Below are 56,022 nucleotides of genomic sequence, written 5' to 3' on the forward strand. Positions count from 1 at the left end.
ACTTAGCAACCGAACTACCCTCTAAGTTATTGCTAGTGTTTTAGTTGTTTATGTTCAGTCTCCTTCGCAGCCGTACTTTTGTCTTGTCACTTAGCACTTTCTCATCTCCACCGGAAAGAGACAACATTGCGAGACGAGACTACGCAATGGCTGCGAAAGTTGAATAGTATGAATTAAGAGCTGTTTTTTTTATTTTTCGTGCAATTTAACAACATTTGATTAGTCTCGGCACTTGTTCTTCATTGTTACATCAAACATAGTTTAATGAACGCAATTTACAGTCCGTGTTTGAACGACCTGATATGCAAACAGTCATATCTTTCTGACATAATTCCTTTTCAGTCCTTAGTAAGAATAATTATTGAATAATAATTAGATAACAGCAATACATTATCACATCCAAACAACAACAAAGCAACTCTATCAGTGGCATACAGATAAAGTTTACGTAACCTAAGAATCTTCACCATTCTATGAATCGACATCTGTTCAAACTTTGTCAAGCAAAAATCACATGGCTCGTCAATCTTGAAAATGAACCCGGCTTCATGTTTTTCCGTGTTTTTAGTTTTCTTAGTGGTGACAATTAAGAGCAAATGAATGATTTTCCAATTCTAATTTTTTTGCGAAAGTTGACAAAACAAAGCTGATATTGCTTTTCGATCATGTGGTCCTATACAAACTCTCTCACTGCTTTTTTTTATCAATGAAGTCTGATACATGCACTTGAAGTCGAGACAAAATATTACTCAAAACACTTAAGTTAGGGCGTGGCCAATTTTGGCCAGCTGTTCAAAGCGGGAAAACCTTATGTTAAGTGCAAGCACTTAATATAACTTATGAGGCGTTTTAACCGCAGCAATGCCAATTCATATGCTTGTGAGGAAAAAAAAAAAAAAGAAAAGAGAGGCTTAATAATAAGGTTGTACAATATATTTGAATAATTATTTTGTTGAGACCCGTAATTATACAATCAAGCCCTCTTATGGTCGCACAGAACTCTGGGTAAGTTTTCTTGGCAGCTTTCATCATGGCGTCCAATGGCCTAGTATTTAGACCGGGCAGAGGTCCATCTTTCATCCTAGTCGGGCTAGTAGTCATCGTTATAATACTCTTCTACAGCTACTGGGGTGTTTCTTCAAAAAATAATAAGTTACTTAGAGATGTTAGCGTCTTACAAGACCGGTTACGTGTCTTAGCGGCTCGAAAGCTGACAGCAGACAAAAAAGGTTCTGCTCTACTAACCCAAATCACTCAATTGCAAGAAGACAAAGAGCAAAAAGATAAGGTTATCACCTCCAAAGACGACAGAAATGCTGAGTTATCAGAATCTTTGCAAAAGAAAGAGGTTGAATTATCAAAAGTTCGACAGCAAGAGGTTGGTAGAATGTTTCAAAACGTAAACTCCATTGGTGAAATGTGTGCATATATTATCCGCATACGATTGGCACATTGGAGACGTTTTTTTTCTTTAACGAAACTTATCTTCGTGTGTACTTTTATATGTATAGATACTTTTCACATCCGAATTCTTTCAACATATTCGCGTGCTGGCTTCTTCCAGTTCGCTACGAAAGACCTCAATAATTTTGACAGTAGCTAAGCAACCTACTTTTTGCAGCCGAGAACGTGTCGCTGGTTATGTTAATTTGTATGCTCGATAATACAAGTCATGTCACTCTCCACTGATCAACCGTGTTTCAGTTAAGTTTTTCTCTATGCACCTACATGTATTTCTACCTTTACCATCAATTGTTGAGATGTGTGCATGCTAATTATAAGTTATGATTGGCTTGGAGTATCTTGATGCAATGCATATAGTTCGACATTCCCACTTGTTAAACCGTTGAATTCTCTCCTTTTGCGATTTCTGACTCATAGCCACTAGCCCATTATGTTTTCAGTTCTTGCTGTGACACTCCAGAAAACAGCAGAAGATGATTAACATTTCACAATCATTTAAGGATTGCACATGATTGAAACCAAAAGTTTTACCTTGCAGGTGTAATTGGTGCATCCAGAAACTTAGAGGAATTTTTTTTTCTCTGAAGAGAGAACATTTTGCTGTTTAAATCAGTGAATTATGTAGATCTGAAGGGATAATCTCTACAGTTCTTTCAATGACTCTACAAAAGAGGATGAACATCTCAATATAATTCCAAAGTGGCATTCAGCGATGCATAATTTAAATCAAAACTTTTCCTTGCACAAGTATCTCAATAGATGTGACCTACACATCAAGGAAGCTTTGAGAAATTTCTTTTCATTGAAAAGAGAGCATTTTTCTGTATGAATCGGCAACTTTTGCCAAAAATAGCTGCTAAATTTATCCAGCGAGCAAGGATACATGTAACTTGAGTTATTCAATAGAATGATGGAATGGAGGAATGATGGATTGATGGATTATCCTAAAATGCCAAAGAATGCCTCTTTGTATCAAACCAGTCTCATAAAATGGAATTGCAATAAGTTAAGAAAATTATTTATAATTAATAGATGAAATTAAAAAAAGCATAGGTTTATCTTTGTTGAAACCGAGAGGACTGGAGAACCATGAGGCTTTCCAGCTAGCCCCTTTTTTATTATCATTATTGTTATTATGAATATTATTATTTGTTACTGTTAATTATTGATTGAATGTCAATTAGACATTACTGAGTTATGTTTCTCTTGTGGAACAGGGTACTCATAAATATGTGGAATGTGGCAGATTTTCCATTTAGCATGCGAGACTAATATTCTGCAACACTACCTTATGCAACCTCTAGTACTTTTCATAATAAAAATTATGCTTTACCAGTAGCCACATTAAGTCTTTGACTTCCTATTTTTTGTTTTTGTTTTCAAAGCAAAATTACCTAATGGAGTTAGAGAAACTGAAAAAAGGAGTAAACAGCTCATCTTCAGGTCTCAAAACATTAAAAGGTTAGTGATACTTAATGCTGTCATGCAATGTATATCCACAGTTGTGTTGCTGCTTCAAATAAAAACTTTTTTTTCATGACAGGAAAGGCTGATCAGCTGTTGAAAAGCTATCAAGATATTAAGGTTAATCACTCTGCACTTCTCCAACAGATTTCTAAGGTGACATCTCAGAGGTGAATTTCTTTTCATTACATGAATACCAGTGACATTTAGGATGTGTTTCATGTATTACTCGATTTTATTTTCAGCAACATTATCATCTAATAAATTATGTTTCCCTCAAAACAATCAATTGTATATGACTTAAATGTATGAGACTTGGTATAGGTTGCCAAAGTCAAAGTATTATATGCATGGAAGGTTTTATATCCTTCAGTTATTTGGTTTTTCTTAAAAAAAAAATTCCCCCTTGAGTTTCCTACCATCAGCAACCACTGTTGTTTAAACTCTCTCGAATCTTCAAGTTACAGCCGTAAGTGCACATGCCATCAGTTGACATCTGAATTGCACTTTTTATTAAAGGGATTTTTACCAGAAGGAATTAGCAAATGTCAAGACAGAACTTGAAGACTTAAAGAATAGAGCAGGTAAAAAAATAATTCAACACAATTACTTCTTTTTGCCAACATACAGTGTATCTTCATAGTATATCTATCCACTGCCATTCTCCTAAGATGACTTTGTTGCTGTCAAACATGTTGGTGCCTACAGTGCTCCTGATCATGTTTAACACGTCATGCCTTTAAAATTTTCAGAACTGTTTCGTGTGAAATTTCCTTTGTACTTCTTACTAAGTATGATTTATTTCATTCCATGCAAGTATTTCTTTATATAGCATCCATGTTGAAATCACTGATGATCTTTGCAATCTTATTGGCTCTCATTGGTGGGATTTATTCATGAATTACATTTTTTTTTCTCCAAACTCCATCTTTTCCCCAGCCAATGAAAAAGCTTTACTGAGACACGGCACAATGACAAATAAGATTTCAAGGCATGTATGAAATAACCATTCAAACTTTTGCATTGTTTTACAAACTAGCTTAGTACTGGATCAAATAAATGTGTACATGGACTAAAAAATCCTGTATTTGAGGGACTCAAATTTGTTATTTAAAAATGGATGTAGAACAGTGGTAATTGAACTTTGTGTAATTTTGGCCTGAAATCATACTTATGATTTCATATCAAACTTGTGCTGGGTGCTCATTTGATCTTGAAATCACAGTTATGATTTCAGACCAAATTGCACTCCACTCAGTTCAATTACCAAGTACTATAAATAGGTGTATTGTGTTTTTCTTTCACCATCAGTCAATAAGGTCCCCACAAAACCCAATAATGAAGGAAATAAGGAACCAACTGAAAATGGGGACAATGACAGAGATGAGAAAAAAACAGATGAACCAAAGAAACCTGTACCAAGCACATTAGAGACAAACATGGAAGGAGCTGGGATTGCGAATTCCTCCTCAGCAGCAAATGTTTCAGATGTAAAGAATATAAAGTCGATTGGAGATAAGTCTCAAAGTGAAGAAGTTGCTAGTTCTCCAACGAAAAGAAGCATTGGAATTTTGGATAAATTGAAACAGGATATCACTGGGGGATCAGATGTAGATGAGAAAGTGGTGACTAAAGATAATGGAGGTGCCCAACAGCCACCTGAAAAGAGTTCTGTTAGTGACAAGAACAGTCAACAAGGAAATGAGGATGAAGCTAACAATGAAAGGAACAACCAGGAGGAGAATGAAAAGAAAGTTATGGACAATGGACAGGGACAAATAACTCCTACCAGCAGTGAGGAGAAGGATATGAAAGGAAAAGATAAGAATGAACATGTGAGAGATCAAGAGGATGAAAATGGTGAAGAGGATGAAAATGGTGAAGAGAATGAGAATGTAGGTAATGAAGATGATGAGTCTGACAAGGATGTAGATGACCCACAAAAGGACGAAGGAGAGGAAACTGAAAACAAACAGCAACCACTCTCCAGAGATAATCTTCAGAAGAAAGTGATGAATCCTCCAGACAGTTTTAAAGACATGAGAGGCCTACCAAGAGATGCTATGTCAAATGTAAGTACTGCCAGTACTGTTTTCTCATAAAAATTTTACAACAGTCTTCTCTACTGCACTTGTTTTCTTTTGTTTTCTGAAACAATATCAAAAGCTGTGTATAACATATATTAGTTTATTGAGACAAGTTTCTCAAAGCTAAAACCCAAAAGAAATAATTAAAGACGTGTGGAGAAGTGAGATTAAGGATATTGGGAGGGGAAAGGTTAATGAAAGGCTTGACATTATTTCAAAGTATCAGAAATATTCCAGTAATAATTATACTGATAATTATAAGGACAGATGTTTAACAGATGTCTACAATCATTCTCTGTTTTTGTTAGATGGATAGAAAACAACTCCCAGTTGATAACTCAAGGCTAAGTGTCAGCCTACCAAGGTCACGGGATGCCCTTGGTAAATATGATGTTAGAAGACGTATGGTAAGACTTCTTTACCTTTTTCTGATTTAGGGCTCTTGGGACAGTTTAAAGAATTTAAGGTTAATATGTTATGATAATTGTATTGGAATAGAGAAATGTGAATGTAAAAGGTAAGGTCTGTACATGAGCCTATTAGCCCACTCAGCTGGGGCTTATCCCAGTTTCCAAGTAGTATAAAGTAACTAGGATTATTACTACTCCCTTGTGGAAGGGATGCCAGTCCATCACAAAGTAACTCGCCTGTGTTTTATCAGGCTTCCTTGACAATTTTCCAGCACCCATTTATACTCCTGAATGGAGAGAGGTACTGTGAGAGTGTAGTGTTTTGCCAAAGAACACAACACAGTTGACCTGGCTAGGTCTTGAACGCAGACCTCCCAACCTAGAGTCCAGTGCACTGACCACAAAATGCAACTGTAGCCCCTTAACTCCCAGATCAAATTTGTCATTCTCTTTATTGTTACCCATACAATTTTTATAATGTTAGATCGGAGAATTTAGTAGTGGATTAACTAATAATGCCCAATTTGATATTTTTTTCTTTATTCTCATCACTTCTCTGGTTTATATTGCTTTGATATTGTAAGGAGAAATTCTGTCTTGGTCACTCATAGGGGTTAATGGGATAGATTGTTATACATAAGGAATTTATTTCGTCTGGTCAAGAGCATAGGGTAAAGAAATACTTTAATTGTCCAGGAATCAAACCTCAGACCATCGGGTTCCATGCTCTGATGCTCTATCACTGAGCCATTGAGACTCTGGTGAGCTTGGCTTTTACTAGGTTCCTATGAGACACACCTCCTGTATAGTGATAAGTTCGGCAATGTTGAAAGTGTCATGTGCGTAAATGGATTAAGGAAGATGGTAAATTTTGAGCTCAATGATGAAATAGAGAAAGATGTTTATTTCCATCTTTTCATCAGCATAGGACAGAGAAAAGAACAGTACACTGTATATTGTTGTTACTACAGTCTTGCCTCAGTGCTGCATGTGTTTATTTTCTTTTTGGTAGGGACGAGGTGATACTGAGGATCAAATGATACGGAAGTAAGAATGGTGTGTGACTGAAAATTATCCACAAATCTTCTCTTCTTTTTTACTGCACAGATGCAAGACTTCCAGTAAAAAGAGCATCAACAATTTTAGTTCACAACAGACTAGTAGCAAAAAAACTTCATGTGAATTACCTTTTTAGAGTTTGATAAGGCCAAATAAGTTATTTAATTGCACTGAGAAGGGAGCACTTCCTCATGGAATAGTTGTAATGTTTCTTTTTTTCCTTTAGACACGTGCATAAGGTACTAAATTTATAATTGTGGTATAATAATTGTCATAACAAGAGAAATGTTGCATTTCTTTGTCTAAATGTTTTATTTTGCTTTCCTTATATACTAATACATTTGCTACTTTCGTTCTTTTAAAGATGAATATTTTAGTATTTTTGTTGGACTCTTATAACTCCATAACAATGTCAAAAGGGTATTGAAATCAGCTTTAAGAAAACCTAGTAACATTTGTATCATAAATTCTTAGTTTGTGGGGCAACTGACCATGGATTCTGAACAGGGTAGGGTTTGAATCCCCTAAGGAGATTAAACTCAGGCTTTAGTACGGAAGAAAGATCAGTGTTCTTCATTGATTTTGTGGTAGTCAGCTTCGACCCTTTAACTCCCAAAAGTGATTAAAATATAACTTCTCCCTATAATTTCCATACATTATCCTTCGAACAGGTAATGAGGAAACTCGCACTTATTAGGTAGAACTTTTTATCCTGATCTAAAACTAAATTCTTGTAACTTACTAACCTGGAAATGTTTAGCTGTCAGAGAGGAGAATTAACAATCTGATCTTGAGAGTTAAAGGGATTGAAAAGCATAAGATGGCAGCAAACAATTGAGGGGCAAAAATGGCACAAACATCTATCCTACTAGCATTAATTCCCTCTTGCTTTTCCTTACTACTCGACTCATTTAGGAAGAAATTAGGCTGCAAACGTAATGTTAAGGGCTGCAAATGCAATTTTAAACTATTGTAATTCGATTAGAATCCATTTTTCCTAGTTATGAATTCATTTAAATCACTCACTTTCAAATTAAGGGCATAATGTTGACCACTAGCAGTTCCTCCAGTGGAATACTGCAAATAAGGCTAGTTGTATTATAAAGGAAACAAAGACCTCTTTTGTAAGTCTTCTAGATTTTTAGGCTCAAACTTCATTTTGTAGGTGTAGACGGAGCTACCGATATTATTAGCAATGCCTATAAAATTAATTGAAAAAAATTATCAGGATCCATTAAATTTAGTAGGCTCCTAATTAGTGTGCTGTAAATAACACTGAAGCCATAGCTCTTTAATAAAGTTCCAATAGTGGTAAACAACGGTTCCTTATCTCCCCGCCCCACCCCCACTTATCTGTTGCCTTTTTTTTTTTTTTTTTTTTTTTTGTCTGGCAAGGAATGTCCACTTTCTCACCCAGATATGCCAGTTTACTGGAAACTTTGTATTGTACCCAGGCCAAAATACTGAGACCTGCTTTTTGTTTAGTTTCATTGCCTTTGCCTCAGAATAAGTGCGGTGTGGAAATTATTCAGTCACAGTGCTGTAATAACTTTTGACTCATAATCCGACATCGCCCCAGAGTCGGATGGCGCAACATGTTGAGTGGCGCTACCCGACGTCTGAATCAGAGTCGTGTTTCTGTCGTGCACAAGTCGAACCTATTGCAATCAAGTTTGGAACGGCAGAAGCACGAACTCTGCACTGAGCTTTCGGTTATCCATAGTTTATGCAGGAATGACACCTTGCCAATGAATTGGCTAACTAATCCCCCTCACAATGCATATGCAATTTCAAGCATGCCCATTGGCTGAGAGCACGTCGATTAATCCTAAAAGGCGAAAAAACGGTTGGCCGAGACGGTATGGAGGGAAACGAAACGGTCAGAAGACTGGTCATGGAAAGTGATAAAAAGCAGCTGTAAACCTCTGGAACCTGCGCTCGAGTACGTTTTTGAGGGTAAAAGTTATCATCAAGTTTTACAAAGAATATGTACTCAATAAGCAGAAAGCCTTATGAGAAATACTCCCAAGAACTTTGTGAATTCCCCCACAAATATTCCTGCATGATCCGCAAGAAATGGCCAAATCAAGTTATGATTTATTTTAGTTATTGCTTGTTTGTTTTCTAATAGAACATCTTCTGAAGATTCAAAGCTACATCACCATCTCGACCTGGCGTTCTACGATCTCAACCATACTGGTTTTTAACTGCGTTGTGACTGCTTTTTACAGTTGGTTTCCTGGTTTGTGAAGTCGATCTGGCAAAGATGGTGAGGAGAGGAAAGAAAAATCAAACATTTGTCTTAGATATAAAAACATACTCTCTCAACAGGCCATTAGTTCTACGGGCGTGTTTAGACGACTTTCGACAAACTTGTTCCGTGCTTTATTTTCATTTGCCTGCAGAAATCTTCCCTTTCAGGCAAGCTTACATAGAGTGGAAAGAAGCTGACGAAGCTTCCTGGAGACCACCACCATGACGTCAGTCTCAATCAAACAAACGAGTCTGGGAAAATCCCGAAAAGAAAACGCTTTACAGGAATAAACATTAATATGGAAAGACTTCACATTTGATTCAACTTTTTTGATGTAATACGAACTATTTTAAAAAGGCTTTTTGAGAAAAAAAGTAATTTTCAATGAAATGGATTTATTTAAACCTGAAGTTATCTGGTTATCTGTAATAGCTTCCACTTTTTCTTTTTCACGGTTAGTTTTTATTTTTTGTTGTCTCTTCACGTTTTTTAAAATGAAAGAAAACCTCGACAGTCTCACTTTTGGTTGTAACAGTTTTTAATTGATCCTCCTTTTCACGAGGAATCCACTCCATTCTCCTTAGCGCAATCTAAATAACTACGACTCTAAGCATTCTGAGTATAACCGTTTGACTTCTATTTAAATGATTCTTTTATCTAAGCGTAAATGAACTGCTGTGAAAATGTCTACTAAAACCCAGGGATTTAAGAAAAAAAAAGCGAACGGAACTTTCAGCTCCCGTAATTGTTCAGCGTTATGTCTTAGTGACCTTAGTACACACAGTAAGAAAAAGAAGCAAAGCTTTTGACTCTGCAGATTAACATCACACTGCCTGGCTTAGTGATAAACAAAGTATTTTCTGGCCATGTGGTACTCAGGATCCTGAAAGTTTCTAGCCATGAATGCCAGTTCACCTGAGCGGCATTCCTCAATTTCCTTCAAGACTTCCGGGTTTGCTTTTTGATTCTTTACTTGGGAAAAATGTTGCTGCAAAGACGGTCTTGCAAGGTACATTGCTTCTTCTTTAATCCACATGTCAAATTCTTCGACGCTGTCTCCTACACAACCATCCAGAAAACCAATTTGAGCGGCTTCAGAGGCCAGGATGGGTTCAGCACTGGACAATAACTCACTCGCCTTTTTTTGACCCACACGCTTTGGCAGAAAGTATGTGTGATATTCTGAACCATAAAGCTTCATTAGCTTATAGTGAGGATTCAGCACCACCCCATCACGTGCAAAGGCGAAGTCGCTAGCCAAAGCCATCATGGCTCCACCAGCACCAGCGTTTCCACGTAAGGCCGAGACGGTGATCTTTTTGCTGGTGAAGATGCCACGCACGACATCGTTGATTGCATTGATGTTCTTCCATGATTCCTCAACTGGGTCTTCGGCTGCTTCGATAACATTAAGGTGGATACCATTGCTGAACACGTCTCGGCCACCCATCAGAACCATTACCTTGCAAAAGTCATTCTCCTCCACCTTTTGCAGAACGGAAACCAGACGCTGACATTGGCTGGTGCTCATAGCTCCGTTGTAGAACTCGAAGTGTACAAAGCAGACGCCGTCAGGCGTCATACTTGTCCAGATATCCTGAGCTGTGTTAGGATAGGACCCGTATGGGATGGATGGAAAAGAGTCTGCTACGGTTGGGGCACCAGTTTTTAGCCACATGGTGGCGGGGAGTTTAAGTTTGTTTTTCTTGAGATGTGAAACCCATAAAGCCCCCCTGCCGCACTTGATTAAAACAGATCCATGGCGTTGGCCCAATATTTCACCAGGTTTTCCTGTCAGGAATCTAAGTCTTCCTTTCTCCAGATGTGCTCCAAAGAGGCGAAAGTCCTTGGTCCAGTTCCAATTGCCATCTCCTCCTTTCGCTCTAAAGCGACCGACTGCTCCTGGTGCTGAGTCAGACATGCGAATCTGACAGGCTACCTCGTCAGCTGGCAATTCCCAGTTCACAGTTCGGTCAGCCTTGGTCATGTTAGGGCGGCAGGTTCCCCTCACTTGTGGATTGTTGTAATTAAGTGGTCTGGGTGTCTGCCCCGATAAGAGGTTAGTTATGGCTTCCAAAGTAGCTTTCACGGCTGTTTGTGTGACTTCATTCACATACAAGCTCGACTTGGTGAGTGTGTTGACATTTGGGCGCCTGACAGGGAAGGTTTTGGTGCTCCAAATATCGCCTGCGTCCATCTCTGAGGCCGCCTGAAGGACGCTTACTCCCCACTCGTCCTCCATGTCATACAACGCCCAGTCAATAGAACTCATGCCACGGTCGCCCTCGATTCCAGGATGAACAATCCAACAAGGAATGTTGGGATTAGAAAACACTTCTTCTGGAATTCGTTTGGTGAGAAATGGACAAAGAATGAGATCGGGTTGGGCATCAAAAGCTAATTTTGTCATCTCTGCAGGCTCGTTGATCTCATGCACGGTGATGTTGTGTTGTCTCTGTCTTAGTTCCAGAGCCATCCTTTGACTGAGGCTGTTGTGCTTGTTTGAGAAAAAGAGAATGTTAAGTTTCTCTTTAGGCTTGAGTCGAGTGGAGATGGGATCTTGCCGTTGTAACTGAGACTCGAGTCGTCTTGGTACACGTGCAAGGTACCGTGGCTTGAGGAAATACCTCATCGAAGTCATCTGAGACATATTTCCTGACAAATCAAAACGGAAGTCAAATTTAAGTTTCAGTGAAGCTTATTTTACAGAACTTAATCGAGGTGCTGGTTTGGCATGGTTTTTCTCAGCTTCATAAGCAAGCTCCCTCCAGTTTTCCTTTGGTTTTTAATAAGATTTAAAAATAGGTGTAGAAGGAAACTGCATGTCAGCCATCAATTTATTCCACATACCTAAAAAAAATATTTGGTTAATGCGAAAAAGGGAAGTTTTCTGAATTGATATAAATTTTTCATTAAGTCTAAGGTGAACCATCCGGACGCTCCCGATCGCGTAGATTTTCAGAGTGCAAAGTCTACCTCCTCCATTCATGCGCGTGCAACAGACACGTGCCGCGTGTGACATTCGAAATACATTTGCATATAGTTGACAGCTCGGCTTTAGGTCTTACCCTTTGTGCTTAAATAATAACGTTAACCAAGAGAATAAATAGTGTTTACAATCTCGTGCGTCAATAGCGGCAATATTACGTAATCAAGTAGTCTAATCATTCATGGCTACGATCGCATGTGCGACACTCACGTGCGACAATCACGTTCGACAATCACGTGTGACTTTCGACAGACATTTTCTACATAATTTTGATAAATAGGTCTCGACCTCTTGCCGTATATAGTTTTATAATTAGCGACAACAACGTAAATATTACGTAATCAATATTATTTCAATCTCGCTACAATTTTGTAGCAAATACCTGCAAACAAAAAAAGTCCGAACGAGAATTGTAAAAGTTTTTACTGAGATGACGAACTGGACCAAATCAGGAGGTATAGAGGTTACATGGTTAAAAATATCATGGCGCAAAAGCTTCAAGTCTAAGTTTTCTTCCCCAGGTAGCACGGAGAACGTTTGCGTGCCCATACACCTTAAGTCCGAAACCTCCCAGCTCTGCCACCAAGTCTCTTTTGGTTTTAGACTTCTGTTCATGTAGCTCTTTTAACTTACGTTTACGTTTAACCTTTCTCAGCTCTGCCACTAACTCTCTTTCGATCTTAATACCCCTTTTGACCCATGTTGACCAATAGACCTTATGAAGTATGCAGCTGCTAAATATTGGCCACGCAATTGCAAAGAACTGAATTAATCTAGGGCTCGGCAAAACGAATTAATAGCATCCCTGATCCTACCTTTAAAGCAAGTGATTACGATCAGCACTAGGAGAAGTCGAGAGCCAACTGTCCACAAACGTGCTAGGTCAAGCAGATGATTAGATGTATCCAATGTGGCTCTTATGTAGTTACCCCCTTATGGAGTGTGATTGGCCGAGAATAATAGGGTCTTGTTTGTTTGCTCATTTGCCAACTTTCGATGTAGCCAGGCGTGTAACTCAAAACTCAGCCAAAAGTATCTATATCGGTGGCTGAGCCCAAGAGGTTATGTTAAAAGGTCAGTAATAGTGTTCAGACCAAGTGTCCATTTACAATATAGTAATACTTATATAAATTGACTTGCAGTCCATCCATTGTATTAAAACGAGATATTCAGTATTTATATGACAAATCTAAAATTTTTAGGCTCGTTCTCATAGGTTGATTGGTGAAGTGAAATGAGAGCATGTAAACACAATGACCACATTTCAGATTTGAGTTATTTTTAAAAGAATGTATTCAAAGATACTGGAGTATATCTTCAATTTTACGTTACTTAGGTCATCGAAGCACCCGTGTGATGCGGAGGATTTGAGTTATTTTTAAAAGAATGTATTCAAAGATACTGGAGTATATCTTCAATTTTACGTTACTTAGGTCATCGAAGCACCCGTGTGGTGCGGAGGATTCTCGAAAGTCTTCAAACAGAACCCGAGCAACACTTAAGGGTTTGCATAAATGTTGGGAATTTGCAAACCCCTCCTGGTGTTCAAATGAGATTTGTTATTTGTAACGAAATTTCGCGATAACGAGCGCAAAACTTGAGTGAGCTGTGTATCTGATTAGGGCTTCGGCACAGTAACATTCGGTGCTTAATAGCAAGATCCAAATTCATCACTCACAATGCACTCCCAAAGAGAGATCAGTTGAATGATTACTGAGATATTTTCCTTTGATTTGAAAAAAAAGCAGCTTAGTTTTCGCCATCTCGGGCTGTCTTGTTTCTTTAAATGGTCTCAACTCTTGTTTATTTGCGATCAATCTAATCATTTCGCATTTTGCATCCGCAGGCTTTCATTTTGTAATTATCATGGTAAAAAAAACCGCACGATTTTTAACAAAGAATTGGGAGGAATCCAGCGGACAAACCAAAGGTGACCTTGAAACGATCATTTTCACTCGAAAACAGAAATTAGCTGAAGTTGAACTTGAGATAGAAAGAGTTGTCTCGAAAGGCTATATACTCACCCCGAACAATTTAAAAAAAAAATTTTAATTGTATTATTTCAGCATGTTTAATTAGAATTCAGATCCACGATTACGTAATTTCCGCTCTTTGCTTGTTTGTCGGTAAAAATTTAGCCTGGAGGGTAAAGACTGAGAGCCCTTGCATTCTTTTATAATTGAATTAGGAAACCTGAAATAAGTTATTTAAAATCATACAGTTGCACCTCTCCTTACAGATTCCTCCATAACACAAGCAAATCTCTCTAAGTCCATACTATCCCACAATTACACAAGCATTCGCTCATCAATAGCACTACGGCATGATTATTTCTTTGTCCTCGAGAAAAATGAGCCAGCGGTAGGTCTGCAAATGGTATGACCCTCTTATCAGTCCCAGACCCTTTACAGACCTCACGCTTCCCTAAAGGCCTCCAACTTTCTCGCGGTCAATGAAACACTCGTGCCCAAGAGTTTAAAAAAAAAAAAACTCTTCTCGCACCGTATAGCCGTATAGTACCGCTCATAACGGGGACTTGATCGCAAGTCACTTCGATATAAACCGACAACGAACTGTTACTCCCGATCATAGAGAGAAAATACGGTATAAACTTAACCTTAACTTAACCTTAACGACAGACACTCTGGTGATCACTTGGTAAGCTTTGGTATATATTACAACATTTCCTGTTTGCAGTTAAACGAACATAATCGAAGGTGTCATATTGACCTTTATCAAACAGTCACCTCTGTAAGAGGGGGCATTAGAATTTTCAATTTACGGTTTTGGAAAATCTTTTAGATCGGTTTTTCGGTTTTGGGGTTTAAGTGTTAATTGCGGTTTGCAGATTTTCCACTTTTTAGCATTTGTTTTTCGGATTTGATATTCGATGTGGTTTTCGGTTTTTCCTTTTTTGTTTTTCGGTTTTTCTTCGATCTGAGCGGCAGTTTTTCGCCTCCACAGATCTCTCATAGCTGCGAAAATCTCTTTTTGCTCCACTTTTCACCTCTGTATTGGATCGATTAGGGTTTGGGTAACTGGAATGTGAAACTTTATTGGTTTTGATGGTTTTGCATGCGGTTATCGGTTTTGAGCAATTTTTTTTTTACGGTTTCGCGGTTTTGTATGATTTTTTTTCTACGGTTTTGCGGTTTTTAATAGACCCCAATGCCCTCCTCCTGTAGTACTGACGCTTTGTTCTGTTCCGTCTGTGTTCAAACCGAAGAGGTTCAATTGAAGTTGGTAAATAGAGAATAACACATGGGCCTACGAATTTGGATTTTCTCTTCTTGTTCACCTCAATATCTCAAGAGTGAGCGCAGCTCACTCTCTAGCTGCAGTTGTCGAGTTGAAAACGAGAGGAGACATTCTATATGTATCTTTTGTATATTATATTAACACCATAGGCCTTTTTCCTGACAAAAACATCGACTGCATTAATGAGTGAATGGAAATAATGACATTACCTGTGACAAGTCACTTTCGGTTTTCTTTTTTGTTTTGACCTTCCTCCGCTTCTGGAAGATTTTGAACGTCGCTGTCGGTGGACGATACGAATCATTCAGTGTTGTTAGCAGCCCTAATCCGAGAAAATTTCGACTAGGGACCTTGGATTAAGAATGGTGAACGCTTTGCCATTCATTCATCACTGAACATGACAGAGTGGTGCGAAATTAAAGGCGACTTAGGTGTTAGTGGCTGATTGACAATATTAAACGCATGTAAAAAAATTAACATAATCTTACATGCGTTTAGTTGCGACTTTTTCTCAGGGTTTGAAATCCTGTAAAACACCATAGTTACATGATAATATGGTTTATTGTATTCATCTATTCATGTAATAATATTAATTTAAATTGTGATACACTCCTCGCCCTTGTGATTAAGAAACTTTTTCCCACCTATACCAAAATAATGGTAGTGTAATTATCTTGATATACATAAGTGACAAGATCTACTGGAAGCATTATGTGCATTCCGATTGTTTAATCCAAAATTAATTACCAATTCTTTCTTTAGACATGTTTTTTCCTCCGTGACATCTTTATCACATTTGAATAGGTCAGAGTAAATAAATGTCGTTACCTTAACAATTTATCAGATGATATTCTTATGATTTAATAAACATAATCGTCAGCTGTGTTCCAAGTTGAAGCCAGCAATGACCATCGAAGAACAAATTATCTCCTGGCAGAGTCTCAACATGAATTGCCGAAGAGTTTGTAAAAAGAAGACTCTCTTTATCTGTTAATGTCTACCAGTAGAGAGAACGTTTTCTGATGAAGCTTCGGATTCTCTCACATCTCTGCATTTTGAAAACGTACGTCGTTTTTAAAGAACTGGAAACCATGAGTATTGGCAGGAATCTCGTACCTACCATTACTTGCGAACTCCATTGTGGCGGGATAACCGTAACTGCTGTTACTAATGAACCCCATTGCTGCAGGAAAATTGTTAATGGAGTCTGAATAGTGAAAGGCGTCATAACTAGATGGAATAGCATAGCTTTCTGTGTGACTCTTAGAAGCAGGATACGGTTTACTTCTGTAGTAACCGTACTGTACCTCAAGCTCTTTGAAGTTAAACTTGTAGGCGTACTTTCGACCGCGAATTTTGGTCAGTACTTTCTTGTGGTAGTAATAACGCATTGCACGGCTGAATTTTTGATAAGTCATGTTTGGTCTGCAATTTCTTTCTCCCCACAAAAGAGCCACTTGGTCCGGTCGACGGATCACGAATTCTCCATCGGCTCCTTCCCATGAAATGATCGACTGGTACCGCTGCAGCGAGAGATGGTCCAGAAGAAACTTGAAGAGCTTGCTTGTTTTCCAGAGTTTATCAAGTAAAACTGTCAAGAACAAAAGTAAAGAAGGGGTTATCAGAAAAAAAAAATGAATATACAGTCTTCTAGCCAATTACGTAGGAGAAGAAAACAGAGACCTTAGGCTGAAGAGGATGACAAGTGGTACTTTGAAGACAACTGGCATTTCCGTAAAATTATTTCCCTCTATCGGCTTATGCTTACGTGAATTTCGGTGAAACGTTGTCTAAAGCATTGAAGCAGTAATTTCAGTTAAAATCAGTGGGTGCTCTTGAATTCAATATTTTTTTAGTAAACATATGTAGATCCTGTCAAATATACTTCATAAGCCAAAAGGAAATTCGACAGTTCAGTTGATTTGTGCGAGTCAAAGTTATTAAATCATCATACATCAAATCATCATAAAAAAGAAAAGATTTTTAGTATTGCAAGTTTGCTCATAGGAAATCCTCATTGGGACAGTACGCAACCACACAGACCAAAAACTCACCACCATTGTTGAAACAAGGGCTTTCGCTTCCAGAAAAACGGCAGTCCATATTTCCTTCTGATTTCACAAATAAAGTCATCTCTACAGTTGAAGTAGACACCGACAAACAGCCACACCGACAAACAGCCACACCGACAAACAGCCACCACCGATAGCCACAGTGCGCCGAGGTGCAAAGCTTCAAGCTCATTTATAATATAGTTGTATTTACAAATCATATTTGTTTCCTGGCCAACTTAATGTTATTTCTCCAAGAGATTTCCTACCGTCGCTATAAACAATACGATGTTTTCAATTAAAGGGACGAAATAAAACCCGTTAACTGCATAGGACAGAAAACGGACCAATCAGTAAAAAGCGGTTTCCTTTCTACCGCAACTGCTCTGAGGGACTGTGTTGTTGCTATGGTGATCGTTGCTATGACAGCTGGAAATATTTGGTTACGTATTGTATATGCTTTTTGCTATGGGAACTTACTCTCAGTCAATTAATTATTCACAAATCGCAAAATGACAGAAAAAAATAATTAAAATGATGCCAATCACGACCTCGATCTATAATTACCTTTCCTAATTTTCGAGATATTTCTAACGCTGCTTTGATGTTTGGAAAGAATCATTTTTTACTACCTGCACAGTTTGATTCCTTCATGACAACATATACAATACCTCATCACAGAACTCACTGTTTCCAAGAAAACATGTCACTGATGAAACAATAGAAACAATAGAAACAATAGAAGACCCCAATTAAGCTCAATTAAGGTCAATAAAGGTCTCCTAAAGGGTGCCACGGTGTTGAAACACAGTTCAGAAGTTGTACAGGAGACAACTATCATATAAACTTCGTATCTCAGAGGCATTTAGTTACTTTACCAAACGACGAAAAAATATATCGATGCTTCTTTTTTTTTATTCAAGGTGCAGGTGAAGTTGAAATTGGCACATATTCAAGAGTACCTTCTGTTACTAAATGATTCTTGTTACTATGCGTCGTCGACGAGCGAGGTAGATTGCTGAAATCGGACAACAAACAGGAAACATGCTAAGGTATAAAAAGACAGTCTATAAGTTGCTATGGATCTCACTTTTAATGGTATCGTTTTATGCGCCATTTTCTTACGTTACAGCTGTCAGACTTATAAAAGGACCCTGTGCCACTGATGCAATACCATTTTCCCCCTTTGTAACTGTAAGAGTTATTATCGGACCCGAGGCAACTAAAGCAGTCACGGTAAGGTTGGTGCCCGTGAAAACGGGGGTTTTTCTCAATTTTTTCCTGAATCCTTGTGTCTATATTTGGGAGCACAGGGAAGAGAGACGAGCTGTGATTGATAAATTACGGGCCTTTCTTTCCTTTTTGCCGCTAGCAGTCACTAACGATAATAGAAATTGTTCTCCGTTCTAAAAAAACACACTTTTTACTGCAGTTTGTAGGCAGTTAGGACAGTGTCAGTTATATATAAGGAAATGTATGCTGGGATTATATAATTTGGGATACAGGCCCAGTCTTCCTCTACAGAAAAATGATTTATTTGAAAGTAATACCTGCCAAGGAACGCTAAAATTTACAACTTTAAATTTTTATGACATTTTGAATCTAATAGAATCCATTTTTTGCTTTCTACGGCTGCAATTTGAGAACGATATCCCTTGTGATTATAAAAACACGACCGGAAAAGTTTATCAACGTGAAAATCAGCCGTACATGAATTCACAGCCACCTTTAAACTTCCGAGAATTTTTTTTGCAATTGCACTTGCTAAAACTCAGTGTTCTAAATGATTCGGAACAATTCCAAATTAAAGAGAAGAGAACCAAACTTTTACGTAGTTTATATGATATAAGGGCAACTGCTGGATCTTCCCACCTGATATTTGAGAGGTTAAGTAAAAACAACTGGCGCTTTTGTAGTATTCAATCAGACTTTGATAAAACTATCAGTAAGAGGACCGAATTCTATGCATTCGTGAATCATAATCATCCTCATTAATTTGGTGGCATCAGAAATTTCATTGATAAAAATGTCTTTTACATCAAATCATAATTGTCGCTAATTATTCGCCGAGATGGGAAATTGATTAACTCTTTCCCTTCCTTCGATTTTTATCTTATTTTTGGCCGCAAGGGCCAAAGCAGTTCCCTCCGAGAGTTATTTTATTATATTTTTTGAGATTTTAATGAAGGCAATATTGAGAAAAGAAAAATCCATTATTTTTCGAAAATGGGTTTTACACTATATGATTCCTTATCTAGTGTAAATCTAGAGGCAACCCACGTGGCTGTTTTTGTCAAATTAAATTTGTGGCTCTTAGAACATTTTGAAATTGCCATGTCGTTCTCGATTGCTTAAAGTTATCAGAAAGTTTGCTCGTCATGTTGCCTGCAAACTCCTACCATAATCCCTCCATGGAGAATGCTAAAGTTGGTGAAATACTCTTAAGGTGTTCTTTGTTCTTCGATATCCTTAAAGACCTTGGGGAAACTTGGATTGACTACTTTTTTATTGTTGTGAATGTGATTCTTAGTGGAAGCGCAATCTTAGGAAATCTTCTGATCTTGGTAGCCCTTAAAAAGGATTCTCGTCTACATCTTCCATCTAAGCTTTTGATTCGTTCCTTGGCGTCGACGGACCTCTGCGTTGGCCTTATTGCGCAGCCAAGTTTCGTTGTTTATCTTGTTTTAATTCTTAAAAAAAAATTTAGCCTTTGTGAAACATCTGAAAATGTGGCCAACCTTTCCTGTGTTGTTTTTACTGTCATTTCGCTATGCACATTGACTTGGATAAGTGTGGACAGATTCCTCGCCTTGCAGTTGGGAATGAGATACCGACACTTTGTTACAGCGGCCCGTGTTCGTAGAATTGTTGTTTTCTCCTGGTTGCTAGTTTTAGCGAATGGTACGTTTCAGTTTTGGAAACATAATTTCTTCTTGGTTATTCTGACATTTATTGTGATAATATGTCTTATACTAACAATTTTCTGCTACACCATGATTTTCGTCACTATGCGGCGTCGACGCGCGCGGCAGATTGCTGAAATTGGACAACAAACAGGACACATGCTAAGGTATAAAAAGACAGTCTATAAGTTGCTATGGATCTCGCTTTTAATGGTATCGTTTTACGTGCCATTTTCTTACGTTACAGCCGTAAGAATTATAAAAGGACCCGATGCCACTAATGCAGTATGGCTGGTGTCCATGGCTACGGTGGTTTTTCTCAATTCCTCCCTGAACCCATTTGTTTATATCTGGAAGATCAGGGAAGTAAGACGAGCTGTAATTTTGACGTTGCGAAATCTTTTCTCTTCCTGCTTCCAGCAGTAATTAATGATAAAAGATTCATAAACGACTGTGAAGAAATGAATATCATATATATGAATTGCGGATTGATAGATAGCGATCTTTGTTGTAATGAACATTACTTGAGCAATAGTGAAGACAAAGCTCGGACAAAAGATTTAGGTTCGCACAGGAATTGAGCCCATGAACCCTCCGATACCGGTGCAGTGCTCTAAAACTAACCTTAAGGGTCAATTTTGTTCACGATCAAAGAAAATCCCCAATGCTACTGTCAATGTTTATTCCAGAGAAAAAACAAACGTTTTGCTGCATGTTGAAGAGAGGAGATTGTCAATTATACAACACGAAATCCACGCTCGGTCAGGTGGTATCCTTTGAGGAACAAACCCCAATCATCCAATACAGAGTGGAAACAACTAAAAATTGATTATTTTTCTTAGACATGTCGCTCTTTCGAGAGTATCTCTGTTGTTTCTTTGCCACGGTTTTTTCGTAAGCGGCTTTCTTAAACATATCCTCACAAAATATATTATAAGATCATGCAAGGCCAAGAAATAACCTATCAGCCAAAAAAAATATTTAAGATGGTATGCACGCTCTCATTGGTCGATAGGTATGCTTATAGATAAGGAAATGTAAACACTGAAAATGTCATTAAATAAACTAGAATATGATAAAAGCTTAAAAATCAATTATTGTGCAATGAACGCCCTTTCCAAAATGTAAACACTAAAAATGTCATTAAATAATCCAAAACCAGGAATATGATAAAAGCTTAAAAGTCATTTATTGTGCAATGAACGCCCTTTCCAGAATAGGTTGATTTTCCTTTCCTATACATGGAAAGTTCTCGACAAAAAATTGAACAAATTGCCTAAGGGGATTGTCGACAAATAACACGTATTTCATGTTTCCTCTAAAAGCATCATCTTCAACATAACCTCGTAAAGCTGGGTTCAATGCTAACTGAAACTCCAATAATCCTTTCCGGCTTCCAAGATCTTTCCATAAACTCTTCTACCTGCCTGCCATACATTACTTGTTAGTTTAGCTCTGAGAATTTGGTGTCACACTGATCCAACTGATTATCCTCCTCCTGACATCTTTCTTTCATCTTATCAACATTTTGCTTGACAAGTTATTGTTAATGTGACGGGAAATGCCCTTTTGGTCATTATCAAAAAGGTAAATAAGTATTTTCTTGAGGTCTAAAACTGTATTAGTGCTTTTTTCATATGCCTCCATTATGCAAATTATTGAGTAGCAAAGAAACCGTCTTATGGTGGAGGAAAAACTGGTGGAAAAGCAGAAAAGAGAGGATGAACAAGGGAAGAGAGCTGGATGAGGAGAGAGGGATGGCTATAATGTAGGAATATATAAGTGCGGGCGAGAGATTTGATATGCAGTATAATTTTTGTTCCCTCACTTTATACATCACCTCAATAATTTGTGGTCCTGTAGTGTTTTATCAGATTTAAACGAAAGTGATGGGAGATGAATAACCTATTCGCCTTCCCTTAAGATAAAAACGTTTCCCTCCGGCCACACATTAGTGTGTCATTAGTATTTAATCACAATAAAAATCTCTTTAGTAACGGGAAATAAGTTTGAAATTATGATTTAAAATCGTCAACCTCATTTTGGTAAATGTTTTAGGCAACAGATGTGCACATGCTAAGCGTTGTTTTCTCCTCAATTAAGTCACATTTGTTAGGCTCTTAAAATATTTCATGTTGCACTATACTAATATCTTGGTTAATCAAATGGACCTTAGGTGTCCTCAGTTTATCGATATCCTTGGAGACCTAAAACCTACTTGGGTTGGCTATGTTTTCACTGTTTTGAATGCAGTTTTTAGTGGAAGTGCAATCTTAGGAAATCTTCTGATCTTGGTTGCCCTTAAAAAGGATTCTCGTCTTCATCCTCCATCTAAGCTTTTGTTTCGTTCCTTGGCGTCGACGGATCTCTGTGTTGGAATTATTGCGCAGCCAAGTTTTGTAATTTATCTTATTTTTATCCTTAAAAACAAATTGAGCTTTTGTGAAATAATTGAAGGGGTAACCAACGTCTCCGGCTCTATGTTTACAGTTATTTCGCTTTGCACATTGACCGGAATAAGTGTAGACAGACTTCTCGCTTTGCAGTTGGGAATGAGATACAAACACTTTGTAACAGTGGTCCGAGTTCGTAGAATCCTTGTTTCGTCCTGGTTGCTAGTTATTTTCAGCGCTTTACTGCACTTTTGGAACTTTGGTGTCTTCATGGGCGTTATGACCGTTGTTGTGGTGCTATGTCTTGTGACGACATCTTTCTGCTACTCGAAGATTTTTGTCATCATGCGCCGTCGACGAGCGCGGCAGATAGCTGAAACTGGAAAACAAACAGGACACATGCTCAAGTACAGAAAGACAGTCTACAAATTGCTGTGGATCTCCCTCATAATAGCACTGTTTTATCTACCACTTTCAACCTTTATAACCGTAAGACTTATGCTCGGAGCCGAGGCAACCAATGCAATATTAATGGTACTCCTGACTACGGTGGTTTTCCTCAATTCCTCTTTGAACCCACTTGTTTATATCTGGAAGATCAGGGAAGTGAGAAGAGTTGTAGTTTTGACGTTGCGAAATTGTTTTTCATCTTGCTTCTAGCGATAGGAGAAGGGGTTAAGGCTAGGGTTAGGAAATGCATACTTGAATTGTATGCTTTGATGTCAGTGACCCAGGACGACTTCTTTCGCGATTACAAAAACTTGACTGGCCAAGTTTTATTGGGATTAATTCATCTGTACTTGTAATCACAGCCTTCTTGAAATATCGAAGATTTTAGTGAAATAGAACTCTTGCTAAATCTCTTGCTAGAACTCAGTCTCTTGAAGAATGTCGAAAACATTTGGAAATAAATCGAAAGAAGCCAGCTGCATACATAGTTAATGCAATTTAATGGCTACTGCTGGATCTCTCCAACTGATGTGAGAAGTCAACTATCACAATATTTGTGTTTTACAGCTGTTTGCTAAATGCATCTGACGTTTAGTTTAAGTGAAATTTTATGTTTCTAACTCTATGCTGATAAAAAAATGTCGATTTCGTCTTCGTCAACGTTTTCCAAAATATTGAAACGTAACTAAAATCCCCTCCCTTAGTACAATGGGAGGTTGTCCTTTAGCTCTTACGTTCCGCTATCAATATATATTCTCTAAGATAACTTATGTCCCTTATCTAATAACATGTTAATGGACCGAATATGTCCTAATAAGTCTATAAGATTTATACTACTCTCGACTACTACAACATTAGATTTGGACCCACACCGATAAGCCTTAATTATGCTTAGAACGTCGAGGTTATGTTTGATCTGTTGCTTGTCAACATCCGTTAATTCTTTACTTACTTTAAAATAATCTAGTACCGAAAAGAGAAAACGTCGTGGTTTACACTTCAAAAGGTTTTAATAAAAATGTTGGACCAATTATTTATATTTCTAGAGCGAGAATTGTGTACCTTCTTTGCTTTAAAGGAAATGAAACGATTTCAATTTAGGTCTCAAATACTGAATTATTTTCTTTCCGTGCGGTACAGTGATAGCCAGGACTGAGGTTCTGTCTTCAATGAGGTTATTACAACCGTCAATTTGCAAACAAATACGAGTGCACTTAGAATTCTCGGTTTAATGCGTTGTCAATTTCCCTAAGGTATGGGGAGGTACGAAATTAATTTTTTAACTGTTGTTCGTGTCTTAAACATTTTACCTTTACGTCAAAGTTCTTATGACCTAATATCTGGAGCAACATGAGGTAAGTAAAAAAATTATTATAGTTAATCACATGATTTCGAGTGCAATTTGGAATAAATAAGCACGAGTAAATTTTTTAAAGACTAACAAGTGCTTGTTTTTTCCAAATTGCACGAGAAAAATCATGTGATTACGTGTTCATAATATACATGGAAAAATACGAGATGGCTTATCATAATTAAGCATAAGCAAAGCGCGCGTATCAAGTGCAAAAATAATTTATTCAAACCGTGCATTCGGTCAAAACAACCGCGCACGATCAAAACAATAATATGCAATGATATCTTCACATCTTGAAGGCGCTAAACAGTTTAAGGGATTGTTCAGTCTGTCTCCAAATCACTTTCGATGAAATGGAATCGTTCTTTCCGAGGTTTAACAATTTTTTTTTAAATTTCGGCGTTGGATCGCTCGAGCAAAGTGTTAAGCTGGGTCGGCTCGTAATTTTCGATTTCCTTGGCAATTCCTTTCTCTAAACACCACTTTTTCCAAACCGACAACCAAAAACCAGTGCTTTCTACAGTGTTTTCTTTGTTCAAGCTGTTTTTCAGCTGCGGTGGCGAAAGAAAACCTACTTAAAACGCTGGCCTTTGTTTCGCTCGCGAATTTCAAATTTTTAAATTTTGTTGCGACATCCAAGGCTCGCATTTGATTGGCTATCTGTGAGTTTCTTTGATTATTGACCAATCAGAATATCTGATTTGTTCTTTGTTTTGCACTGAATTAACCCTCTTCTGCACTGAATTAACTCTCTTCTGCACTGAATTACCTGAAAACTGCATTTATCTTAACCAATCAGAACTGAGTAATTTTTCCACGTATATTATTAAGCTAGTAAATAATATCTCCAATAATTTCTCTTTTCAGAATAACATCGAGTTCTGAATCGATAGAAGACTACTATTACTGTTTGATTAAAGCAAGAGGTGTTTTCTACCTGTGTAGTGTTAACCTTTTCATCGTAATTAAAGAAGGTCATGTTTAGTGATCATGAACAGAGAAAAAGAAAAAGATAAACTTTAACTGAAAGCAACGGAGATGCGAGCAATGTTAGCTCGTCAGTCACAAGTAAGTTTTGTCATACTTGTCAGTTCTAACTTAATCAACAACGTAAGTCACTCATTTTCTTAGGTAATAATGTAATAATAATAATGAAGATATCATTTTACTTTCTCAAGTAATACGTGGAGTATAGATTAAAAAGAAGACCTTCTTGTGAATTTCTGTTTTATTGTTATGTTGAGAGAATACGACGATAATTCAAGCTGTAATTCAGTAGTGCATGAACAGGTGCAAAACTCTGTCGGTCAAGAAAGAAAAGAAAAGAAAAGCTCGTAGACCGTATTTCACACGAAACTACGATAACTGATAACAAAATCGTGGGAAAGTTCTACGAAGTTCGAGGCGTGGATTTTCCCGTTTCGAGAAAGGCGCAAAGGAGAAACAATTTGGATTCACTAAAGGAAAACATCTTTTATTTTATTTTTCCCCTGAAAACTGAATATCTGCTTTAGAGGAATCTGCCGCACTTAATGGTTGTTTTTTGTGGGTACAAAAACTCTTTTATCGGCGTCCATCCGGTAATGACCCCCAAGGACACCAGTAATACTGGTCAGGCTCTAATTTACAAACAGTATTATCAAAGGCATTACCTTCAATACAATTTTGCTGAAAAGGTTTTGTAGTTGCTTGAGTTGATCAAGCTCCTTCTGATAATCACGGTTATGTAAAATAAACTTACTGTGAATTTATGATTCCACTTTGACTTCGGTTTTTAGGCCGAAAAAGAATCCTAAGTGTATATCAAGTGTTAGTTTTATCCGTGTAATAAGATCATCAGACGAAGGGATTAATTTGCAATTTTACCTCGGGGCCTATCGGAAATGAAAACTGAATGTGATTCCTATAACTTGACATTATAAGGGTCTTTATCATATCCCAAATTATTTATCTTGGTCTCTAATATCTGGCTTTCTGAAAAAACTTTTGTAGTGATGTCACGAACTGTGAACTTGACAAGATTGTATGAAGTTGTGCAACGCATCGAGCGATTACCATCCGCAGAGTGAAACCATTGAATGTTCTAATTCACTTTCAAATGGAAAACACGAGCTTAAGTCTCAAGTCTCATGAGGTAACCGAATGCACTGTGTATATATACATGTTCGTCAACTGTGCAGGGGACAAAGAACGCGCCTTCACAACACAAGGGTTCTTGATCACAAGGTTTAATAATCGAGAGTTGCACACTCAGCATATTTTCTTAACAACACAACAGGATCGGAATTGGAGTCTCATCTTTGGCTAACAAGCTTCACCTCGCAAGTAAAAACCTACAAAACAAACACTTAATCACTGTTGGAACGGGATTTGGAAATACACGAGCTCCTAAGACTCACCATACGATGAGAAACTCCCGGCGACTAGCGCGTTACAAAGCACATGGTTTCTTTCTCGCTACACGACGACACTGAGACGCGCTCACTAAGCATGCTGGGAGTATAAATTACAAAAATGGAATGGAACGGACTTAGGAAAACAAAATTGTTCTCTTGTTGAGGATTGGCCTCAACACCAACCTCAGATCCGTCTGGATAATTTTTTACCATCGCTTTCAACGTTGCTATTTGTTTAATGGCAATCGTGGGAAACGTACTTATCTTGGTGGCTCTTCATTCGGACTCTCACCTTTTTCCAACATTTAGGATGTTATTTCGCTCTCTGGCATCAACTGATCTTTGCGTTGGTCTTATTTCTCAACCTTGCTTTGGAATCTTCTTATTTTCGGTGATTACAAATCGTATACGTATTTGCAAGATAATAGAAGGTATCCTACATGCCAGTAGCGCGGTACTTTGCGGTATATCTCTTTCCAATCTGACCGCAATAAGTGTGGACAGACTTCTCGCTCTGCAACTAGGGCTGAGGTACAGACAAGTTGTGACTTTTCCACGAGTTCGTGGATTTATTGCTCTCTCTTGGCTGGTGTATACGTCACTTGGCTTGCTATACTACTTGAACGAAGATATTTACTTGATTATTTTGCAAGCAAACACACTCTTATGTATTCTTCCCTTAACAGTTTGCTACATGAAAATCGTTGTCACTATTCGTCTTCGTCAAGCTCGGATTTACGAACGGGCACAACTGAATAATGTCAATCCAGGCCGTCTGCAAATGTACCAAAAAACAGTAACTTATTCAATGTGGGTTTCACTTGCAATAATATTCTTTTATCTTCCATTTATGGTTGTCATAGTTTTCAGATTGATTCGCGGAAACAGTCTTTCTCTTGTGCGTGTAGAAGGCCTCGCGGCATGTTTGGTTTTCCTTAACTCATCGTTGGACCCATTTATTCATTACTGGAAGATCAAGGAAGTGAGACAAGCTGTGAAGATGACGGTCAGACGCTTTTGGCCTCTCTCCACGTAGAAATAACGTCTGGCATAGTTATTGAGAAAGTGCTACTAGTTTGTCTTTAACTCTTAGCAATGGGTCATATATTTTTTTATCAACCGAGTCTTTTATGTGTACGTTGCTAAGTTAATGAGGGATGGAATTTTTTTTTTCTGGCGTCTGATAATTGAGTCCAATAATATAGCTGTAAATGAAAAAATCAGAATTGGTCGATTATTTGATTTTTGAAGGCCCTGTCAGTTTTTAGTCCCATTCAGTTTTTACTTCAAAGTATATCACAAAGAATCGTATACGCACCAAGAAATGTTGCTGCCATAGGAATGAGAAGTGTCAACTTTGGCCTACACTGTAAATCAAGAGATTACAATCTCTTGTGTAAACTAATTGCTAAATACAGTCGGGATGATTGTAAAAATATTCGTTTACAATAAGACGAAAAAACAATATTTTACTGCACATCTGTGAGTGGTTCCTTTACACTGTACCTTAATTTATTTTATAGTGACCGCAACACAGTAAAAATCTTTCCTGTTGCCCTCGACCTTCATATCAAACATATTATCTTTCCAGTTGATAAATTTAATGTTCAACAATATTTATTTGGGTTTTTAATTTGAGGACTTACCTCGCCCAGTCATCATTAGCAAGATCACAATGAGTATTACTCCTGGACCAAAGAGAATGCATTCAATCCGAATAAATCCGGGTTAATTGTACTTGAAAATACGTGAGTCTCTTATTTTCTTTTTCCGGTAGAAGTTGCGTGAAATAGATTTCATTTCTAAACCTTTCTCGCGTTTCTTGCCATCCGAAAGCCTGCACATCAGCGCGCTGATCCTTTCCAAAGCCATTTCAGGTCTCACACTCAAATTTTGTTGTATCTCGTACTTAGCAAGCTGCTCACATGAATATTTTCCAACTAAGATATGAATCACACATATCCACCATTCTTTGTTCATTGGTGCATCCCAGTCACCAATCTGCCTCCAAATAAATTCAAAACGAGAGAACACAAGCTTTAAAAGTCAAGGAGGGCGAAGGAACGTCTCCAATTTTCTCCATGTTGAATTTCCTCATTTGTTCTCTTTCACCGTTGAACGGCCAAAAGACAGAGGTTTCATTAAAAGCCGGTTAATGTCGGTCTGCCGCCGCCTACAGGACCCCTCCCCTACCGCCATCTGTTTCGCATGTGAGCAGGCTCTCTAGTTTGGGTTTCACCCGTCGACCTTCTCTGGGCGTGGCTACCAATTACACCATCAGCAGCAACTTATTGAAAAAGTTATTAAAACGCCTGTTTAAAGATCCCGTCTGAAAAAGTTATTAAAACCACTGTTTAAAAAAAACTGTCTGAAAATGTGAATGGAATGTCTTGACGCGGGGTCGTTTTCGCTGTCACTACTGGAGCATGGGTAGTCAGAGTAGTTAGGAGAGCCTGGACAGGAATGATTACAAACGCTACACGAACTTGCTTTACGATGACTAGAACTGTATCCATTCCGTCCCTCTACCGTTATTGTTAGATAAAAGTAGGTTACGAAGTATGAATAATCCGCCAGAACTGTACGGTTTAGGAAATTCGGCGTCTTCGTGTTGCATCATGGCTTAAAACTTGAAGTAGTGGCATTTTGATAACATGATTTGGTTGGGTGCGAGAAATGACTTTAGACATGCGAAATAAAGATAAATCTTGAATACAATAACCATTAAAACGTGACCAAGTTAAGAGTGTTGCATCATTTATTTTATAAATCACGGCAAGAAACCCGCTTTAACGAACGCGGTCTGAAACTTGCTCTTTGTTCCAAACAAATTGTAATAATTCTTTTGATCGGTTCTGTTGCAAACTTTGAGTAGTAATTGAACCTTTTACTGTATTTAGTGCATTTAATGTATTGGTAAATTTGTTTCACCTCACCGGAGTTAGGTGAATGTTTGACAGTCTCAACTGTCTCTTTCTGACCAAGGATTTTGCTGATAGAAAAGGAAAGTGGTTTGGTTGTAGGTGGTAGGGAAGGTCCATCAGGAGAGACACTGGACGCTTTTAAGCAAAGGGTGGAGAAGGATAATTCCACGGGTGTAACGGCGACAATTTTTAAGTGATTTCTCTTCATCTTGGTAATGACTCACAGATTGCTTTTGATCCGAGAGAGCTTCCATTTTATATCGTTGGTCACCCGACAGTTCGCCGGTCATTTTCTTGAAAGCGAATCGACAAACGCTGAACGGTTGTTTTAAAGGATTTGAAAGAATATCAGCTAAAACAATTGCACGCCCGGAATTGATGAAAAAAAAATCACTTGTGATTGGGCGCAATTCGGTATAAAAATCGCGCGCAATTTTAATTTACATTCAAACTTTCAAAACTCGCCGATGATTAAAGAGATTCCTATGTTCAGAGTAGAACCTCTCAGCGGCTAGAAATGGCCTCATTTACTTGAAAGTTGTCGGGACCTCTGAAACATAGTTGCCAGCCTCAGATAAAAAAACATAACTCCACTTCATAACTTGCGTGGAGAAACCTGGATAAAAGGATGTGGGCCATGGGAACGATAAGTCATGCGCGGACAAAGGTTGCGAAGGTGTTTGCAAATACCGCCACTTGCCGCATTTCATAACATAAGGACAAGAATACCTGGCAAAAGTTTCAGAAACCATAAAGGGCTAACTGTCATCATAGTACGTCGCTCTCCTTTTAAGTCATTGTATTTAGCTGTTGTACGCGTAGAGTGGGGAAAACTGGTGGAAAAGCTGAATGAAAGGGATGAAGAAGGTAAAGGCGAAATAAGTGGGGAGGGAAGAAAGGAAGAGGACAGAGGGATGGCTAAAATGTAGGAATATATAAGTCCAGACGAGAGATTTGGTATCCAGTGCAGCTTTTGCTCCCTCATTTTATTTATCACTCTGACAATTAGTGCTCCTGTAGTGTTTTATCAGATTGAAACGAAAGTGATGGGGGATAAATAACCCATTCGACTTCCCTCAGGATAAAAGTCTTTCCCTCCGGCTACACATTAGTGTGTCATTAGTATTTAATCACACTAAAAATCCATTTATTTACGGGAAATAAGTTTTAAAATTATGATTTAAAATCGTCAACCTCATATCGGTAAATTTTTTAGGCAACAGAAGTGTGCATGCTAAGCGTGTCTTTTTCCTCAATTAAGTCACATTTGTTAGGCTCTTAAAATATTTCATGTTGCACCATAATATCTTGGTTATTCAAACCCTTTCCAGAATAAGTTGATTTTCCTTTCCTATACATGGAAAGTTCTCTGAAAAAAATTTAACAAATTGCTTGGGGGATCGTCGACTGTAGAAATTGAATTTTACAAATAACATGTATTTTTTGTTTCCTCTAAAAGCACCATCTTCAACTTAACCTTGTAAAGCTGGGTTCAATGCTAATTGAAACTCCATTAATCCTTTCCGGCTTCCAAGATCTATATATAAACTTTTCTACCTGCCTGCCATACATTACTTTTTAGTTGATCTGAGCTCCGAGAATCTGGTGTCACACTGATCGAACTGATTATCCTCCGCCTGACATTTTTCTTTCATCTTATCAACATTTTGCTCGACAAGGTATTGTTAATTTGACGGGAAATGCCCTTTTGGTCATTTTCAAAAGGGTAAATAAGTATTTTCTTGGTCATTATCAAAAGGGTAAATAAGTATTTTCTTGGTCACTATCAAAAGGGTTAATAAGTATTTTCCTGGTCATTATCAAAAGGGTAAATAAGTATTTTCTTGGTCACTCTCAAAAGGGTAAATAAGTATTTTCCTGGTCACTATCAAAAGGGTAAATAAGTATTTTCCTGGTCACTATCAAAAGGGTAAATAAGTATTTTCTTGGTCATTATCAAAAGGGTAAATAAGTATTTTCTTGAGCTCCAAAACTGTATTAGTGCTTTTTTCACATGAACGATTATGCAAATTATTGAGTAGCAAAGAAACCGTTTTATGGTGGAGGGAAAATTGGTGGCAAATCTGAATAGAAGGGATGAACTAGGTAAAGTCCAAAAAAGTGGGGAAGGAAGAAAGGAGAAGAGAGATGGCTGAAGTATAGGAATATGTAAATCTGGGCGAGAGATTTGATATGCAGTATTATTTTTGGTCCCTCCTTTTATACATCACTCTGATAATTAGTGGTCCTGTAATATTTTATCAGATTTAAAGTGATAGGAGATGAATAACCTATTCGCCTTCCCTTAAGATAAAAACGTTTCCCTTCGGCCACACATCAGTGTGTCATTAGTATTTAATCACACTAAAAATCTATTTCGTAACGGGAAATAAGTTTTAAATTATGATTTAAAATAGTCAACCTCATATTGGTAAATGTTTTAGGCAACAGATGTGCGCATGCTAAGCGTGTCTTTTTCCTCAATTAAGTCACATTTGTTAGGCTCTGAAAATATTTTATGTTGCACCATAATATCTTGGTTAATCAAATGGACCTTAGGTGTTCTCAGTTTATCGATATCCATGGAGACCTAGAACCTGCTTGGGTTGGCTATGTTTTCACTGTTTTGAATGCAGTTTTCAGTGGAAGTGCAATCTTAGGAAATCTTCTGATCTTGGTTGCCCTTAAAAAGGATTCTCGTCTTCATCCTCCATCTAAGCTTTTGTTTCGTTCCTTGGTGTCGACGGATCTCTGTGTTGGCCTTATTGCGCAGCCAAGTTTTGTAATTTATCTTATTTTTATCCTTAAAAACAAATTGATCTTTTGTGAAATAATTGAAGGTGTAACCAACGTCTTCGGCGCTGTGTTTGCAGTTATTTCGCTTTGCACATTGACCGGAATAAGTGTAGACAGACTTCTCGCTTTGCAGTTGGGAATGAGATACAAACTCTTTGTAACAGTGATCCGAGTTCGTAGAATCCTTGTTTTGTCCTGGTTGCTGGTTATTTCCGGCGCTTTACTGCAATTTTGGAACTTTGATGTCTTCTTGGGCGTTATGACAGTTGTTGTGGTGCCATGTCTTGTGACGACATCTTTCTGCTACTCAACGATTTTTGTCACTATGCGCCGTCGACGAGCGCAGCAGATTGCTGAAACTGGAAAACAAACAGGACAGATGCTCAAGTACAAAAAGACAGTCTACAAACTGTTGTGGATTTCCCTCATAATAGCACTGTTTTATCTACCGCTTGCAACCTTTATAACCGTAAAACTCATAATCGGAGCCGAGGCAACTAATGCAATATTATTCGTACTCCTGTCAACGGTGGTTTTCCTCAAATCCTCCCTGAACCCTTTTGTTTATATCTGGAAGATCAGGGAAATAAGAAGAGCTGTAGTTTTAACGCTGCGGAATCGTTTTTTATCTTGCCTCTAGCAATAAGGGAAGGGGTTAAGGCTAGGGTTAGGAAATGCATACTTGCTTTGATGTCAGTGACCCAGGACGACTTTTTTCGCGATTACAAAAACTTGACTGGCCAAGTTTTATTGAGATTAATTCATCTGTACTTGAAATCACAGCCTTCTTAAAAGATCGAAGATTTTAGTGAAATAGAATCTTGCTAAATCTCTTGCTAGAACTCAGTCTCTTGAAGAATTTCGAAAACATTTGGAAATAAATCGAAAGAAGCCAGCTACATACATCGTTAATGCAATTTAGTGGCTACTGCTGGATCTCTCCAACTGATGTGAGAAGTCAACTATCACAATATTTGTGTTTTAAAGCTGTTTGCTAAATTTGTCTCACTTTTAGTTTAAGTGAAATTTTATGCTTCTAACTCTATACTGGTAAAAAAAAGCCGATTTCGTCTTCGTCAACGTTTTTCAAATATTGAATCGTCACTAAAATCCCCTTCCTTAGTACAATGGGAGGTTGTCCCTTAGCTCTTACGCTCCTCTATCAATATATTCTCTAAGATAACTTATGTCCCTTATCTATTAAAAGTTTTAATCAAAATGTTGGACCAATTATTTACATTTCTAGAGCAGGAATTGTGTACTTTCTTTTGCTTTAAAAGGAAATGAAACGAATTCGATTTATATCTTAAATACTGAATTATTTTGTTTCCGTGCGGTACAATGATAGTCAGGACTGTAGTTCTATCTTTAATGAGGATGTTACAACCGTCAAGTTGCAAACAAGTTCAAGTGCACTTGGAATTCCCGGTTTAATGTGTTGTCAATTTCCCTAAGGTATGAGGAGATACGAAATTAATTTTTTTTTACTGTTATTCGTGTCTCAAACATTTTACCTTTACGTAAAATATCAAAGTTCCTATGACCAAATATCTGGAGATACATGAGGTAAATAAAAAATTAAGCTAGTAAATAATATCTCCAGTATTTTCTCTTTTCAGAATAACTCGAGTTCTGAATCGCTAGAAGACTACTATAACTGTCTGATTGGCGCCCTTGGTGTTTCCTACTTGTGTACTGTTAACTTTTTCACCATAATTAAAGTAAGCAATATTTAGTGTTCATGAACAGATTAAAAGATATAGATAAACTTAAAATGAAAGCAACGGAGATGCGAGCAATGTTAGCTCGCAAGTAAGTTTTGTCATGCTTGTCTGTTCTAACTTAATCAACAATGTAAGTCGCTCATTTTCTTATTTTAGGTATCATTTTAATTTGCTCAAATAATACGTAGAGTGTAGATCAAAAAGAAGACTGCATCACCTCGAGACGTTCCGCCATTCTCGTGAGTTTCTGTTTTATTGTTATGTTAAGAATACAACGATAATACAAGCTGTAATCCAGTACTGAACAGGTGCAAAACTCTATCGGTCAAGAAATCAAATTAAAAGCTCGTAGACCGTATTTCACGCAGTAGAAACCACAATAACTGAGAACAAAATTGTGGGAATGTTCAATGAATTTCGAGGCGTGGATTTTTCCGTTTCGAGAAAAGCGCAAAGAAGAATCAATTTGGATTCACTAAAGGAAAATATCCTTTATTTTATGTTTTCCTTGAAAACTGAATATTTGCTTTTGAGGAATCTGCCGCACTTAATGGCTGTGGGTACAAAAACTCTTTTATCGGCGTCCATCCGGTTATAACCCCTAAGGATATCGGTAATACTGGTCAGGCTCTACTTAAGAAACAGTATTACCAACCGCATTACCCTCGATACTATTTTTCTGAAAAGGTTTTGCATTTGCTTGAGTACATCAAGCTCCTTCTGATAATTGTTGTGTAAAAAAACCTAACTGTATATTTGTGGTTCCACTTGAACTTCGGTTTTTAGGCCGAAAAAGAATCCTAAGTGTATATCAAGTGTTAGTTTTATCCGTGTAACAAGATCATTAAAAGACGGAATTAGTTTGCCATTTTACCTCGGGGCCTAACGGAAATGAAAACTGAATGTGATTCCTATACCTAAACATTATAAGAGTCTTTATCACATCCAAAAATATTTATCTTGGTCTTTAATATCCGGTTTTCTAAACAACTATTGTATTGGTGTCACGAATTGTCAACTTGACAAGATTGTATGAAGTTGTGCAACGCATCGAGCGATTACCATCCGCAGAGCGAAACCATTGAATGTTCTAATTCACTTCCTAATGGAAAACACGAGCTTAAGTCTCGAGCCTCATGAGGTAACTGAGTGCACTGCGTACATATACATGTTCGTGAACCTTAGATCCGACTGGATAATCTTTTTAACTATCGCTTTCAATGTTGCTATTTGTTTAATGGCAATCGTGGGAAATGCACTTATCTTGGTGGCTCTTCAGTCGGACTCTCACCTTTTTCCAACATCAAGGATGTTATTTCGCTCTCTGGCATCAACTGATCTTTGCGTTGGTCTTATTTCTCAACCTTGCTTTGGAATCTTCTTATTTTCGGTGATTACAAATCGTATGCGCATTTGTGAGATAACAGAAGGTATCCTGCATGCCAGTAGCGCGGTACTTTGTGGTATATCTCTTTCCAATCTGACCGCAATAAGTGTGGACAGACTTCTCGCTCTGCAACTAGGGCTGAGGTACAGACAAATTGTGACTGTTCCACGAGTTCGCGGAGTTATTGCTCTCTCTTGGCTGGTGTATACGTCACTTGGCTTGCTATACTACTTGAACGTAGATATTTATTTGATTGTTTTGCCAATAAACACACTCTTATGTATTATTCCCTTAATAGTTTGCTACATGAAAATCGTTGTCACAATGCGTCTTCGTCAAGCTCGGATTTACGAACGGGCACAACTGAATAATGTCAATCCAGGCCGTCTGCAAATGTACCAAAAAACAGTAACTTATTCAATGTGGGTTTCGCTTGCAATAATATTCTTTTATCTTCCATTTATGGTTGTCATAGTTTTCAGATTGATTCACGGAAACAGTCTTTCTCTTGTGCGTGTAGAAGGCCTCGCGGCATGTTTGGTTTTCCTTAACTCATCGCTGGACCCATTTATTTACTGCTGGAAGATCAAAGAAGTGAGACAAGCTGTGAAGATGACGGTCAGACGCTGTTGGCCTCTCTCTACGTAGAAATAGCGCCTGGCATAGTTATCGAGAAAATGATCTTATTTTGTCCTTTTAACTCTTAGCAATGGGTCATATTTTTTTATCTACCGAGTCTTTGATGTGTATGTCGCTAATTTAATGAGGAGTGAAATTTTTTTCCTGGCGTCGGGTAATTGAGTCGAATAAGATAGCAGTCAATAAAAAACTGGAATTGGTCGATTATTTGAGTTTTAGAGGACCCAACAGTTTTTTCGCTTTCCATCCAGTTTCTACTTCTAAGTATAACACAACGAAACGCATGCGCATTAAGAAATGTTGCTGCCATAAGAATGAGAACTGTAAAACTTTGGCTTATATTGTAAATCAAGAGACTCAAATCTCTTGAGAAAATCAACTGCTAAATGGTCGGAATGGTTGTAAAAATATTCGTTTATAACAAGGACAAAAACCAAAATTTTTACTGCACATTTGTGAGTTCCTTTCAACTGTACAATTAGTTATCTATCAGTGACCGCCACATAATAAAAATCTTGCGTGTCACCCTCAACATTATCAAACATAATATCTTCTAATTGATAAATTTACTTTTAACAGTATTGAATTGTATCTCGTACCTAGCAAGCTGGTTGCATATACATCTCCCAACAGAGATAATCACACATATCCACTAGTATTTGTTCATTGGTGCATCCCAGTCACCAATCTTCCTCCAATTTAATTTAATTTATTTACTTCTATAGCGCCCTTTAAAATTTATATGATCAAAGGCGCTTTACAATTAGTGTCTCTTCCACCCATCCCACCCCAGGGGAGGACATCCACCACACAGTAATCTCGTGCGTGGGAAATTAACGTCTCCTACCCCAACCCTGCAGGAGACGGGGCCTACGGTTTTACGTCCTATCCGAGAAGACGAAGCAATGTGAGTGAAGCGTCTTGCTTAAGGACATAACGTCATGCCCCAGCCAGGACTTGAACCCAGGCCGTCGGACCCAGAGTCCAGCACACTGACCACTGGACTACTCTCGCCTCACATAACACGCCCCAAATAAATTCAAAACGAGAGAAAACAGGCTTTAAAAGTCAAGGAAGACTAAGGAACACTTTCTTTCTGTGTTTGAAGTCAAAGTTACTCAATAATTAAATAAGGGAAAGGTTTCCTCCAATTTTCTCCAAAACTGCCACCGTGTTGAATTCCCTCATTTGTTCTCTTTCACTGTTGAACGGCCAAAAGACAGAGGTTTCAATAAAGCCGGTTACTGTCGGTTTACCGCCGCCTATAGGACCCCTCCTTTCCTGCCATCTGTTTCGCATGTGAGTAGGCTATTTAGTTTGGGTTTTACCCGACGACCTTTTCTAGACATGGCTGCCAATTACACTACCAGCTGCAGCTTATTGAAAAAGTTATTAAAACCCCTGCCTAAAAAAACCGTCTGAAAACGGACGCAGGTGATCCTAATCAAAGGGAAACAAAGGGAGACGTCAAAAATTATATGCAAGTGTTCGAAATTAAATCAGACGAACCTATCCAAAACGGATGCGAGTGTCCAAAATCAGATGAATCGTCCGATAGTGAACTGAAGTATCCGAAATCGAACAGAGTAATTGTCTACACGAACGAATTTGAAATAAAATTTTCCTTTTCCGTATAATCTATTCCGCGTGTAAATGCAGAATTCGTCATTATTGTGGTAGAAAGGTCTACTTTACATGTTTTTAATCTTACTTAACTATTGACTGTTACCCTTTTTTTTCTAAACAGGAGAAAGAAATGTTTCCACAATTTTCTCATTTTTTTTATCATGAACAAGACCAGATCAAAGGGTCTAAATTATTGAAATTTCTTTCCCGTTTCCAAATCGTAGGTATAATCTATTGATAATAACGAGGCATATCAAACTCATGGGGTACAAATAGTCTTAACATGAATGTAGTGACCACGCCCACTTCAACGCCCCACTCAAATCGAGTGTAATTTTCGAATGTTTTACCATTGTGCGGATTCTCTACGGAAAAAGCACTCAGTGTACCTCTGAAATATTAAACTGTAATATTGTGGCTTTCTATTTCAGTAATTTTCTAACTTGAAGGTAAAGTTTTTCCCTCGTCATTTTTTCCTTTTCTCCGAGCGGTTGCGTGAAATTAACAAGGCGTTTTTGATCAAAACACGACCGAGCGAAGGGTCTCGGGCGATATCTCTTTTACGCAGGCGCAAATTTAAAATGTACTGCCAGAATCAAGAAGAGGAAAAAATTTCCTTTTTTTTGATATGTAAAGTATCGAACAAAAAGCAGATTTACCCTCGTCAAATGGCGTTTCAAAACAGCTGTATCTTCCTCCTTTTGATTTTTTCCTGTTTGTAATCGTGAAAGCAGTAGGAGAGGGTTTGGGAAACTCAGAAAGCGCTTCGGAAATTAATCTGCCATCGTTTACTTACAAGATAAACAAGTAAGATTTGTGAAGTTCGTTGAAGTATGAAGTCTAAATAAATGCCTTTTTAAAGCTTGTTTGCTGGATTTTTCGTAAACTTCTCTGATTAATTTTTCGTTTCAGCTTACTAATCTATACTATTTCAAAGCAATGCAAAGACGAAGACGGAGAACCATGAGTCGGTCCTTTCAACAATCGTAAACAAAGTGTTTGAGCAATCAGGTATACGAGGAGCAATAATCAATAGTCGCATATCAGAAGTCTTCAGAATGAAAATATTCTGTCTTCAAAGAGCTGTCAAGAAAGCTAGTAATCGTGGTGGAAGGCAATTAAATGCACCTCTTAGCAAGTTGGAAACGGGCCCTCGGTATCTATTTAATATCATATCGATCTCAATATCATACAGTTTTGTATCTTTCTTCCGTGGATTTGCCTTTCTAACGGGGGTGTATGTTGAGTATTCATTGCAAAATCGCTTTGTTTTTTCTATTTCCCTCTTTGGCCTGTCCGCCATTTTGAAAATTCGTAAAGGAGAGCATGCGCATTACGTGGGGTTAGTGGTTGCGTACAACTGGAACAGAGAAAAACAAATGTTCGTCGCACTGGGGAAAGAGTTTGATATGACTATATACAGATTACGATCGTAAGAATAAAAAAACGTTGAAAGAAGCGATGACAAATGGGAATCGTAGACCACATAACTCGATAGCAACGTAACACGAAGCTGGGAGAGTCATTCAAGCGATCTTCAGTTAGGAATTGCCATTTCAAGGAACACAAAAAAGCTGGGTAACGCGAGAGAAATTCACCGAAAATTAACCAAACTGATGTTAAGGCAACTCAGTTATATTTTTTATTTCGACCATATGTGCTCATTAATTATGATAATTACTTATTTGATCACCTCATGCGCAAAAAATAAGTGTTTCTCGAATCTCTTATGTTTCCTACAGCTTAATTTGAAAACTATGATTTTTTTTTTTATTTTTCGGTTGCTACTTGGAATTAGGATAGTAAAATTAGTGTTTAAAATCTTGATGGTGGTCGCATTGTCTAATAAGGCTGGTGTCTTCGATAACTGCGTCCAAGGGGTTGTCTGGCGTACTTAGCAGCATACTTTGTCCTCGGGGGCCTCTCCTGGTTCAGTTCAGGTCTTTGAAAGTACAAACTCCTTCTCATCTGATTTGACTGGAATGGTGAGTTACAAACCCCAGAGAAATGCTTTTGTAGGAGGTGAGGTGGGTTTTCTAGCCGCCGAAATAACTCGGTGAAGTATGCACGTTCATCAAGTCCTCGAGCTTTAATGCGGTCATATGATCCTACATGGATTCTGCTGCAGTGACGGTCACAAGACATTTTTGGATTGGAATGGAGGACTGCTTGTGAATTTTTCTCGACTTGCTTTCTTTTCTCAGCTGATTGATTTTGAAACCAGGTCTGAAATAAAAGACAAAAACATATTAGCGGTTGGAATATCTAGAACTTGAAATATGCTTTCTTTAAGTTAAGGTTTAGAAGACTCATTGAAGTTTTGTGTAAGTCAAGGGCGCGCACGATCAAGACACTTTACAATAGTTGCTCTATGCTCAGAGAATGATCATCCAATTCAAACAAAACCAACGAATTTAACATTAATTACCATTTATTGACGATGAAACTGGACTTTTATTTTCGAAATTATTTCGACGCCTTGGAAGGAGTTGTTTCACGCTTTTATTAAAACTCGTTTCAGCTCTTACTTTTTTATTGTTTCACATTTTCTTGGTGCCCGAACTACTGTACTCAAAAAGATAAGTAATGAATACTTTTAACTTACTTGTTGACTTTTTGCCGAAATGCCAGTTGATCCCATCGGTTCATCCACCTTTGCAGAGAATGAATATGGTTGCCACTTGAACACTGTCTCTACCTTTGGTCCTTCATTTGACAAAAATGCTGCGCAGTGTCTTCTGGTCCACGGCAGTTTCCCGGATTGTCTTGACACAGGGTCGTTTTCGCTGTCATTACTGGAGAATGTGCAGTCAGAGGAGGGAGAAGAGCCTGGACAGGAATGATTACAAACGCTGCAGGAACTTGCTTTACAATGACTAGAACTGTATCCACTCTGTCCTTCCACCATTACTGAGATAAAAGAGGTTACCAAGTATAATCAGCCAGAACTGTACGAACTAGGAAATTCGGCGTCTTCGTGTAGCATCATGACTTAAAACTTGAAGTAGTGGTATTTTGAAAACATAATTTGGTTGGATGCAAGAGGGGGGTGCAATGTTTATTATTGTTATTATTATTATTATTATTATTATTATTGTTTTTAAAGTCAAAACTAGCAGCAAGTAGTTGAATTACTTGTGCAATATACATAATTTACAATAATTTAAAAAGCATATATTACAAAAAGTATAATCGTATAATAATGAATTCTAAGTATAAACAATTAAAAATATTAATAATAATAATAATACTTTGATTTATATTTGCTCTTTTGCTGCATAGTGCGCTATGAAGGAATTTTGAGACCTTTGGGTTTTGATACCAGGCATAGCAAACATTCGCTTATTCCTTAGGTTGTACTGAGAGGCATTCTTGCGCGCAGGTGGCCAGTCAGCTAGTCAAGAAATGACTTTAGATATGCGAAGTAAAGATAAATCTTGAATACAATAATCATTAAAACGTATCTAGGTTAAGAGTGTTCCATCATTTATTTTAAAAATCACGGCAAGAAATTAGCTTTAACGAACGCAATCTGAAACTTGCTCCTAGTAAACTGTAGTGATTCTTTTGATTGGCTTTGTTGCAAACTTTGATTAGTAAAAGTCCATTTTACAGTCGCGTGCTTGGTTGCCAAGCATTTTAACAGGAGTAAGGCTTTGGGTGACCTTGTTATGATACAAACCTTGCTGCTTTTCATATGTAAACTGTTTTGGTATTCTGCTAACTAGATGCTGGTCTCTATCTCAACAAGGTCATCTTCAGCCTCACTCCATATTAAAGGCTTGGCAATTAAGCGCACAACTGTAAAATGGCCTCTTTAACCTTCTACTATATAATAGGGCATTCAATGTATTGATAAATTTGTTTCAACTTACCAGAGTTAGAGAAATGTTTGACAGTCTCAACTGTATCTTCCAGACCAAGGATTTTGCAGATTGAAAAGGAAAGTGGTTTGGTTGTAGGCGGTAAGGAAGGTGCATCAGTGGACGCCATTAAGCGAAGGGCGGAGACAGATGATTCCATGGGTGTAACGGCAACAGTTTTCGGGTGATTGCTCTTCATCCTGGTACTGACTGACAGACAGACTGCTGTTGATCCGAGAGAGCTTCCATTTTATATCGTTGGTCACCCGACGGTTCGCCGATCATTTTCTTTATAGCGAACCGACAAACGCGGAGCGGTTATTTTGAAGGATTTGAAAGAATATCAGCTAAAACAATTGCACGGCCGGAATAGATGAAAAAAAATTGACTTGTGATCGGGCGCAATTCGGTATTGTTAAAATCACGCACAATTAATTTCAATTTACATTTAAACTTTCAAAACTCGCTAGTTGATTAAATAGATTTCTATGTTCACAGTAGAACCTCTCAGCGGCTAGAAATGGCCCCATTCACTTGAAATTTTTTGGGGGCCTCTGAAACATAGTTGCCAGCCTCAGATTAAAAAAGAATTTCATAACCTGCGGGCCGTGGGAACGATAAGTCATACACGGACAAAGGGTGCGAGGGTGTTGCCGTATGCCGGCACTTGCTGCATCTCATCACAAAAGGATAAGAATACTTGGAAAAAGTTTTTGAAACCATTATGGGCCAACTGTTATCATAACACGACGCTTTCCTTTTAAGTCATTGTATTTAGCTGTTGTACGTGAAGAGTAAGTCCGCGCTTTTAGGCTTTGCCGAAGTTGATCGATTTACTTTTGATTATCCGCAAATTATTACTCTTATCAATAACAACAAACGAGGCTTTACTCTTCTGCAATTCGTTTTGTAATCAAAGAATTCAGAACTTAAGAACCTCTGAAGATAAATATAGAGAATCAAGCGACAGTCAAGAAAAATCACAATTTTTTTTTCAACTTCCATTTTAGCAAATACCTACAAAACAACGCCTCGTGTCCTCGGGCTATTTGATCATTGGTGAAAAGTCCTTTTTAGATCCATGTGGAAAATAAAATTCAAATTTCATTCTCGCGCCGTAGAAAGAGACTTAACTTTCCATTTCAGAAGCAGTTAAAAAAATAAAAGGGTTGTGCGGAAAACGAAAACTTAATTTCAAATTCGTTCGTGTAAATAATTGATTTGTTCGATTCGGATACTGCCGTTCACCATAGGACGATTCATCTGACTTTGGACGCTTGCGTCTGTTTAGGATGAGTCCGTTTGATTTAATTTCGAACACTTGCATATAATTTTTGACGTCTCCCTTTGATTCCCTTTGATCAGGATCAACTGCGTACGTTTTCAGACAGTTTTTTAAATAAAGGGTTTCGACAACTTTTTTAATAAATAAGCTGCTGCTGACGATGTAATTGGCAGCCATGCCCAGTAAAGTCGTAAGGTGAAACCTAAACTGGAGAGCCTGCTCACAGGCGAAACAGATGGCGGTAAGAAGTCCTGTAGGCGGCGGCAGATCGATGGTTACCGGCTTTTATTGAGACCTCTGTCTTTTGGCCGTTCTAAGGTGAAAGAGAAAAAATTTCCCTTGTTGAATTAGTGATTAATTTTGACTTCAAAAACAGAAAGAAAACGTTCTTTCGGCCTTCTTGACTTTTAAAGCGTATGTTCTCTCGTTTTTAATTTATTTGGAAGAAGATTGGTGACTGGGATGCACTAAGGAACAAAGAATGGTAGGCATGTATGATTCATATCTTGGAAAATATACATGAAAGCGGTGTTTTAGGTTCGAGGTACGTGAAAAAACAATAAATACGACGGTTAAACAAATTGTATTGCACTAGATCACTGAAAAGTGTTGCCTAAGTGTTGCCGCGGCGTTTATAAATTTTTCGCGATTCGAGTGCGGCGTTCAGTTTAAAACCCAATTCGTTAACAATGTGTGTTCTTGAAAGCTGTAGATTGAAACGCGCATTGTTTGAAGGTGCTGGAGTCCCGGTTTTCAGCGTCATAGTTTCTTATTCTGATGCATAATACATTGTAAGTGAAACGAGCATATATACATCGAACAAATCGTATATATTTATTGCACTAGATTATTGAAAAGTGTTGTCTAACATAAAATTGACGTTACAGATAACGCATTGTGAATGAAAAGATAAAAGATTTTGTCCAAAGAGAGTAACTTTTTCACTCTATAACTGTATTTAGTGGTATGAGTCTCACTGCTTAATGCACAAAAGAGCAAAAAGAACAACTGGCGTAAGGCGATGTGTTTGAGTATTTTTGGCAGTTATTCAACATGATTCATTTGAGGGAGCGAATTACACGTGAGCTGCATTCAGTCTCAGATAGCTACATGTCGTTATAAGGATTTTTCCCTTAAGTTCCTTGCTAGGTCAAAACATTTTTTAAGGACATAGATTAAAAAATTCATACTTATACACGTAATCAAATGAATTTCACAGTCCTTTTCCCTTCATTAGGAGCCTGGCAACGCAGGCTACGGTTTTCTGATGGGGTCAATTATTCATAATTTATAGGCAAAATGTATAAAACATGTATTTAGAGCTAAAATTTTATTCATAAAAAGCTCAGTTGTCGTTCAATTTTCAAAGGAACTTGCTGTTCTGCTCTATGTCAAACTTTTATCATTCAAAATTCTTTTGTATATAATAAGAGCCATTACCTATATATATTTTTGATATTAGTATTTGGATGGGAGGGAGAATCAGGAAAATTATAACTGCCAGTGAGGGGGAATCACTGGAATACTACATAGCCTTATGGAGGAATCTGGTAAATTTTCTCAACGTCCGTCGACAGAATCAGGTGCTCTTAAACATTTCTGCATTATTCTCAATTGAGAAGCATTCTTGTCTTCTTAATACGCAAGAAATATTTTGCTCACAAGATTTTTAACAATGTATAAAGCGCCCTGATTATTATTCAGTGCATTTTCGCTGCACCTGAATGAAGAATTTATATTAATATGCCTCACATACATGTGATGTCAATCAACCCTACGTGTGAGTTCTTGAGATGACACCTCTCTGCGTGTGAAGTGAGGGAACTTTAAAAAAACAACCGGCGCCCAAGTGATTATCAATTGGTCTATATTCATAGAAAAGCTGGCCTTAATCCTTTAGAAATTTATTACTGCATATCATTAAATGCATCGAAGCCTCTTAATTTACAATTTTCTTGAGATTAAAAAAACCTTATGCTTTGTAGAAGTCAAAATTTGAAGGCAAAAATCAACCTCCTTTTGTTCCTAATGAAAATTTTACATGCAAAATTAAATTCGTTTTATTATATTTAAAACACAAATGTTTTCTATAGCACTCTTTAAAAAAGTTTTAATTTGCAATTTCTGGTTCTGGTTTGAGTTGGCTTTATTTGTTATTATAATTTTTTGTGTCTTATCTGAAACTGTCAACTGTTCGACGTTTATGGAAAATACGACAGTGTGCACATCAGAATATTAGATCTCAAACATTTTCTTCCATTAAAAATCAGCATGTTTTTGGTTGCTATTATATTATTCGTTTACGTAATGATTTCTCTTGGTTTAACGACGAGAGGAAGTTTGTTCTATAATTTGTCTTCCACGTACTCGAAAAGTGCGATTAAATGCTTCATAGAATTTGCTGTTTCGCAAACAATAAACCCACGGGTCGATTGCCGCGGAAGTAAAAGCAACCGCCTCGACAATAGTCCAAACCTTATGATACATGGTGGAGTAAACCATATTTTTGCTCAAATATTGAGTGAAAGAAGTCACTAGACTCGGTAGCCAGCAAACAACGAATAGCCCCACCACAATACTAACTGTTTTAGCAGCTTTTAAGTTCTGTTTTCGTCTGTTCACGGATTCTTGATTCTGTAAAGTGACAACATTTATTCTCCTGGACTGCGTCGCAGAGGCTTTCAATATTCGAATGGAACAGAACACAATGATGATCATAGGAATTAACACTGTTATGATTGTAAAAGACAACCACAACTCAATAGAATCATCTCTCACAAAAAACCTTGAACAGGGGAGAAGAAACGATAAGACCCATACAGAAGCTATGATGAGATAACTTCTCGTGTTAGTAAGAAGCTCTTGGTAGCGGAGCGGATGAATGATAGCAATATACCTGTCCAGACTAATGCAGCATAGGTTGAACGTTGTAGCTACAGTGGTGTGTATCCACAGATAATTAATAGCTTTACCGTAAGTTTTCAGATAACTGTCTTCGTCATAATTGATGCACCTGGCCGTTGCCCATACAGGGTTTATAACAAGTCCTACCGACAAGTCCGCCACAGCCAATGAAGCAATGAAAAAATTCGAAATTATTCTGAGGGAATGATTTCTGGCGATCAACCATAAGACAACAGTGTTGCCAATTACGGCCACTAGACCTGTGACACTGAACCAGGCTGCTAAAATGATCCTTTCTTCTTGGTTAAACTTCTCACTGGTGCTGTTCATATTTCAACGGCGTCTTTCACAGGACTGCATGCGAACTTGGCATGAATCCTCTAATATAAGATGACAAAAAGGGTTCATAGATTTAGCACAATTTTTAAAGATTTCGCATATTGTTGAGTCCAACTGATAAAAATCACCATCGAAGAACATAATTAATTATTTAGAAAACACCGGTGGCCTGTTTTCAACTGCAGTGCCTGAGTGGTGAATCATTTTCAACTTTGCTATGCTGTCGCTCTCGCAACAATGTTAACTGGCAACCTCTCAAATTTCTCATTAACAAAATTTTTGGAAGGACGCGAGTCGAATAATATATCGAATGTTGTTATTGAATAATCATTTCGTCCGTCAAAACATTCAACAACGGTCAATTGTAATACAAATGGCCAGTATTTGCAAGTAAAGTGACAAAACTACCCCATGTCGAATGAAAACATGACGTCTCACTCAAGTGAGAAATAACAAATTTGATGTTTGTGCTACAATTCCTTCCCGTCATGGAAAAATTCTAGTCTATAGAATTTGAAGCTACACGAGTGCACCAGACTGCCAATTAGAAGATCATGAAGACGAAAAGTTTAAAATGAAGAAGCGCGCTGTATTTATGTTAGCCTCTGTATGATTTCTTTATAAGTTCTCAGACATTCATGTTGTTCTAAAGGTCTGTCAAGTCTTACCTTCTCTTCTTGCAGTGCCTTCGTTAATGCTGGTAAACTATGCATGTCGTATCATAATTACAAGATCAATTGATAAAATCAACTACAAGTCATGTTTTTATGAAGATCCTGCTCTCTTTCTTTTCAGCTCAAACTCGCTTTTTACTGGTCATGTAGAGCGCAGACAAACAACTTTACAGTTACAATTTTACTTACCCGACTACCTGCCCTTTTAACGTCAGTGTAAATTTGGCCCCACCGGAAAAATCCACATTGATTAATGAGGTAAGATCACAGAAATGTTTCCAGAATTCTGACTGTACCCAGAAATACATTAAAAAACGGAAAGCAACGGGATCACATTGAGCCTGTGCATATTAATATTCTTCTGGTGTAGCTATAAATAATTTAAATGCGGCAATTGTTCAAAAGGCAAACACATCATTTTGTTTACTCAGTTCCCTTTATTTATTCTATGAATGCAACATTATCTGTTTGTCAAGAGAAAGTCTTTTTGCCTAACGTATACAAAATAGATGCAAGAAGATTGATTTCTTACCCACCGAGCGCGAGGGCCGTACTGAGGATTATTGGCCCAAGGTTATGGCAGAGCCGACCGAGCGCAGCGAGGTCCGTACTGAGACAACAGAGGGCCAAGATTCCTCAGTACAACTCGAGCTAGCGAGGTTAGTAGATAGTTTATCATATGGCACTCGGATTAAATTTGTTTTTTTTTTAATTTGCTGGATTTCAAGAACTTTAAAAAATTAAACGATTTATCTAGACTAAGTAAGCCCATATGTTACAATAAATTTTTCATGTAATTTTCTGGCACGTGTTGTTCAACCATGAGCATTTACGCTAAAGATTCAGTTGATAACTCTCCCATTACTTGCTATAAAATTCTTTGTAAACACTGACAAGTTTAGAAAACTTCGTGTAATATCAATTTAAAAGAGATTTCGTCTGGATCGCTGATAAGTTTTTCTCATTCTATTTTCCTATTTCTGATTTTGGAACATAATTTATTGCAATTACTTGGATTAGTTTCCTGGCCAATGACCAATGCTTCAACATTCATCGAAAGTCTCTGAATAACAACCTCTGTAAAACAAAATCGTCCACTGAAAAATTCCACTGAAAAACAAAGGTCAATTCCACCCAATTACCGAGTTAAATGCTGAAACTTTGCCGACAAAAAAATAACTTAGGTAATAAATGATTCACAAGCCTAATGGTATAAGAAATTTATATTCATTTCCAAGTGAAAAGCTTTTATAGTTTTGACAACAACTTAATTCAATATGACCAGCTGTTTCCCTAAACTTGAAAATAATTATTTACCAAGCAACTATCTTACCAAGCTACTCTAGATGTTCTTTTTTTCAGCGGATAGCCTGAAAACAATTATTGTGTGTTATGAATATATACAGTCAGGTCCCTGCAGTCTTTGAACCGAGGACGGTGTCGTTCCTCAAATATAGTCTTTTAAGAAATCGAAATGTGCGTGATAATGCTTCATAGAACTCGTTGTTTCGCAAACAATACACCCATGGGTTGAATGCAGATGAGGTAAACGCCACTGATTCAACAAATGTCCACACGGAGAAGTAGACTGAGTTATAGGACACTTTGTTGCTGAAATAGTGCGCGAAACCAGTGATAAGACTTGGAAACCAGGAAATCACAAATAGCGCCACTATGATACTAACTGTTTTAGCAGCCTTGTAGTTCTTTTTAGTTCTTCTAAAAATGTCTTGATCCTGTACAAGGCTACTTCTCAGCTTGACGTTGTTGTAATGGATTGAAGCTGCTTTAAAATTCGAAGAGAACAGAACACGATAACAGACATAGGAAATAATATTGTCATAACTGTAAAAGATAAATACAATAAAGCTAAAGCTGTTATATCCTGAACCATGAACCTTGAGCAGGGTAAGACAAGGGACATATACCATACATTAGCTATCAGTAAATAACATCTTCTGTTGATGAGAAAACCGTGGTAGCGCGGAGGATGAATGATGGCTACGTACCTGTCCAGGCTAACACAGCATAAGTTAAATGTTGTTGCCACAGTAGTGTGGATCCATAGGTAATCTATACACCTACCGAAGGTTTCGAAGTAGGTTTTAGAATTATAACCCAAATATCTTACAACTAGCCACACTGGGTCTATAACAAGTCCTACAAGGAAGTCCGCGGCGGCCAACGAGGTCAGGAACAGGTTGGACATTGTTCTTAGAGATCTTTTTCTGAAAATCAACCACAGGACAATTCCATTTCCAACTACTGTCACTAACCCTGCGACACCCAACCACGTCGCTAATGCGATCTTTGCTTCCAAAGGTAGCGGTTTACCTTGGTTTCCCAAAGTTCGTGTGTCATTCATTTTTACTGTGTCGATTTCTCTATCAAACTTTGTTTTTACTTCTTGTCAAAAATGTTCGATGAAAGTGAATTGTCCATTACTTTGGACAAACTTTTAAATTTAGTTACAGACCTCGATAAAATGTCCAAGTACTGTTTACTATGATGCGGATGTGGTTTAAGCCAGACTTTCGCCACTATTGTTGCGATCTTTTGTCATGTTCCTACCGTGAATATGAAAGCGATCTTCGCAGTAATGAACACTACTTGAGCAGTAGTGAAATATATGACTTTCATATATTTACCGTCGTTTACGTTCCTACCATTTTGTCATATTATCTTTTCCGTGGGAAGTGACCGTTACTATTAATTCCCTGCTGTCAAGCATTGTTTCTCTTGACCGATGGTTTTCGCCACAGCTTATTTGCATTAATATTTTGTTTATAGCTCGAAAGACAGATCTGCGTGGCGCATTAGCATCAATTTGTTTTCACTGCTTTTATTGGACGGAACTCGCCTCGCTCGGTAAAGAAATAGAAATGAAAAAATGAGGACTCAGAATTTTTTCTTTGTCCCACGCTCGTAACAAGACGAAAAAAAATTTTTCTTTATATCTTTACCGAGCTCAACACTTACCATCTCTCTTATTTCTACCTACAAACATTACGCTATCGACATTGCTGATCCTAGCAGTATGCAGGAAGCGTGTCATATGAACTTCGTAATAGACCTCGCTCACTGTGGAGTCTCTATGTTTCAGTGGTTACAGCATCTGAGCGCAAAATCCCAAGGTCTGAGGTTCAATTCCACATGGGGACTCAAAAGTTTTTCTTTGTCCACGCTCGTGACGAGATGAAAAAACCATCTTTCTCTATTGAATGTCTGTCATGAAAATTAAATTGGCCGATATGGTTAGTCCGTTATCAAGACGACTACTTTTTCCCCATATGAAGATATTTTGCATATGCATGGACTTATTATTAACTAGCCTCAGCGGGGCTTTCCTACAATGTTGTCAAAAATATTTCCAAATGGGTTCTCGAGTTTGGAAGAGTTGTGCTGCAAATTCATTTCTTCGTGATATCTTTGACAAATGCAGCAAAAAAAAAAAAAAAGAAATGAAGAAACTTCCTATAAGCAATCCGCTGCCCAGGAAAAGGTTCGAGGCTGATTTAAAATATAATTCATGATAATAATAATATAATAATAATAATAATAAGGACTTTATTTATAGAGGGGGACACGTAACAGCTGAAAAGCTGACAAACCTGTGGCCCTCTAACTAGATTATACAGCATTACAAAATAATACTAATAAATAGATAAATATACAAATAATTACAAAATTCTATGATAGAAATAGCAGGATATATTAAAAATATTCAGAAAGATAAAATTAATTTATAAAAAATTAAAATTAGATAATGTGCTATTGCTTAATATTGTTTCAAAGTTGTCCAGGTTTCTATATGAGCTTATAAAATACTTTTTCACAGCTGTTTTGAATAGTTTTATACTAGGCTTATTTTTGATATTATGGGGAAGGCTGTTCCATAACTTAACTGCGTCAACACTGAATGCCTTGCCACCATCGTTATTTCTTAGGTATTTGGGACACACTAAATTTAAATTGCCATGTCTAGTAGACCTATTGTGTACAGAACTGTTCGTCTTGAGCAAGTCTCTGATGTAAATCGGAACATCGCCTTTAAGGCTCTTAAAAATCATTGTACACTTATTTAGTTTGATTTCATCAAAAAAAGGCAACCAGCCTAGTTTACTAAAGTTTATAACACTTCTAGAATAAGAGTCAACTCCAAGAATTACTCGGGCAGCCCTTTTCTGTAACCTTAGGAGACAGTGGAGTTCTTTAGCGTCGCAGATATTCCAAACCATGCTCCCATACATAAGGACGGGTTTAATCAAGGCGTTATAGTATAAGAGTCTTTCTTTTATTGGAAGGTATCTCTTTATCTTCTTCAATAAACCAATACGCTGAGAAAGCTTGGCCTTTAGACTAGAAATGTGGTCGCTAAATGTAAGATCTTGATCGAGTGTTACACCAAGCAATTTATAAGAAGTTACTTGTTCTATTTCGGCCCCATCAAGGGTTATTGACAGGTGATTGCCATCCGCTAATGATGAATGTAGCCTCTTTCCGGTGATAAGTAATGCATTGGTTTTAACGGCGTTTAGGACCATCCCATTTTCGCTAGACCATTTACTTAATTTATCCATGTATTCTTGAAGACGTCGTTCCAATTCCAAAGGTGCATTATCGATATTAGCGCTGGCTTTAAATGTGGTGTCATCCGCGTAAGCATGAATAGTTGAGTCCGATCCAACAGCTTCGGGAAGATCATTGACGAAAATTAAAAACAGTAGAGGTCCTAATATGCTACCTTGAGGAACTCCATTGGTTAGCGTAAGTTGTGACGAAGTCGAGTTATTTACAGTAACACACTGTTTGCGATTGAGTAGATAGCTCTGCAATAGCTTTACAACATTATCTGGAAATCTATATGATCTTAACTTTACCAGGAGAATGTCATGATTGATCAAGTCGAATGCCTTGCTATAGTCCACAAAAACTAAGCCGCTGACGTTGTTCTTATCAAGGTCAAGAAGGACTTGGTCCAGAAGAAACAACAAAGCAGTATCCGTGGAGTGGTTTTTACGGAACCCTGATTGGAAGCGGTATAAAAGTGAATTTTCTGTTAAGTAGGTGTTCACAGCATTGAAGATGTGTCTTTCAAAGACTTTAGAAAGAATAGGCAAAATGCTAATAGGACGATAGTTTTGAATATCTTGCTTGTTTCCTTGATTCTTGAAAAGAGGTTTAACCTTTGCTATTTTCCATTGTGAGGGAAATGTACAAGTTTCAATACAGTGATTTATAATTTTAGCTATGGAGCATGATATTTCAGGAGCTGCAATCCTTAGAACTCTGGCACCAAGCCCATCGATTCCCGTGGCTTTGTGTGTAGGTATACTTAGAAGATAATCGTTAACCTCACTAGGAGTTATTTGCGGAATAAGATTTTCAATTTGACTGTTAGATTTGTCTGGTGGACCAGGAAGAGCATCATAATGAAGTACAGGTGTCGACTTTATGAGACGTTTATATACATCAACGAAGAAGCGGTTAAAGCGTTCAGCGATTGAATGGTCATCCTTTATCAAGTTGTTGTTTTCGTCAGCAATAGGGACGGAGTCGTCGTTATTCTTTGTATCTTTAGATAGGTCTTTAATTAAAGACCAAAGTTTCTTTGGACATTTTTGATTTTTACTGAACTGAGTTTTAAAGTACTGTTCCTTCGCATTTCTTAGTTTCCTCGTCACTTTGTTTTTAACCAGTTTAAAAGCAGACCAATCTTGCTTATTTTGTGTTCTCCTGGCCCTCTTTAGAAGATTATCGCGTTTATTTATTTCGTTGTATAGATCATTAGTGAACCATTTTGGCTGATTGATTTTCTTCACACTCTTGGACTTTAAAGGTGCGTGATTATCAAGAATGTCATTAAAGATTTTGTACCAAGATTCAACAATGTCATCGGCATCTCGAAAAACAAAGGAGATATCCCAAGGGGCTTCTCTTAGGTCTCGCAGAAAGCACTCTTTGTTGATTTTGTCGATATTTCTGTATTTGATTTTGGAATGTTGTTTACGTTGTGCATCCATGGTTTTGTAGCACCTCAAGATGGTGACCGGAAGGTGATCGGAAAGTCCAGATTTACCTATGGATACTTCTCTAATTCTAGCAGGATGACTAGAATAAATATGGTCTAAGCACGCATCAGAGGCAGGTCTTGTTACCCCATTTACCATCTGCGTTAGTCCAAGACTGTTCAGTGCCTTTGCGAGACAATGTTTTGAATAACAGTTGAAATCAATATAATCCAAATTAAAGTCTCCCAGAATAATCAATTCATTGTTTTGGAGATGGGCATTTTCAATATTTTTACCCAAGCTCTCATTGAAGGAGTCTCTTTTTGAAAACACCTTTAATTGAGCTGTGATTAGTTTGAAGAGACTAACAAACGAGATCAAAATGGCTTTCAGGAGAAAGTCAAGATGGCGCACGTGAAAAAACCAAGTACTGTTCTAAATAAACTCAACCATTAACTGCTTTAACTTCGAAAAAACTGTTCTGAGTAATCAAAGCCACTGAAGGTCTATAAAATTCTTTATTTTTTCAGGCCTGCATAAAAATACTGGCTAATCCTTATTTGTGATACGAATCGTTTAAGTCCTGTGAAAGCTATTTTGATTTGTGTCTGACAAATCCGAGTTTTGGATCGAGCCTTACCGTCCCAAGGCAATCAGTTGTTCCTTTGGGAAATAAATGATATGTCCACTATGTGTGGTTAAGCTTTCATATATTTGAAACATGAGAAATTGCCAGTATATCCATTGTTTTTTCATCAATATCTCATAACTTTAACTTTTAACAGAAGCTGAATTCAACCCTAGTAAAGTAACAAATGCTTTTCATGAAAATGTAATTGGCCGATTTGATAAGCCCATTTACCATGACGACTGTTACCTGCAAATTGAAGACATAAATGGTATATTCAGCGTGCGTGTTTAACTTTTCACTTATTTGAATATCTATATAACAATCGTAGTTACGAAAGTTTGGCCTAAATCTTAATCTGTGGACTAGGGGAGTGAATAACATTTCCAGTAAAACATTTAAAAGCCATTAGCAAAGTACCACTTGAGATGCGCAAAGTTTTGGGAAAAAAGCTGCTTTTGGCGGCACCAGCGGGAACAATGAACAAGATGAACCAAGTATGTGTAGTGCGCTAAAGATTGTTCTATAGCTGAGTGATAAAGCAGCGACTTACGAAACTCAGAAATTTGCGATTCAGTTTCGTGTTAATCCTCCTTACTTTCCTTTTTTTTGTTGCCCACCCTGTTAAGAAAATGGGATATTAAATGTTGTAGACGTAAAAGCGCAATGTTCAAAGGTGCCCCCCTTCCGGCTCTTAAAATGCTATATTTTCTAGGGCTTATATATAACGAGATAAAAGTGTTGCCGAAAAAGCTTTAAGGGTGAATGTGCTTTACAAAATTCCTTGTGTTTCTGACAGACCGCTATTTAAAAGCCACACCTGACCCTTCACTCAAGAATTTTGAACTGTAGCTGAACAGCAGAGTCGACACTATTTAATAGCTGGCATAGGAAAAGCGTGAGGCGATTTAACCCAGTGTTCGTTAGGATTTGTATTAGAGGTATCTGACAAATGCTGTTGAATCTAAATAGCTAAATCGCAGCAGGGTCTAATCTGTTTTGCAGTCGACATTGGGATGGACAAAATTTTCTCCCATGGTTTTGCACATCTCCTGCCGTCTCGTAAGTGGTTCTTTCCATATATCTTCCAATCGCTCTGACGAAGGGCTAACGCTCGAAAAGTCAGCTTTTTTACTCTTTACGGTGGCTAATTTACGTCTTCAACCCAGTTGTTAACACAAACTTACCTGCTATACTCTCCCACCGACGCAGCACCACAGTTTCTTTAGAAACTTACCCCTTTATTCTTTCCATATAACCGACTCTGGAAAATCTTTTGATTTTAGTCTCCCTTGAAAAGGACACATCCCTCCATCCGCCATCAAAACTTCTGCTTCGCACTTTGACAATAACCGATCTTTATTCCGGCCTCATTTCAAAGCCGCTAACGTTTACCCTACTCTTGTCTGCTATCACCTAAAAGTGGCGGACCCTTTGTCGTACGGCTAAATATTCTGTATGTGTAGTTACCACGATTTTCTCAGCGGTATCCCTTTTGATTCTAACCTCCATGGCAGTTGACAAACTCCAGGCCCTGAAACAGGAATTAGATATAGCGGCAAATTGCAAATGTCAAGAGAGTACGCGTGGTCGTCCTGTTAATGCGGATGAAAAGCACTCTAATCGGTTTACTTTACCTTTGGAACATGACATTATATTTCCTTTTCGCTGAACTATTTATAGCAATACAGGTGATGATTTCAACCTTCTACCTCTTACTTTCGAGTAAGATTTATCGCGTTTCCTCAGTGGAATTTTCTAAGATTTGCTGGACCGTTAAACATATTTTTGCCCTTCCTGGTGCCTGTACATGTTGATTATGATTCCATAAGCTCAAATTTAAGATAGAGGAAGAAAACACAAATTGCAAATAGCGATGAAACTGCCCTTGTAACTCCTATTTTTTTCGGCTTTTAAGGAATCGGCAGGACAATTTTCACAAATTGAGAAAATGTTTAGATATTTCACCGAGGCAAATTGAAGAAAATCATAGGTAAAGCCAAATTATCGCTGGCGAGCGCCTCTCTTCGTGGAGCCATCGCTTAGTAACGAAAGTCATTTTGACAATATTTACAACAGCAAACGATAGTCCGAACCTTACTCATTGCTTTTTGATGGCTTTTAGTGACCATGAAAGGCGAAAACATAAACATTTTCTAGAAAAATATTACGCTGGCGCGCGCCAACATTCAGCAAAAAACCCTATGGAGCCTCCTTAAGAGATAGTTGATGGTTTTGAAATGAGCTGTTAGGCCCAGTCTTACAGGCGCTAAGCTATATCCTGTTTTACTGACTGATGGTGATGTGAATCATTGGCTAAATATTGATCAGTGCAGTATCAATAAAAGGGAATGGTGTTATCTTTCTCGACTCAGTGCATCGTGCGGTCCTATAACTTCTTGCTTCTAGCAGATATCCGCCCACATTTGTACGAAAGATCCCAACGACTAAAAGGTAAAAAACAAATGAAGAGCTCGTGCAAGATTTCAAATTTACAGTGGTTCTTCCCTACATTAAAGGTGTCTCAGAGGTTCTTCGTCGCTACTTACAGCAACAAGGACTGCACACAGTCTCTAGATCTGACACGCGCGATATCGATGCTCAAGTCACTCTAAAGCGTTGCCATAAAATATAAACCCATTTAATCTGTTTTCTCTTTCGAGATATCAACAACAAATCGATAGAAATAA

The 56,022-nt window shown here is 37.7% G+C and overlaps 5 protein-coding genes and 1 pseudogene across 6 annotated transcripts; 2 read left to right on the forward strand and 4 right to left on the reverse strand.

The window, feature by feature from the left end:
- Window positions 1-1,015: 1,015 nt before the first annotated feature.
- Window positions 1,016-7,803, forward strand: LOC131785663 (Golgi membrane protein 1). 2 transcript variants are annotated; one of them, XM_059102591.2, is made up of 7 exons: window positions 1,016-1,378; window positions 2,850-2,925; window positions 3,008-3,098; window positions 3,448-3,512; window positions 4,240-5,000; window positions 5,324-5,422; window positions 6,438-7,803. In XM_059102591.2, exons 1-7 carry the CDS (start codon window positions 1,031-1,033, stop codon window positions 6,474-6,476), a joined length of 1,479 nt encoding a protein of 492 aa, XP_058958574.2. In that variant the 5' UTR covers window positions 1,016-1,030; the 3' UTR covers window positions 6,477-7,803. The 2 variants fall into 2 exon arrangements, with proteins under 2 accessions (XP_058958574.2, XP_066021754.1); XM_066165657.1 differs by having other exon boundaries at window positions 6,533-7,803.
- Window positions 7,804-9,576: 1,773 nt separating this feature from the next.
- On the reverse strand, window positions 9,577-11,388 carry LOC131785627 (hydrogenase maturation factor HoxX-like). The gene has a single exon (XM_059102546.2). It carries the CDS (start codon window positions 11,386-11,388, stop codon window positions 9,577-9,579), a length of 1,812 nt encoding a protein of 603 aa, XP_058958529.1.
- Window positions 11,389-16,025: 4,637 nt separating this feature from the next.
- Window positions 16,026-17,118, reverse strand: LOC131785690 (DNA-binding protein D-ETS-3-like). Its single transcript, XM_059102621.2, has 2 exons — window positions 17,040-17,118; window positions 16,026-16,576 (listed from the first exon to the last, which is right to left on the reverse strand). Exons 1-2 carry the CDS (start codon window positions 17,116-17,118, stop codon window positions 16,026-16,028), a joined length of 630 nt encoding a protein of 209 aa, XP_058958604.1.
- Window positions 17,119-31,970: 14,852 nt separating this feature from the next.
- LOC131785687 (adenosine receptor A3-like) lies at window positions 31,971-33,478 on the forward strand. Its single transcript, XM_059102618.2, has one exon. It carries the CDS (start codon window positions 31,975-31,977, stop codon window positions 32,890-32,892), a length of 918 nt encoding a protein of 305 aa, XP_058958601.2. The 5' UTR covers window positions 31,971-31,974; the 3' UTR covers window positions 32,893-33,478.
- An 11,315-nt stretch (window positions 33,479-44,793) lies between these two features.
- On the reverse strand, window positions 44,794-47,025 carry LOC136280539 (beta-1 adrenergic receptor-like). The gene is made up of 2 exons (XM_066165884.1): window positions 46,883-47,025; window positions 44,794-46,060 (listed from the first exon to the last, which is right to left on the reverse strand). The coding sequence occupies exon 2, from the start codon at window positions 46,008-46,010 to the stop codon at window positions 45,099-45,101; it is 912 nt and encodes a 303-aa protein (XP_066021981.1). The 5' UTR covers window positions 46,011-46,060; window positions 46,883-47,025; the 3' UTR covers window positions 44,794-45,098.
- Window positions 47,026-48,031: 1,006 nt separating this feature from the next.
- Window positions 48,032-49,058, reverse strand: LOC131785686 (beta-1 adrenergic receptor-like; annotated as a pseudogene).
- Between the last annotated feature and the right edge of the window lie 6,964 nt (window positions 49,059-56,022).

Source organism: Pocillopora verrucosa, chromosome 4 (assembly GCF_036669915.1).
Source record: "Pocillopora verrucosa isolate sample1 chromosome 4, ASM3666991v2, whole genome shotgun sequence".
Lineage (NCBI taxonomy): Eukaryota > Metazoa > Cnidaria > Anthozoa > Scleractinia > Pocilloporidae > Pocillopora > Pocillopora verrucosa.

What these genes read in the sequence shown, in the direction of transcription:
- LOC131785690 (XM_059102621.2), bottom strand. Translation starts at nt 17,118, where the DNA reads ATGACTTTATTTGTGAAATCAGAAGGAAATATGGACTGCCGTTTTTCT. An exon ending in CCCTTGTTTCAACAATGGTG is followed by an intron (nt 16,577 to 17,039) that starts GTGAGTTTTTGG and finishes TGTTCTTGACAG; the next exon opens with TTTTACTTGATAAACTCTGG.
- LOC131785687 (XM_059102618.2), top strand. Translation starts at nt 31,975, where the DNA reads ATGTTGCACCATAATATCTTGGTTAATCAAATGGACCTTAGGTGTTCT.
- LOC131785663 (XM_059102591.2), top strand. Translation starts at nt 1,031, where the DNA reads ATGGCGTCCAATGGCCTAGTATTTAGACCGGGCAGAGGTCCATCTTTC. An exon ending in CAAAAGTTCGACAGCAAGAG is followed by an intron (nt 1,379 to 2,849) that starts GTTGGTAGAATG and finishes TTGTTTTCAAAG; the next exon opens with CAAAATTACCTAATGGAGTT. An exon ending in TCTAAGGTGACATCTCAGAG is followed by an intron (nt 3,099 to 3,447) that starts GTGAATTTCTTT and finishes TTTTTATTAAAG; the next exon opens with GGATTTTTACCAGAAGGAAT.
- LOC131785627 (XM_059102546.2), bottom strand. Translation starts at nt 11,388, where the DNA reads ATGTCTCAGATGACTTCGATGAGGTATTTCCTCAAGCCACGGTACCTT.
- LOC136280539 (XM_066165884.1), bottom strand. Translation starts at nt 46,010, where the DNA reads ATGAACAGCACCAGTGAGAAGTTTAACCAAGAAGAAAGGATCATTTTA.